Source organism: Solanum lycopersicum, chromosome 11 (genome assembly GCF_036512215.1).
Source record: "Solanum lycopersicum chromosome 11, SLM_r2.1".
NCBI classification, from domain to species: Eukaryota; Viridiplantae; Streptophyta; class Magnoliopsida; order Solanales; family Solanaceae; genus Solanum; species Solanum lycopersicum.
The window spans coordinates 26,578,667-26,650,755 of NC_090810.1; the positions used below are offsets into that span (position 1 = coordinate 26,578,667).

The following is a 72,089-nucleotide window of genomic DNA, read 5'->3' on the forward strand; positions in this document are numbered from 1 at the left end:
TTTAGTGTTTAATGTTTGGGTTTCCATATTTTAGACTCAGGTTTTTTTATGGTTTAGGCTTTAGGTTTAAGTTTAAGATTAGGGTAAGGGTGTAGGGTTTTTTTAGGCTTTATGGTTCAGGGTTTAGCAATTAAGATCTAAAGTTTTTGGTTTAGTATTTGATGTTTGGGTTTTGGTATTTTTGGCTTAGTGTTTTGGGTTTATGTTTAGGTTAGGGTTAGGATATGGGTTAGGGTTAGGGTATGGGTTAGGGTTAGGGTTAGGGATTAAGTTTTTTTTATAGGTTTTAGTGTTTGTGGATAAGGATTTGATATTTAAAATATATAGTTTAGTGTTTCATATTTGGCTTCTCGTATTTTTTAAGATTTAGGGTTTTTTATTAGGTTTTAGGTTTTATGGTTTGTGTTTTAGGATTTGAGGTTTAAAATATATGCTATACTATTTAATGTTTGACTTTTCTTATTTTTGACTTAATGTTTTTTTAGGGTTTAAGGTTTTAGGGTAGGGTTAAGATTAGGGTTAGGGTGTAGATTTTTTTAGGTTTTCTTGTTCAGGGTTTAGCATTTAATGTGAAAAATTTATGGTTTAGTATTTAATGTTTGGTTTTTTGTATTTTGTGCTTAGGGTTTTGGGCTTATGGTTTAGGGTTAGTGTTTAGGTTTTTTTTTATGTTTTTAGGGTTTGTGTCTTAGGATTTGAAATTTAAAATCAATGGTTTAGTATTTAATGTTTGGATTTTCGTATTTTTGACTTAGGGTTATTTTTTGGACTTAGGATTTAGGTTTTAGGGTTAAGGGTTAGGGTGTATGTTTTTTTTTTTAAATTGTATGGTTCTTTGTTTACCATTTTGAGGTTTAAAATATATAGTTCACTATTGAACGTTTGGGTTTTGGTATTTTGGGCTTAGGGTTTTGATATTATGGTTTAGGGTCAGGGTGTAGATATTTTTAGGTTTTATGGTTAAGGGTTTAGCATTTGAGGCTTAAAATCTATGGTTTAGTATTTACTGTTTTGGTTGTGGTATTTTGGGCTTTTTTTTTTTAGTTTAATTACCCTTGTATGGGTAGGGTTGAGCAACACCCCCAGGACTTAACATTTAATAAAATCAAAAATACAAGGAGGGAGGCAGAAACCTAACCTTCGTACCTATGATTGTTTGGAGTCAACTTTCCAAAAGGAAGTAGACTCATCCCCTTACAAAAAAGGTGATTCCAAAATACTAAGCACCTAGAAGAGAGAACTCCTCTCATACATAAAATCTAGGAAACATAAACAGGGTAGATTCTCCCTTGAAAATCACAAAAATAAACAAGCATGTCCTAACTATTAAAAAGAGCTATAATTTTGAATTATAGCTCAGTTTAAAAGATTAAAGAATGTTCAAGGAGGTTCTTTAATTTTCGTTGTCTTCTTGCGTCGAAAACTAGGCATTTCCAGTAGGTCTAACTGATAATATATTTTTGCTTCTTTCGGTATTTCTTGAGTTTTGTAGTATATTTGAGGACTAGTGAGATTGTAACTGTGTTTGGACAAGGCATCGACTACCCAATTTACTTCCTTGAAGATGTGGATACATTTGAATTCCTGTGTTAGGGAGATGAGTGCTTTAAATATGTCCATCTGTTAGCAAATGTTCCACTATGGTGTTAATTTTTGTAGAATCGAATTCACAGTTAACATAGAGTCCACTTCTAGAATGATCCTCTAGTATCCTAATTCAATTGCCCAAGACATTCCAAATATAGCTGCACCTATTTCTGCTTGAATTTTTTTGCCATTTCCAACGGGGGATGTGTAAGCCAATATTAACTTGCCTGCTTGATCTCTCAATATACCCCCTGCTACAATCCTGGTTGTGTTGTTTAAAGCACTTCCATCTGTGTTGATATTGATCTATTGGTCAGGTGGTTATGTCCATGTTATCATTTGTACCTTGATAACATGCTCACACCTTTCTGCTACCTAAATGATTCCATTCCATGTGAAACGCCAATAAATCTCAGGAAAAAGAGAGTTATTATGTTATAAGTGTCATTATATATTGCATACCTTACTCTTGTACCATTGGATGTTTTGACACATATTTACTAGCACATCTATTTCTCCATAGATTCTAATATATGAGAATAGGAGTGGCCTGTAAGATGAGTATGAGATTCATTTTTGTGTTTCATTGTCCACCACTGTAAGATTAATTGTTGTAGTGTACTGTGATTTATTTTAACACCAGCCATAGTCGCAAATCTTCTCCAGACTTCAGTTGCTAGTTCTCCATTGTTAAAAATGTGGATGATTGTGTCACTACTGCAACAAAAATAGTTAGTTGGTTTAATGCCAAAAGTAGTTATCTTTTCATTAGTAGGTAATTTGCCATTTAAAGATCTCATAGTAACAAGGAAGATTTGAAAGGTATGTGTTTATACCAAATGAAATAATTGAATTGAGATTTTGGCCTCTTGTCCCTGATTTCATTCCAAGCTGATGAACAACTAACTGGCCATTGGAGTTGAACTTCAAGTACACATGGTCTGGAAGTTGCTACTGAGGAATTGTTGTTGCTAGTATATGTCCAACTAACTTGGAGAAGCCTGTTGAATTAACATATGATAGTTCCATTGCCCATCCACCCAGAAATCTGCCACTTTTCAAATATCAAACCTATGACTGTTAGTATAAAATAGAGCAAGCTGGCCTTAACCTAACAGAGTTAAGCTTCCATTGAATGTGTTGCTCTATATTGTTTCTGTTATGTAACATATGTTTCCAGTTCAAGGATTCAACATAATCCCATTTTTTACAAATGGAATTGGATCTTTGAAAGTAATTGGCTTTTAGAATTCACTCAATAATGTTTGTTTAGTCATAAATATCCACCATCGTTTATATTGGAATGATAAACACACATCTTTAAATTTTCTCATTCTAACCCCTCCTTCATCAAAAGGGTAGCTTAAGTTCTTCCATGAAACCTAATGATATTTCTTTTTATGACTATTCCATCCCAGAAGAAATCTGTAATCAACAATTAAATCTGGTTAAGTACAGAGGAAGGAGGAGTAATTGTTGAGTGTAAGTTAATTGGGAGGTCTTGAAGGACATGATTAATAAAAACAACTCTTCCTACAAAGCTTAGTTGTTTTATTTGGCACCCTGGAATCTTGCAAATCACCTTATTAACAAGGTCAGAAAAATAAGAGATCCTATGTCTACCAACAAACAGAGGGCCATTAAGATAGGTAATAGGACCCCATTTTTGTTTGAAACTTGTGATCCTTTTAATTCTGTCCTTTGTACTGTTAAAGACATTCAAATGTACCAAGAAATGGATCTTATGACTATTGATCATCTGTCCAGATGTTTCCTCATAATCCTTGAGATTTTTCATGATGAGTTGAAGAGTTTTGGTTCTTCCTGAAGTTAACAGAATGTTATCATCTGCAAAGCTCAAGTGATTCACCTGAGGGCCTCTCACTTCCATGAAAAAACCATTATAATCTGGATTATTATGTAACTTATTTAAAGATCTTGAGAGCACCTCTGCACCAAAAATAAATAGTGCAGGTGAAATGGGGTCACCTTGTTTGAGGCCCCTAGTGGATTGGAAAAAACCAAATCTCCTTCTATTAATAATGATATAGTACCGGTTGTTAGCAATAACTCTCCACAATATGTCAATGAATATCTCATTAAAAGTCATCTTTCTTAAAACCAGACAAATATAGGCCCAAAATATTCTGCCAGAGACCTTTGCCATGTCAAGCTTTATAATTTCATTACTACCTATATTAGTCTTTTTCATCTGATGAATCATTTCCTGATCCAGGGTGATGTTTTCATATATAGTTTTACCCTTCACAAATCCAGACTGATTGAGAGATATCAAGTTAGGCAGAATAGGGCTTAATTGTGCTCAATAGTTTTGAGATGATTTTGCTGATGAAATTGATATGGATTTTAAGCCTGAACAATTTCATTTTGCTGGGGTTACTCACCTTGGGTAAAATTACAGTGCAAGAATGTGAAAATAAATTGAGAATCTCCCATCCACTTAAAAAAGCCTTAATCACTCCCATAAGATCCTGATTAATGATGTGACAAAATTTTGGAAAAAATTACCCATTCATTCCATTTGGCCCTGCTGCAGATATAGGGTTCATAGAGAAGGCCACTTCTTTTAATTCATCCATGGTAGGAGTGGAGATATAAGCCTGTCATTTTGTTCCTGATTTACCATTCTAGGGATGCAATCAAGATTCTCTTCATTGATAATTTTTTCCTCTCCTGTAAACATTTGCTGAAAGTATTCATAGGAAGCCTTACAAATGTTTTCCTCTCCCAACAACCATTCCCCATTTTCATGAATTTTGTGAATAAACAGTCTCCTCATTCTACATCTTATCAGAGAATGGAAGAATTTAGTGTTGGTATCAACCTCCATGAACCTTTGTTATTGTGATTTCTCTTTCATAATTGAGTCCTCCAATTTGAGATATCTGATATAGTTAGCATTAAGTTCATAGAGTGCCTCTCTGTTGATGTCACTATTGTTCTCTATCAGGTTTTATTCAACTTCCCCAACCTTTTATTCATATTCTCTAACCTTTAGGAAAATTTCACCATATTCTCTTACAAACTAGGAACTAAGAGTGTTAGATAGTCTTTTCTGCGTTTGGTGAAATATCCGCATTGCATTTACTTCAAATTCCCTCTCCCAGCAAGATTTCACAATCTCTAGGAACTGTGGGTTGTCTACCCAGCACTTAAGGAATATGAAGTACTTAGTGTGAACTTCCTCTTTGTTGACTATTTCCAATAACAAAGGACAATGATCAAAGCCAATAGAAGGTAAAAAAGTAATGGTGGTTTGGGGCATCAGGCCGAGCCAATTATCATTGATAAGGGCTTTGTCAAGTCTTTTCCATATTCTGTGGTTGATGCCTCTATTGTTGGAGCAAGTGTATTTTTGATCAATGAATCCAATATCCATCATCCCACAAGCTTCAATAATAGTTATGAAGTCCAAGCTCTTTCTAATGTTGTAAGGTATCCCCCCAAATTTTCCTTAGTAGTAGTTATTACATTGTAGTCCCCCACTGAAGACCGAGGCTTGTCCTCTCTCTCTTAGCCTACTGGAGCATTTTATCCCATAGAGGCCTTCTGAGGTGTTCTTTACATTTGGCATACACAAAGGTAATGGTGAATTGATTTTGTAACTCATTATGATTAAAGTCACAAGTAATTTGCTGATCCTCTTAATCCCAGACATTACAGTCAACATAAACATTCCAGAAAAGCCAAATTTTGCCATTACAAATGGTCAGATTGAATTATCCATGGCTAATTGTTTTTTGAAGTTCATCACATTAACATTGTCTGCAAAGGACTCCAGAATAGCAATAATGAATATATGATGCAATTTCTTGAGCATTTTAATTCTTTCCATAAGTCCCTGTGTGAGACAAACCTTGACTTTGAGTTACTTGTTGAAACTCCTCTACAAGGGCCTGATCATTTTGAGTACTGAAAGCTCTTATCAAAGATTCACTAGTCGCATGATCATCATCAAGGTCCTTAACAGACTGATTATCTCAGTCCAGTTCATCTTCTGAGTTTTGCACTTCATATTCATCAATAAGAGGTACACTATTGACTTGACAGTATCCTTGTTCTATATTCGGAGGGGCCAATAGAGGAGGTGTCAAATTTTTTGCTTGTAGTGAGGGGCTATTCTGTCTTTGCTGATTATCAACTATCAATGGTGTGTTACCTGTGTCCTCCCTCAGGTGTTGTTGCTTTTCTTGTTCACCATCCTGTTGCTTGTTTAACCTTCTCTTAGTTGCATCTCTTTTTTGCTTGCTTGGTTTGTTTTTTCTCTTGGGGTATTTTCTAATGTGCAGTTGGTTGCATTATTTTCCATTTCCTTATAAGTATTACCCTTTCTTTGTGCCTCACTGACTTCAGCTTCCTTGTATTGTTTACCCTTGTTTGCTACATTAATACCTGTAAGTTTTGTTTTTATCTGTTGTGCATTTTTTGGCATTTTATTTTTCCCATATTGTTGTTGTTTTTTTCTGCTAGACTGGGCTCTAAGGTCAAGGTTTTGGTCAGTATATTACCCCTCTTTCCCTCCATGAGGCAAGTTCCCCCATTTGGTCACCTCTTTCTGTAGATTAGTAGGTTTCTCCTGACATCCCCCATCCTTTACTCCTTCAGCCACACCAATCATAACCTCATTTAAATGCATTCTATTAGAGTTGGGTTTTACAGCTATGATACCTGAGTTGTTGTTCGTGTCATCTTTTTGTTGAGTCTTCCTTTGCTGATTTTGCCTTCTTCCTTGTTCCAACCTATATTGACTTTCTTGAGCTATGTTTTTCACCTGATTTGCTTCCTCCTCAGCAGTAGTAATTTATGTTTGTATAGTTAAATTATTAGATATGTTATTTTTATGATTATTACTCATGCCTGCCTATTAAACTTGCCCTTGCTGGTTTTCTTTTGCTGCGTGACTGGTATTTTCTGTAGGCCTCCAAACAATTTTTTGTCCCACCTCCTCTTTGTATTTTTTATTTTACTTTCTCTGAGTGTGTCATTTATCAACGATTTAGTGTTTAATGTTTGTGTTTTGGTATTTTGGGTTTGCGATTTAAGGTTTAGGGTAGGGTTAGGGTTAGGGTTAATGTTAGGGTTAGGGTTAGGGTTAGGTTGTTTTATAGTTTTTAGAGTTTGGGGTTAAGGATTTGAGTTGTAATATCTATGGTTTAGTGTTTAAGGTTAGGGTTTTTGTATTTTAGGCTTTGGGTTTGGGGTTTAGGTTTAAGGTTAAAGATTGGGTTAGGGTTAGGTTAGGGTTAGGGTTAGAAATATGGATAGGGATGGGTTAGGGTTTAGGAATTTTTAAGGTTTTTGATTTTGGGGTTTAAGATTTTTTGTTTAAAATCTATGGTTTAGTATTTAATTTTTGGGTTTTGTTATTTTGGGCTTGGGGTATAGGCTTAGGGTTAGGGTTTATTTTTTTTAGGTTTTAGGATTTGAGGTTTAAAATCTATGGTCTAGTGTTTAAAATCTGCGTTTTCATATTTTGGACTTAGAGTTTTTTTTTTGGACATAAGATTTAGGGTTTGAGGTTTAGGATTAGGGTTAGGGTTAGGATTAAGATTAGGGTGTTGGTATTTTATATGTTTTATTGTTCATCATTTAGCATTTAATGTTTAAAATCTATGGTTTTTTGTTTAATGTTTGGAATTTGGTATTTTGGGATTAGGTTTTAGCGTTAGGTTTGGGATAAGGTTAGGGTTCGGTTTTTGGGTTTAAGCATTTAGAATTTGAGGTTTAGTATCAATGGTTAACCATTTAATGTTTAGGTTTTTCATTTTGGTCTTGGGTTTAGGGTTTATGGTATGGGTAGGGTTAGGGTTAGATTAGAGTGATTGTTAGGGTTTAGGTTATCTTTTAGGTTCTAATGTTTTGAGCTATGGATTTGAGTTGCAATAACTAATAGGGTTAGGATTAACGACAGTGTTAGGGTTAGGGTTTATGTTAGGGATAAGCTAAGGGTTACGGTTTAGGGTTTTCTTTAGGTGTTAGGTTTTGGGGTTGTGGTTTAGGATATGAGGTGTAAAAAATCTATGATTTAGTGTTTATTGTTTGGGTTCTCGTATTTTGGGCTTAGGGTTTTTTCTTAGGTTTTATGGTTTGCATTTAACATTTGAGTTTTAAAATAAATGGTTTAATATTTAATGTTTGGTTTTGGTATTTTGGGCTTCTTTTTTTTATGACCAGACAGTGGTATTTTAGGCTTAGGGTTTAGGGTTTGGGTTAAGGTTAGGGTTAGGGTTAGGGTTTTGGGATTTTTTGAGATTTTTGGGTATATGGTTTAGTATTTGAGGTTTAATATCAACTGTTTAGTTTATTGTTTTGTATTTAGAATTTTGGGCTTGGAATTGGAATTTATGGTAGGGTTAGGGTTAGGATAAGGGTCAGGGTTAGGATTTAGGATATTTTTTAGGTTTTACGACTTTGTATTAGTGATTAGAGTTGTAATATCTACGGATTAGTGTTTAACGTTAAGTTTTCGGTATTTTGGCTTTGGGTTTAAGGTTAGTATTCGTGTTAGGGATAGGGTTAGAGTTAGGGCTTAGGTTATTTTTTGGGTTTTAGGTTTTGAGTTTAGTATTTTTGATTTACCTTAACCCCTACCCTATCCTTAACATGAACCCTAACCGTGACCCTATCCTTAATCCTAACCCTTAACCCTAAGCCAAACGATATTACAACTCAAATCTATAACCCCAAACATTAAAACCGAAAAAACAGCCTAAACCCTCACCATAATATTAAAACTAACTCAAATCCTACCATAAACCCTAAACCCCAAGCCCAAAATACAAAAACCCGACTTTAACCATTACACCATTGACATTAAACCTCAAATCACAATCCCAAAACCCTTATCCTATCCCTAAACGTTAAGCCAAAAATACCAAAACCTAAATATTAAATACTAAACCATAGATTTTAAACCTTAAATGTTAAATCATGAACCATACAACCTAAAGAAAACCTACACACTAACTCTAATCCTAACCATAACCCAGCCTTAATCCTAAACCTTAAACTCTAAATCACAAGTCCAAATTAAAACTCTTAGTCAAAAATACGAAAACACAAACATTAAACACTAGACAAAAGATTTTAAATCACAAATCCAAAGCCACAAACGTTAATACTAAAAAAAAAATCTAACCCTAACCCAAAGCCAAAGCCAAACCCTAACCCTTAACCCTTAACCCTTAACCCTAAACCCCAATCCAAATTACCAAAAGTAAAACATGAAATACTAAACCATTGATTTTAAACCAAAAATCCTAAACCCCAAAACAAAAAACCTAAAAAAACCCTAAACCCTAGCCCTTACACGAACCCTAACCTTAACCCAATCCTTGACCTCAACCCTAAAACTAAAGACCATAAAACAAAAACCTAAAATTTAACACTAAACCATGTATACTGCAACTCAAATCCTTAATTCCAAACGCTAAAACCTAAAAAACAACTGAAACCCTAACCCTAACACTAACATTACCTCAAAACCCAACCCTACCATAAAACCTAAACCCCAAGCCATACCAAAACCCAAACATTAAAAAGTTAACCATTGATATTAAGCCTCAAATCCTAAACCCTAAACCCAAAACCATAAGAAAACCCAAAACCCTAACCCTAACCCTAACCTTAACCGTAAACCTAACCCAAACCTTAACCCTAGCCCTAACCCTGAAACATAAACACAAAGCCCTAAGCCTAAAATATTAAATACAAACATTAAATACTAAACCATACATTTTAAATCTAAAATGCTAAACCTTGTACCATAATACCTAAAAAAATATACACTGTAACTCTTATTCTAACCCTAACCTAGGCCCTAATCTCTAAACCCTAAGTCCAAACTTAAAACCCTAAGTCCAGAATACGATACATAAGCATAAAACACTAAACCATAGATTTTATACCTCAAATTTTAAACCACATACCTTAAAACCTAAAAAAAGCATAAACCCTAACCCTAGCCCTAAACCATTTATCCGAAACCCCACACACAAAATACCATAACCCAAACATTAAGCACTAATCATAGATTTTAAACCCTACATTTTAAACCCAAATATCTAAAACCTAAAAAAAAATAAACCCTAACCCTAACCCTATCCCTAACCCTAAACCCTAACCCTACCATAAACCCTAAACCCCAAGAAAAAAATATAAAAACAAAAACATTAAACAATTGATATTACACCTCAAATCGTATACCCTAAACCCAGAAACCTAAAAAAACTCAAAAACCTAACCCTAACACTAAACACTAAGAAGAAAATACCAAAACCCGAATATTAAATACTAAACCATAAAATACTAAACCATAAATTTTAAACCTCAAATGTTAAATCATGAACCATAAAACCTAAAAAAAAACTACACCCTAACCGTAATCCTAACCCTAACCCAGACCCTAATCCTAAACCTTAAACCCTAAATCATAAGTCCAAATAAAACCTCTTAGTCCAAAATATAAGAACACAAACATTTAAAACTAGACAACATATTTTAAATCACAAATCGTAAGCCAGAAACCCTAAAACCTAAAAAAAACTAAACCCTAACCCTAACCCTAACCCTAACCCTAATCCTTAACCATTACTCTAAAACCCAAGCCCAAAATACATAAACTCAAACATGAAATACTAAACCATATATTTTTAACAAAAAATCCTAAACCCCAAAACAAAAAACCTTAAAAAAACCTAAACCCTAACCTTAATCCTATCCCTAACCCTAACCCTAACCCTAACCCTATCCTTAACCCTAACCTTAAACGCCCAAAATACCAAATCCTAACACAAATAAATAATCCATAGAAATTAAAACTCAAATCATTAATCCAAAAATCTATAAATTAAAAAACAACATAAACCCTAATCCTAACTGTAACATTATTCCTAACCCTAACCCTACCATATACCCTAAACCCAAGCCAAAATTATGAAAAACAAAAAATTTTATACTATACTATTGATATTAAACCTCCAATCCTTTTCTAAAAAAACCAACACTTTAAACCTAACCCTAACCCTAACCCTAACCTTAACCCATACTCTAACCCTAAACCATAAACCCAAAACCTTATGCCCAAAATACCACAACCCAAACATTAAATACTAAAACTTAGAATTTAAAACTCAAATGCTAAACCCAGAACCATAAAAAACCTAAAAAATTCTACACCCTAACACTTAACCTAAACCCTAAGCCCTAAGTCCAAAATACGAGAACCCAAATATGAAAGACTAAACCATAGATTTTAAATATAAAATCTATAGCCATAAAACCTAAAACCTATGAAAAACTTAAGCCCTAACCCTAACCCTAACCCTAACCTAAACCATAAATACTAAGCCAAAAGAACCAAAATACGAGCATTAAATACTAAACCATAAATTTTAAAAATTAAATGTTAAACCCTAAACCATAAAACCTAAAAAAACCTACACCCTAACCCTAATATTTACCCTAACCCTAAACCCTAAACCCTACAAAAATCCTATGTCCGAAATACAAAAACCCAAACATCAAACACTAAACCATACATTTTAAACCTCAAATCCTAAACCACAAACCCTAAAACCAAAAAAAAAACCCTAACCCTAACCCTTACCCTTACTTTAACCCTAACCCAATGCCAAACCCAAAAAAACCATTAACCCGAAACCCCTCGCCAAAAATAATAAATCCCAAAGAATAAACACTGTACAATAGATTTAAAGAAAAATCCTTAAGTAGAAAACCTAAAACCTAAAAAAATCTAAACCCTAAACCTAACCCCCAACCCTTACCCTAACCTTAAGCCTAACCCTAAACCATTAACCCTAAAACCCAAGCCCAAGATACCAAAAATCAAAACTCAAACATTTAATAATAAAGTATAAATTTTAAACCAAAAATCCTAAACCCTATAAGAACATAGAAAAATCCTAAGTCGTAGCCCTAACCCTATCCTTATTACGAACCCTAAACCTAACCCAATCTTTAACCTTAACCATAAACTCTAAACCCTAATACCAAAGCCCTAAATACCAAAAACCTAACATTAAAAACTAAACCATAGATATTACAACACAAATCCTTAACCCCAAACTATAAAACCTATAAAATAACCTAAACCCTAACCCTAACCGTAATATTACCCCTAACCCCGACCCTACCATAAACCCTAAACCCGAAGCCATAACAAACCCCAAACATTAAACACTAAATAATTGATATTAAGCCTTTAATCATAAAACCTAAATCTAAAACTTAAGAAAATCCAAAACCCTAACCCTAACCTTAACCCTTACCCTAACACAAACCTTAACCCTAGCCCTAACCCTAAACCATAACTCCAAAACCCTAAGACAAAAATATCAAAACCCAAACATTAAATACTAAATAATAGATTTTAAACTTCAAATGCAAAACCCATAACCATAAAACCAAAAAGAAACCTAGATCGTAACTCTTATCCTAACGCTAACCCTAAACCCTAATCACTAAACCTTTAGTCCGAACTAAAAACCCTAAGTCAAAAATAGGAAAACTCAAACATTAAACACCAAACCATAGATTTTCAAACTCAAATCCTAAACCACAAACCCTAAAACCTAAAAAAAATAAGCCCTAACCCTAACTCTTACCCTAACCCTAACCCTAATCTAACCCAAAACCATTAACCCCACACTCCATGTCCAAAATACAAACACCCTTAGATGAAACACTAAACCATAGATTTTATCCAAAAATTCTACACCCCAAAACCTAAAACCCATAAAAACCCAGAACTCTATAACTTAAAAAAAAACCTAAACCCTAACCCTAACCCTAGAATTAGTCCAAACCCTAACCTTACCATAAACCCTAAACCCTAAACCCCAAGCCCAAAGTACGAAAACAAAAACATAAAACACTATAATATTGATATTAAACCTCAAATCCTTTCCTAAAGAAACTAAAACCCAAACCCTAACCCTTACCCTAGACTTAACTGTAACTCTAACCCTTAACTATAACCTTTTGTCCAAAATAACACAACCCAAACATTAAATACTAAACCTTAGAATTTAAAACTCAAATTTTAAACCCAGAACAACAAAACCTAGAAAAGAAAACTACCTTAAACCTAAACCCTAAGTTCAAAAAACAACCCTAAGTCCAAAATACGAGAATCAAAATATGAAACACTATACCATAGATTTTAATAATCAAATTCTTAGCCATAAACCCTAAATCTCAAAAATAAGAAAATCCAAAACCCTAACCCTAACCCTAACACAAACCTTAACCCCAACCCTAATCCTAACCTTAACCCTAACTCTAACCCTAAAACCCCAAGCCTAAAATAAAAAAAACCAAACATTTTATACTAAATAATAGATTTTAAACCTCAAATGCTTAACCCTAAACCATAAAACCTAAAAGAAACCTACACCGTAACTCTTTTCCTAATGCTAACCCTAAACCATAATCCCTAAGCCATTAGTCCAAACTAAAAACCCTAAGTCCACAATATGAAAACCCAAAGATTAAACACTAAATAATAGATTTTGAACATTAAATCCTGAACCACAAACCTAAAACCTAGAAAAAATAATACCTAACCCTAACCCTAAACTCTAAGCCAAAAATACCAAAACCCAAACATTAAATACTAAACCATAAATTTTATACCCCAAATACTAAATCATGAACCACAAAACTTTAAAAAAAACTACACCCTATCCCTAATCCTAACCCATATCCTAATCTTAAACCTTAAACCCTAAACCCTAAGTCCAAATAAAAACTCTGAGTCAAAATACGAAAACACAGCCAATAAATACTAGACCATAGATTTTAAAGCTCAAATCCTAAACCACAAACACTAAAACCTTAAAAAAAAACTAAACCTTAACCCTAACCCAAACCCTAATCTAACCCTTATCCTAAACCATTAACCATTAACCCCAAGTACAAATACCAAAACCCAAATATTAAATCCTTAACTATAGATTTTCAACCAAAAATCTTAAATCTTAAAAAAATACCTAAAAAAAATCTTGACCCTAGCCCTAACACTATCCTAAACTTAACCAATCCTTTACCTTAACTGTAAACTTTAAACCGTAAACCCAAAACCCAAGCACTAAACATTAAACCATTGATACTATACCTCAAATCCTAAAACCTAAACACTGAAAACTAAAAAACCTTAAACCCAGAAAACCAGAAAACCCAAAACTCTAACCCTAACCCTAAACCCTAAGCCAAAAATACCAAAACCCAAACGTTAAATACTAAACCATAGATTTTAAACCCCAAATATTAAATCATGAAATACAAAACTTAAAAAAAAACTACACCCTATCCCTAATCCTTAACCCTAACCCATATCCTAATCCTAAATGTTAACCCCAAGCCCAAAATACCAAAACCCAAATATTAAATACTAAACTATAGATTTTCAACAAAAAAATCATAAACCTTAAAAAAATACAAAAAAAAAATCTTAACCCTAGCCCTAACACTATCCCTAAAGTTAACCAATCCTTAACCTCACCCGTAATCATAAAATCGTAAACCCAAAACCCAAACACTAAACATTAAACCATTGATATTATACCTCAAATCCTAAACCCTAAACACAGAAACCTAAAAAAACCTTAAACACAAGCACTAACCTAAAACCTAAGTCGAAAAATACTAAAACACCAACATTAAAAACTAAACCATATATTTTAAACCTCAAATGCTAAATCATGAACCATAAAACCTAAAAAAAGCCCTACACCCTAACCCTAATCCTACCCCTAACCTAGACCCTAATCCTAAACCATAAACCGTACACCCTAAGTGCAAATATAAACTCTAGGTCTGAAATATGAAACATAAATACTAAACCCCAAGCCCAAAATACAAAAAAACCAAACATTAAATACTAAACCATTGATTTTAAACAAAAAAAATACTATACCCTAAAACAAAAAACTTAAAAAAAAACCTAAACCCTAGCCCTAATCCTATCCCTAACACGAACCCGATCCATAACCATAACCCTAAACTCTAAACCATAAAACCAAATCAAATAATTCCAAAACCATATTATTATAACCCTAACCTTTACCTTAACCCTCACCTTAATTCTAACACAAACCTTAACACTTGACCTAACCCTAAATAATAAACCCCAAATCCTAAGCCCAAAATACCCAAACCCGATAATGCCTCATTTCCCCGAAATTTTCTCTCTCTAAATTTTCTCTCTTCCCAAACGCTCTCTCCAATGGATATTGTACAGTCACCTACGCGCGCCACCGCGCTGGCGCGTGCGCCGCCGATGGTAAGCCAAACGCCGCAAGACCAAAGCCACCTTGAGCGCCTTGACAAGGGAAATAAACCCCATATTAGCACGCTCCATGATCAACCTCATAACTCTTCGAAATCGCAGTGCAAAAATGCGATGAACACTACATAAAAAGAAGAGTTCGACAGAGAAATTGAAAATATTTTCCAAGGGTCTTCTGGGAGGAATCGAGATGTAAGGATTATGGCAATGAATACTCCACATCACGATCTACCATATGTCCATGAATCAGGCAATTCTACCTTCGGAATCAGCCGGAATCGAGAAGCTATTCTTGAAGAATCTGCAAGTGCGTCACTCGAGTTGCGAACTGAAATTCGATCATATTCAAGACAATTTCGTAAGTAATTGACCACTGGGGTATGTTTCCCTAGTGATGGCGCCCCTCTCACTGAAATTTTAGGTGGAATGGACGGCGGAATCCCTGGCGAGGAGAACTCCGGTGAAAATGGAAATTGAAACGTCGAAAAATTGGAACCTCATCAAATAACACTTGTTCTCAGGCTAAAGCCAGTCATCCTACAAACTATTCCGACTACCTAAAAGGAGGAACTAATGTCAACAACATTTCGACAACTTTCTCCAATTCGACGACCATAATTCTGAAAAAAAATCATGATAATAATGGAGGAATATCTGTTTCTGATCATAATGCTGAACATGGCACCATTCCATTGGTCCCTCAGTCAAACGGAACCACAATAATGGGGGAAGGAAGCAATCCTCAAGCGAAGGAAAACTTGAATGCAGAACAGGGCAATAACATGAACATGAAGGGGCTTTATACCAAAGTCTCATCGAATGATATACAAACTGCAAGTTTTTCCTTTGACATAGAAGGTAGCTCACAACAACTAACTCCTAACCTTGCTGCAGGTAATACAAAAGGTACAACAAGCAAAAATGACAATGGTGGGAAGCTGACAATGATCACCTAAAAAGCAAAAAATTCCAGGTTATAAAGTGAAGTGCAGATTGGGAAGAAGGGGCAAAACAAGGATGAAGGAGCCAAAAAGTCCACTAAACAAGTTCAAGGAATAAAAGGAAGGCAAACAAACAAAGCACAACTGGATTACCAAACAAAATTCCCCAAGATATCTTGTAACTACACAAGGTATGAACCTAACACTCAAATTGACAAAAATACTAAACATGGCAATAATGAAAGTCAGGTCAATGCTAGAAACAATCAACTGCATATTAAAAATTCTAGCAATAATTCTAATCTTGATAATGTCTCTGAGCCAGCTCCTTATAATGTGGTCCAAACATTTGCTGCATGATTAAGGTATAACCAAGCTAAGAATGAAATTCCTATAGTTTTGAATGAACCTGTTCACAACACTAGGCAAGGTTTCCCGGCTGTGCTTCTTGAGGAGGATATTTACTATGTAAAGTTGGATGAGGTGTGTAAGTACACTCTAGTGGGCAAATTTACTAATACAATGCCTAAAATGGAGTTAGTTAGGAAAACTTTCATTCTCCAAACTCAACTCACAGGGAGTGTGAAAATCACACATTTCAATGCTAGACATGTTTACATTTACTTGGATAATGAGTTCGATTACTAAACTGTTTGGACAAAGCTTAGGATGAACATTGAAGGTCAAATAATAAGAATATAGACATGGACTCATGATTTCACCCCTGAAGAGGAGACTCCTATTGTCCCAATTTGGGTGGATATCCCTAGTTTTCCATGGCATTGCTATAAGAAAGTGTTGTTAACAACCATTCTTAGTTCTATTGGGAAAATGTTATTCTTAGACTCATATTCCTCCCAAAGAACTAGGGGTTGTACTGTTAGAGTTAAAGTGCAGGTTGATCTCACTAAATCTAGACCTTCCTATGTGTGGCTGGTATTCAAAAATTCTGACCCAAATAAAGAAAGATGGTTGAAGCTTGAATATGAAGGCCTCCCAAACTACTGCTTGTTCTGCAAACATCAGGGACATATGGATAGTGAGTGCACAATTAACAGAAGGGATGAAGACACTAGGAAAAAGAAAGAGTGGGATTCTGAGAGGAAATCCAAGGAAGAACAGGAACAAGGAGACCATTTAAAGACTCAAGGACAAGACAAAAGTAACCTTGAACTTACAGCAAAAACACAGAATCAACAAAACAAGAATCAAAAGGAAATGATCAAACAAAATGATATAGACAGTCAATCAAGGAATCAGCAGGTAAGTCAACAAGAAAGAAGCACCACCCTCAATCTAAAGGAACAAAACCAGCAAGTGAATCTTCAAGATGAACAATAGCAGACACAAAAAAGGAGGCAACAAAAACATCAAGTTCAAACTAACTCCAAGGCTGTTTCGAGACCTGTCTCACCTTAAATGCAAAAAAAAGAAGAAGCAGCAACAAGCAAGAGCAAGCAACAACATGTATAACTAACATTCAGACTCAAAATACTTTTGCTAACCTTGAAATGCAGAAATAGCAAACTGAAAAAAGGAATGAAGAAGATCAAGGGAAACAAAGTGATACAATTGCTACTGACAGCACTTTTAAGAGTAAGAATAAGCCAAGTAAACCAAAAAGAGATGCTGCAAAAAGGAGTAAAAACAGACAATAAGAAAAGGATAGTGAATAGGAGCAGGATGGAAGGGAAGAATCTTGTATCAAATTTATCATGGTTGATGATAACCATGGATTAGATATTCTTCCCCTACAAGCTCAGTATATGACCCCTCCTACAACTGATCTCCTTGATTTCAGACAACAAAAGGGTAAACTTAATACTGTGCCTATTTTAGATGAATATGTTGTGGACAATTCAGAGGATGAAATGGATGGGGATAATCATTCCATAGAAGAGGTTGAGGAAGATGATAACACAAAGCCAATGTTTATCTTCAAGGGGTTTCCATCATGAAAAATTTCACTTCAAGAAGCAAGATGCATATACTGTCACTACAGGCAGACCCAACACTAGGCTTTTCTCCTCAAGATTGTCCCAATGATTAGTACAATGACATGGAATGTGAGAGAAATCAACACTTAAGGGGTGTTGGAGTGACTCAAAATGCTCAGGAAACTCAACCATTTATCTGTTATTGCCATTTAGGAATTTTTGTCAAATAGTGTTCATATTCAAAGCTTCAAAGTACAGCTAAGCATGGATAGTGCTATTAGCAATTGTAATGGTAAGATTTGGGTTTTCTGGAGTAGTGATATTAACTGTAATATTCTTGATGTAGATCAACAACAAATAACTTGCAACATGAAACACAATGAATTACCATATGAATTTTCTAATACATTTTTCTATGCTAAATGCAAAGACCATCTTAGAAGATCTCTGTAGGACACAATGGTACAACACTCTACCTTAAATAATAATCCTTGGTGTGTTGTTGGTGATTTCAACGTTATAACTTTTGTTGAATAAAAACTTGGAGGATTACCTTATAACATGAGAAAAAGTATTGAGTTTATTAATGTCATTGAAGCTTGTGGACTCTTGGACATAGATTTTAGTGGACAGTTCAAAAAGAGGGTATTAACCATAGAATCTGGAAGATACTCGATCGGGCGATGGTTAATGATTCTTGGTTGGAAATGATGCCTCAAACCACCATAACTCACTTGTCACCTACGGGATCGGATCACTACCCCTTCTTATGGAAATGTCTTCCTCAAGTACTAAACACATCAAATACTTCAGGTTCCTCAACTGTTGCGTAGACAACCCTCACTTCATGGAAACTGTCAAAACCTGTTGGGAAAAGGATGTGTAAGGTAATGTATGTGGGGATTTAACCAAAAAATGAAAAGATTGTCAAACACTCTTAGTCGTTGGTCAAAGAAGGAATTTGGTGATATTTTCTAAAATGTTAGGATGTATGAGGAACAATTGAACAAGGCTAAAGAAAACTACATCTCTAACCAAAGTGACTCAAATAGAAGTTTCCTCTATCAGATTAATGCCAAGTACATCAAGTTCCTCAAGTTGGACGACAATATTTTAAAACAAAAACATCAGCTTCAATGGTTTAAGGAGGGTGACACTAACTCTAAATACTTCCATTCTGTGATAAGGTAAAGAAGAAGGAAGTTATTTATTCATAAAGGTGTCAATGAAAATGGAGTCTGGGTACAAGGTGATGACAACATTGCTCAAGTAGCTTGTGAACATTTCAATGAAATTTTTAGTGGAGATGAAAAGCGTATAAATGAGCATACTTTGGAATGTATTCCAAGGATGATAATTCAACACAAAAATACACAGCTAACCAATATGCCAAGTATTGATGAACTTAAAGAGGTGGTCTTTTCTGTAATCCTAATTCGGCGGCTAGGCCATATGGCATGAATGGGTATTTCTATCAGAAGTGTTAGCACATCATCAAGAATGATCTAATGGTGGTTGTGCAAGCCTTCTTCAGTGGACAAATGATTCCCAAGTACTTCTCCCATTCTTGTATTGTGTTGCTCCTTAAAGTTAAAAATATAAACAAAATGACTGAGTTTAGGCCTATAAGTCTGAGCAACTTCACTAGCAAAATCATATATAAAGTAGTAAGTAACAGACTTAGTCCAATCCTCCATGCTCTAATATCTCCTAACCAATCCGGGTTTGTTTAGGGCAGAAGTATCTCAGAGAACATTATGCTTGCTCAGGAAATCATTCGTCACATCGAAAAACCCAATATTGGTAACAATGTCATCATTAAACTAGACATGGCTAAAACTTATGACAGTGTGTCATGGTCTTACATCTGTCTAGTTTTTAGGAAAATGGTATTGGATGAGGTGTTTATTGATATGCTGTCGAGAATCATGGCTAACAAATAGTACATAATCATAGTCAATGGTAAGACATATGGTTTTTTTCATTCCACTAGAGGCCTCAAGCAAGGTGACCCCCTTTCTCCAGCCCTATTTATTTTATGTGTGGAGGTGTTATCAAGATCTCTTAACATGCTTCATAATCATACGGATTACCATGGTTTTATCATGGAAATGAGGGGGCCACATGTTAACCATTTGTGCCTTGCTAATGATATCATTTTCTTCACCTCTGGGAGATGCAAAACATTGAAGATTCTTATGAATACCTTAAAAGAGTATGAGAATACTTCTGGACAACTCATCAACGGTGATAAAAGTCGCCGTATGCTACACTCTAATGCTTTCACTAGCACTAGAGATAGAATAAAGAGACTTACATGTTTTAACAAAAATAGGGTCCAATTACCTACCTAGGCTGCCGTTTATTTGTTGATAGGCCTAAGAATAATTATTTTTCTGACCTTGTTAGTAAAAGTTATTGGCGGGATTACAGGGTGGCAAACCAAATAACTTAGCTACGGGGGCAGGGCAATTCTTACAAAGCATGTGCTACAAGTTCTCCCTATCCATCTACTTTCTGTAGTAACTCCCCCAAAAACTATTCTTAAGCAAATCCAAATGTTTATGGCTGATTTTTTCTGGGGGTGGAATAGTGATAGGAAGAAATACCATTGGGCTTCTTGGAGGAACCTAAGCTTCCCTTATGATAAGGGAGGAGTAGGCATGAGGAACTTAAAAGATGTTTGCAAGGCATTCCAATTCAAACAATGGTGGATTTTCAGAACAAAGCAAACACTGTGGGGTGATTTCTTGAAGGCAAAATATTGCCAAAGGTCCAATCCAGTTAGCAAAAAAGGGGATACTAGGGATATATTAACTTGGAAAAACATGTTGATGAACAGGCCACAAGTTGAGCAACACAGCCAATGAAAGATGCAAGCTGGAAACTGCTCATTTGGGTGTGATAATTGGCTAGGCAGTGGACCATTAGCACACCTTACCTCAAGCAACAACAGACTCAATAATTCCAAAGTTGCAGATTTTTGGGAAGAAGGGGGATAGAGTTGGAGCAAAGTGTTGGGAGCAAGCACCAGCCAGTCAACTCTCCAGCATACTAGCTACATATATCTCCCCTCTCTAGCAGCTACCATATCATGCAGTGTGAAAACTCAACACCCATGGAAGATTCAGTTGTTCATCAACTTGGGAAGAGATTAGAGAAAAAAGGTCTAAGAATCACTTCAATTCTCTTCTATGGCATAAGAACATTCCATTTAAATCTTCCTTTTTCTATGGATTGCCCTTAGGGGTAAACTCCCTACTAATAATAAGCTTACTAATTTTGGCATTAAGCCATAAACTTGTGTTTGCTGTTTTGACAGGTCATGAATGGATTCCATAGAGCATATCTTTACCAAAGGAAAATTTGCAGCAGCAGTTTGGAGCAGTTTTGCTACTACTGCAGGCATGCTGCCAGACTGCTCCTCCCCGCAGGCACTGATCCAGCAATTGTGGGCTTCCAGGCCAAGAAATGCAGCACACAAGACACTACTACAAGCCACACCTATATTCATTTTTTGGAACCTTTGGAAGAAGAAATGTGCAGCAAAGTATGGAGAAAAAAAAAACCTCAGCCGAGACAAATATGCAACATACAAGGACAACTACAAGATGCTTAACACTGCCTTCCCTCAAGTTAATTGGCCAGCAAAATGGACATAATTACTCCAGATGAGTGAGAGGTGTGTGGCTGGTGGCATTTTGAGAGACAATCATGGCAGGATGGTGATGGCTTTCACTACACCAATAGGAGAAGGAACAAACAATATGGCTGGAACTGAGGCAGCCATCTTTGGATTAAGTTGGGCACTTGAACTTGGATATAGAAACATTATTTTGGAGCTTGATTCTCAAATAGTGGTGAATTGTATTTTAAAGAAGGCTACCCCTCAATAGAACATCATCACACAGCTGGGAAGGCTACAGAATCTCATCTCTCAAACTCAAAACATCAAATGCGTGCATGGTTTTAGAGAAGCCAATTGTGTGGCTGATGCTCTTTCCAAATTCAGCCACAAGACAACCATTCCTCAAATATACTTCAATAGCCAACAAATGACCAAGGAAGCAAAGTCATATTATCATCTTGATCTATTGCAAATGCCTAACTTCAGAAGGAAGAAGACCAAAAGGATTAAGGAACCTCGTTGAAGTTTTTATACCTTTTCAATATTGCTATAATTAAACTTATAGCTACTTTAAATAGGTTAGTTTAGTTATAGAATTTCTTGTAAAGGGAGACTCTGCCTAGTTTATGCTTCCAAGATGCTTTGTATTGAGAGGAGTCCTCTAATTAGGTACATAGTATTTTGATTTCATCTTTAATTGTAAGGGGAAGAGTTGACCTTCCTTTTGGAAAGTGGACTCCGCAGCATTTTAAGTCTGGAGGTTAGGTTTATGACCCCCTCCTTGTATTTTGTTTTTGTTATTAATGATAAGTCTTGGGGGTGTCGCTCAGCCCCTACCCCTCCAAGGGTTATTCAACAAAAAAAAATACCAAAACCCAAATATTAAATAGTAAACCATAGATTTTAAACCTCAAATGTTAATCCCTGAATCGTAAAACCTAAAAAAAAAAACTTTCCAGTAACTCTTATTTTAAAGCTAACCCTAAAACTTGAGTCTAAACTAAAAACCCTAAGTCCAAAATACGTTACCCAAACATCAAACACTAAACCATAGATTTTGTTCTTCTAATCCTAAACCACATACCCTAAAACCTAAAAAAACTCAAACCCTAACCCTAACCTTAACCCAAACCCTAACCCTATCCCTAAACCATTCCCAAAAAATCCCACGCCCAAAATACCATTACCCAAATATTAACCACTAAACCATATATTTTGGATCTAAATTTTTGAACGCCAAAACCTAAAACGTGAAAAAAAGCAAAAACCCTAACCCTAACCCTAAACCTATCCTTATCCCTACCCTAACCCTAAAGCCCAAAATACAAAAACACTAATCTATGGATATTACAACTCAAATTGTTAACCCAAAACAATAAAACCTAAAAAACAACCTAAACTCTAACCCTAACCCTAAAGCCCAAAATACAAAAACCCTAATATTAAACACTAATCTATGGATATTACAACTCAAATTGTTAACCCAAAACAATAAAACCTAAAAAACAACCTAAACTCTAACCCTAACCCTAAGCCTAACATTAATTCTTACTCTAACCCTACTATAATCCCTAAACCCAAGCCTAAAATACGAAAACAAAAACATTAAACACTAAATTATTGATATTAAACCTGAAATCCTAAACCCTAAACATAAAAACCTCAAAAACAGAAACCCTAACCATAACCCTATCGTTAACCCTAACTATAACCCTAAACCATAAACCTTAACCCTTAATCCTAAAATACCAGGCTGCAACATGTTATCAATTAAGTACACAACTTCGAATGCATTCATGTATTTAGAGAAGCAAATTGCCTAACGGATGCATTGTCAAAACATAGTCACAACATTGCCACTCCTCAGGTATATTTCATAGCCACAAATTATCGAAAGAAGCAAAGGCCTACTATCAGTTTGACTTTTTGGCGATGCCTAATTTTAGAAGAAGGAAGACAAAGAAAATTTTTGTGCCTCCAAGAGGTTGTATATCTTTAAACTTAGCTATAATTAAAATTATAGCTACTTTTAATAGGTTAATTTAGTTTATAGGCTTTTTTTTGTAAAGGGAGAGTCCCCCTACTTTATGCTTCCTAGATACTTTGTCTTGAGATGAGTCCTTTCCTTAACTACTTAGTATTTTGGTTTCATCTTTTGTGTAAGGTGAGGATTTGAATTCCTTTTCGGAAATTGACACTAAAAGTTAGAGGTTAGGTTTATGCCCCCCTCCTTGTATTTTGTTTTTGTTAATTATGATAAGGCCTGGGGGGGGGGGGGTTGCTCAACACCTACCCCTCCAAGGGTAATTCAACAAAAAAAAATCCCAAAATACCACAACCAAAACATTAAATACTAAACCATAGATTTAAAGCCTCAAATACTAAACCCTGAATCATAAAACCTAAGATAAAATCTCTATAACCCTACCCCATTAACTCAAAACCCTAAGCCCAAAATACCAAAACCCAATAATTAAGTACTAAATCATTGATTTTAAACCTCAAATGGTAAACCCAGAACCATAAAACCTAAAAAAAGCATACACCCTAACACTTAACCCTAAACCCTAAATCCTAAGTCCAAAAAATAACCCTAAGTCCAAAATACGAGAATCTAAACATTAAACACTAAACCATAGATTTTAAATTTCAAATCCCAACCCACAAACACTAAGAAAATAAAAATCCTAAACCCTAAACCTAACCCTACCCCAAAACAATAACCTTAAAACCCTAAGTCCAAAATATAAAAATCCAAACATTAAATACTAAACAATAAATTTTGAAACAGTAAATGCTAAACCCTGAACCATAAAACCTAAAAAGAACCTACACCCTAACACTAATATTTACCCTAATCTTAAACCCTAAACATTAAAAAAACCTAAGTACAAAATACAAAAACTCAAAAATTAAATAGTAAACCATAGATTCTAAACCTCAAATCCTAAATCACAAACCTTAAAACCTAACAAAATAAACCTTAAACCTAACTCTAGCCCTATACCTACACCTAAACCTAAACCATTAAATTGAAACCACATTATTAAAATACAAAAACAAAAATATTAAACATTAAACCATGGATACTAAACCGCAAATCCAAAACCCTAAACCTAGAAACCTAAAGAAAACACTAAACCATAACCCTAACCCCAACCCTAACCCTACCTTTTATTCTAACCTTAACCCTGAACCCTAAGTTGAAAATACCAAAACCAAAACATTAAATGCTAAAACATAGATTTTATACCTTAAATGCAAAATCATGAACCATAAAACCTAAAAAAAAACATCCTAACCCTAACCGAAACCCTAATCCTAAACCTTAAACCTAAGTCCAAATAAAAACTATAAGTCCAAAATATGAAAAACCAGACATTAAACACTAGACCATAGAGTTTAAACTTGAAATCGTAAACCACAATCACTAAAACCTAAAAAACCTAAACCCTAATCCTAAGCCTAACCCTAACCCTAAACCATCAACCCTAGACCCCAAGCCCAAAATACCAAAAACCAAACATTAAATACTAAATCATAGATTTTAAATAAAAATCCTAAACCCCAAAATGAATAACCTAAAAAAACCCTAAACCCTAGTCCTAACCGTATCTCTAACACAAACCCTAAACCTAACCCAATCTTAACTTTAACCCTAAAATCTAAACCCTAAACCTAACCCTAACTGTAACATTACCTTAACCCTAACCAAACCATAAACCCAAAACCCAAATATCAAAATACCAAAACCAAACATTTAACACTAAACCATTGATATTATTCCTCAAATCCAAAACCCAAAAACCAAAAACATAAAAAATTAAAAACCATAACCCTAACCCTAACCATAACGATAAACATAACCCTAAACCCAATGCTAACCTTAACCCTATCCTTAACCCCAAACCATAAACCCAAAATCCTAAGCCAATTTTTTTTTTAAAAAAAACATGAAATATTAAATCATAGATTTTAAACCTCAAATGCTAAACCTTGAACTATAAAACCTAAATAGATCTACACTGTAACTTTTATCGTAACCCTAACCCTAAACCCTAAGTCCAAACTGAAAACCCTATGTCCAAAATATGATACCCAAACATTCAACACTAAACCATAGATTTTAAACATCAAATACTAAACCACATAGCCTAAAACCTAAAAAAAAACTAAGACCTAACCCTAACCCTAAACTTAACCCAAACCCTAACCCTAAACCATTCACCTTAAATCCCACGCCCATAATACCATAACTGAAACATTAAGCACAAAACCATAGATTTTGAACAAAAAATTCAAAACCCAAAACCTAAAACCTAAATCCCAAAATACCAAAATCCTAAAATTAAACACTAATCCATAGATATTACAACTGATAAAGTTAACCCAAAACCCTAAAATCTAAAAAACAACCTAAACCCTAACTGTAATCCTAACCCTACCATAAACTCTAAACCCCAAGCCCAAAATACAAAAACTAAAATATTCAACACTAAACTATTGATATTAAACCTCATATCCTAAACACTATATCTAAAAACCTAAAAAATAAACCTTGCCCTAACCCTAAACCTAACTCTAACCATAAAAAATAAACTCAAAACCTTAAGCCCAAAATAACACAACCCAAACGTACTAAACCATAGATTTTAAGCATCAGATGTTAAACCAAGAACCATAAAACTTAATAAAAACCTACACCCTGACCCTTAACTCTAAACTCTAAACCCTAAGTCCAAAATACAAGTACCCAAATATGAAACACTAAACCATAGATTTTAAATATCAAATCCTTAGCCACAAATCCTAAAACCTATTTTCTTAAGCACTAATCCTAACCTAAACCATAAAACCAAAAGCCTAAGCCAAAAACACATCGCACCTCATTTTCCAAGATTTTTCTCTCTCTAGAAATTCTCTCTCTTCGCACGCGCTCTCTCTCTCAACGGCTGACTCACTTCACTCGCCCAGCGCCGCATCGGCGCGTGGGCCACCGGCAGCCGTCAAATGGCCACCGGACCAAACCCAGGAGGAGCGCTCTCACATAGGCTTCTCATCCCAACATAACACGCTCGATAATCAATCTCAGAATGCTTTGAAATTTCAGGTGGAAGATGCGATGGAACCTGTGATTTATGAAGAGGCATTCGCTGAAGAACACGAAAACATTTCCACAAGAAATTCTGGATGGAATCGAGTGGAATCGAGTAGGGAAGCGACTTCTAATCATTAGGATCTACTACCAGCTAAAAAATTACATCATTCCACCGTCCCAATCACTCAGAATCGTGAGGCGATTCCTGAAGAAGTCGCAACGAAATCGCCAGAATTGCTCCCTTTGATTCGAGCCACTTCCAGTCAAAATCGAGAGGTCGTGACCACTGGGGTTTGCTCCACTAACAAGGGCACACCTTTTGACCAAAGCTCGAAGCAAATGGATAGTCGAAACATCGACGACAATAATTCCAGCGAGGTTTCAACCTCAGTCGCCGAAAAAAATGGCAAGACACAAACAAAGAGGGTTCTCAGGCACAAGACATTCTTGTAACAACCTCCCCGCATCATATTGATAGAGGAATCAACAACAACAACAATCAATCGAGCACAGCTGAACACAAATCCAACAATAACCAAGAACAACAAGTCTGTGCAGGGGAAGGAACAAGTTGTAATCGTAGGGGAACACAAAGTGCCAATACAATGGTGTCACCAATAACTGAGGCAAAAACAAGGATCAACGAATCCAAACATCAACATGGGGAGGATTCGATTAATCACCAAGATAATAACATGAAGAACAACATCCCAACAAACTCACCAGACTCCACACATGGAGCTTCTAACTTTTCCATTGCTATGAGAAGTAATTCATCTCAGTTAACTCCTAATTTGAATGCAGGTAAATCAGCAACAATACATATCAAAGAGGTTAAAGAGAGACAGAATGCGGATGCAAAGGAGCAAGGACAGGAGCAAAGTGTTGGAAATTCTGATCACCCCAACAACCAGGAACAACAAATTGAGGAAGGCAGGAAAAAGAGTGAAGGAACCAAATTAAATCAGCATCAAAGGAACAATGGAAGGCAAACGGAACAAGAAAGACACAGTAACAAACCTGGAGGTAAACCTGGTAATCAATTCAACCAAACAAGTGAAGAATACCATAATAATTTTCCCAAAATTTCCAACAACTTTACAAGGTACGATCACAATCTTCATGTTAATAGAACTAATAAACAGGGTGAGATGATTATTCAGGCTAGTACTAGAGAGATTAGTGCCAATCAGCAGAATCAACAGCCTAATAGTAGCAACACAAAGGATCAAAACAATGAACCTGCTCCATACACAGTTGTCCAATCCTTTGCAGCTAGGCTGAGATACAATCAAGCCAAGGATGAAATTCCTATTTGCTTAAATGAACCTGTTCATACGACTAGGCATGGCCTTCCAGCTGTTTTGATAGATGAGAATGATTATTATGTTAAGTTGGCTGAGATTTGTAAGTTTACATTGGTGGGTAAGTTTACTAACACCATGCCTAGAATGGAACAAGTGAGGAAGAGCTTTATTTTACAAACTCAATTGATGGGGGGGTCAAGATCACTCATTTCAATTCTAGACATGTTTACATTGACTTGGATAATGAGTTAGATTACCAAACTGTGTGGACTAAACTGAAAATGACCATTGAGGGGCAGACTATGAGAATACAAGCTTGGACTCCGGATTTCACACCTGAAGAGGAAACACCTGTGGTACCTATTTGGGTGTCTATACCGGGGTTACCTTGGCATTGTTACAACAAGGTCTTTCTATCAACTATATTGGAGAGTATTGGGAAAGTACTCTTCTTGGACTCACCCACATCTCAAAGAAGAAGGGGTAGTACCATTAGAGTCAAAGTTCAAGTAGACCTCACTAAAGAAAGACCATCTCATGTGTGGTTGGGATTAAAAAACTCAAATCCTAACAAGGGAAGATGGTTAAAAGTGGAGTATGAAGGCATCCCTAGTTATCGTTTCTATTGTAGACATCAAGGACACAAAGATGAAGTTTGTACAATCAAAAGAAGAGATGAGGAAATACAACAAAGGAAAGAAATGAATGTTGGAAAAAACAGCAAAGAGAAAGGGAATGGAAAAAGTCAGGAACAAGAAAAAGATGCAAGAGAAGAGACAACAAAACCTCCCAATCAGCCAAATAAAAATCAGAAAGAAGGGAAGAAGAAAAGTGAGGAACAGAACCAATCAAAGGAACAAGGGACACACCTACAACACAAACAGGATACGCACAAACAAGAGGAGCAAGGCCATCAAGAGGAACACCAAGGAGAGCAGTGGCAAACACAGAAGAAAAGAAATCATAAGAATCAGGAATATGGCACCTCCAAATCTGTGTGGAGACCTGTTACAGCACCTCTGCAGCATACCAACAACAACCAACAACAAGAACAGAGCAGTACAGGTAATAATATAATTCCTACTCAAAATAATTTTTCATATCTTGAAATGCAGGAACAACAGGAGACACAACACACAGAACAGCAGGGATTTAGGGAGAAAGCAAATCAGGAAGATCACAACACATATGAACAAGGGATTGATCAACCTGTTGGCAATAAGCAAAACAATTTGCAGACACCAAATCTGCAGGCTGCTGAAGATAATAAATGCAAGGAACCAGGTATTGACTTATCTCTCCCAAACCCCAGAACCCCCAATGATTCTAATGCTACTGCTGGTCACACTGATGAAATTAATGGAGGTATGGATGGGGGGTGTAAGGAGAAAACCACTAACTTGCAGGATGGGGTTACCAAAGGGGGGATTTTGCCTCATGCTATGCATGAGGGGTTGGATTATGACCATAGGATTGACCATAGAGCCTCTAGAAGTGATGAAAATGACATGAAACAGCAGAATCAACAGTCAGAGCAGCATGATCAAAATACAGAAATCTGGAAGCAATCTGCCAAGGCAAAACAGGGGAAACAGCAACACAGAAAAAAGGAAGGTGATGAACAAGGGAAACATGGTGACACTAAGGATATTGGAAATACTCCAAAGAGCAAAAATAAGCCTAGTAAACAAAAGAGAGACAAAATAGGCAATAAGAAAAGGATAGTGAGCATGAGGAAGAAGGTAAAGAAGAATCTTGTAATAAATTTGTTATGGTTGATGATAATCAAGGTCTGGATATTCCTCCCTTACAAATCCAATACATGACTCCCCACAATCCAAACAAGGCTGAAAAGAAGCAACAAGAGAAAAAAGATCTTGACCATGTCTTGGATGATTATGCAGTAATTAACTCTGAGGATGAGACTGGAGGTGACAGTCAATCTTTTGAAGAGTATGAGGATAATGATGAGATCAGTGAGGCTCTTATTAGAGCCTTTAGTCCTTATAAAGATCACTCTCTAGAGGATGAGATAAAAACAAGTTACCACAACTCAGAGCCTCTCCCCAAGAAGCTTCCAACAAAACAGATTTCATTTCACTAAACAAGATGCCAACACTGTCACTGCAGGCAGACCTAACACCAGATTATTCTCTTCTAAATCATCTCAATGATTAGTACAATCATATGTAATGTGAGGGGTATCAACACCCAAGGTGTGCTGGAAAGACTCAAAATACTTAGGAAAATGCACCATCTATCCATCATTGCGATATTGGAACCTTTTTCAGATAGTATTAATATTCATAGTTTCAAAATGCAGCTAAACATGGATAATGCTACTAGTAATTGTAATAGTAAGATTTGGGTTTTTTGGAACAGTGATATTGACTGTAATATTCTTGATGAAGATGAACAGCAAATCACTTGTGACATGAAACACAATGAATTACAATATCAATTTACTAGTACATTTATCTATGCAAAATGCAAGGAATACCTAAGGAGACCTCTATGGGAGAAATTGCTACATCATGCTTCTAGAAACAACAATCCGTGGTGTTCTGTGGGGGACTACAATGTTATCTCGAATGTGGAGGAAAAACTAGGAGGACTGCCTTACAATATGAAGAAAAGTATAGACTTTATTGCAACTATTGAAGCCTGTGGTCTTATTGACATTGGTTTTAGTGGTCATAAGTATACTTGGACTAATAGAAGGGGTATTAATCAGAGAATTTGGAAGAGACTTGATAGAGCCTTGGTTAATGACTTATGGTTAGAAAAAATGCCTCAAACCACTATTACTCATTTATCATCTACAGGGTCGGATCATTGTCCTTTATTGCTAGAAATGGTTTCTAATGATTCTGATCACATCAAATATTTCAAATTCCTTAATTGTTGGATTGACAATCCCAACTTTATGCTCACTGTTAAGGAATGTTGGAATAGGCTTATGGAGGGTTATGCTATGTGGAAATTCCATCAGAAAATGAAAAGACTCTCAAATACCTAGTAACTGGTCTAGAAAGGACTTTGGGGATATATTCCAAAAGGTGAGGATGTATGAGGAACAAGTGCATGAAGCAGAAGAAAAATACATCCTAAACCAAACTGACTCAAATAGGAGTACTCTTCATGAACTTAATGCTCAGTATATCAAATTCCTCAAACTTGAAGATACCATTTTGAAACAGAAAACTCAACTCCAATGGTTCAAAGAGGGGGATACCAATTCCAAATACTTTCATTCCATCATAAGGGGAAGGAGGAGGAAACTTTTTATACACAAAATTGTTACTAATGAGGGGGATTGGATACAGGGTGAAAACAATATTGCTCAACAAGCTTGTGAACATTTCAACACCATCTTTACAGGAGAGAATAAATATATTGAAGAGCATCACCTGGAGTGCATCCCTAAAATGGTCAATCAGGAACAGAACACTCAGCTTACAGAGCTACCTAATATGGATGAACTTAAAAAGGTTGTTTTCTCTATGAATCCTAATTCTGCAGCTGGCCCAGATGGTATGAATGGGTATTTCTTTCAGAAGTGTTGGAACATCATCAAGAATGACTTGATAGAAGTACTACATGCCTTTTTTAGTGGTCAAATGATTCCGAAGTACTTCTCTCATTCTTGCATAGTTTTGCTCCCAAAAGTTAATAATCCAAACAAGCTTACGGAGTTTAGACCTATAAGTTTGAGTAACTTTACTAGTAAGATTATTTCTAAGCTAGTGAGTACCAGACTTAGTCCTATCCTTCCGTCTTTAATTTCCACTAACCAATCTGGTTTTGTGAAAGGAAGAAGTATTTCTGAAAACATCATGCTCGCCCAGGAAATCATTCACCATATCAGGAAGCCCAATATTGGAAGTAATGTGATTATTAAGCTAGATATGGCAAAAGCTTATGACAAAGTGTCTTCATCATATATTTGCTTGGTTCTGAGGAAAATGGGGTTTAATGATATGTTTATTGATATGTGTTGGAGAATTATGGCCAACAACTGGTATTCCATTATCATCAATGGGAAAAGATATGGTTTCTTTCAGTCTACTAGAGGTCTCAAGCAAGGTGATCCCCTTTCGCCGGCCCTATTTATTTTAGGTGCCGAAGTTTTATCGAAATCTCTCAATAGACTTCACAATCACTCGGATTATCAGGGTTTCATCATGGAGAAAAGAGGGCCTCAAGTGAATCACTTAAGTTTTGCAGATGACATTATTCTGTTTACTTTCGGAAGAAGTAAAACCTTGAAACTTCTTATGAACACTCTAAAGGTGTATGAAGAGACTTCCGGACAACTCATCAATGGGGATAAAAGTCATTTTATGCTACACCCTAATGCTTTCAATAGCACTAGGGATAGAATTAAAAAGTTGACTGGCTTTAAACAGAAACAAGGGCCTATCACATACCTTGGATGCCCTTTATTTGTTGGCAGGCCTAGGAATGTGAACTTTTCTGATCTTATTAACAAAGTTGTCTCTAGAATTACAGGTTGGCAAACGAAACAGCTTAGTTTTGGTGGAAGGGCTGTACTATCCAAACATGTTCTCCAAGCACTTCCTATACATCTTCTAAGTGCTGTAACCCCTCCAAATACTATAATCAAACAAATTCAAATGCTTATTGCGAATTTCTTCTGGGGATGGCAGAACAACAGCAAAAAGTATCACTGGTCCTCTTGGAAGAATCTAAGCTATCCGTATGAGGAAGGGGGAGTTGGGATGAGAAATTTGAATGATGTTTGTAAATCTTTCCAATTCAAACAATGGTGGACATTCCGAACAAAACAAACCTTATGGGGAGACTTCTTGAGAGCTAAATATTGCCAGAGATCTAATCCGGTAAGCAAAAAATGGGATACTGGACAATCCTTAACGTGGAAATACATGCTGGCTATTTGGCAACAAGTGGAGCAACACATTCAATGGCAACTTCAAGCCGGGAATTGTTCATTCTGGTGGGACAACTGGATGGGTACAGGGCCACTAGCACAACATACCTGCAGCAATATCAGACTTAACAACAGCAAGGTGGCAGACTTCTGGGAAAATGGTGTTTGGAACTACAGAAAATTGGTGGAGCAGGCCCCTGCAAGTCAGCTAGCCAGCATCATGGCCACAGCAATGCCTCAGCAACAACATCAACCAGACCAGCCTGTTTGGAGGCTCAATAGCCAAGGCATATTAAGCTGCCACTCTGCTTGGGAGGAAATCAGGAACAAAAAGCCTAAGAACAGCTTCTTTTCTCTTTTATGGCATAATTCCATTCCTTTTAAAACATTTTTTCTTTTATGGAGAATTTTAAAAGGAAAAATTCCTACTAATGAAAAATTAACTAACTTTGGCATTGAGCCATCACCATGTTATTGTTGTGTTGATAGAGCAGGGATGGATAGCACAAATCACACCTTCAACTCAAGAAATTTTGCAGGTAAAGTATGGACCTCTTTTGCTGCAGGTGCAGGGCTGCAGCAGGACCAACAGACGCTGCAAGCTAGGCTGAAACAGTGGTGGACAGCCAGATCATGCAATGCTGGCCATCAGCTGCTACTACAAGCTACCCCAATCTTCATATGTTGGAATTTATGGAAGAATAGATGCGCATGTAAATACGGAGGAAAAGCAACTAACATCAGTCGGGTTAAATATGCTGTCTACAAGGACAATTTCAAGATGATGAAAAATGCTTTTCCACACATCAAGTGGCCTGCTCACTGGACAGCCCTCATCCATACAAGTGAAAAATGCAAACATGATATCAAGGTGTGCGAGGTAGTATGGAATAGACCGCCGGAAGAATGGATCAAGATAAATACGGATGGAAGCGCTCTCACTACCCGGGGAAGATTGGAGCTGGGGGTATAATCAGAGACAATGAAGGCAAATTGATAATGGCTTTTGCAACATCCCTTGGTGAAGGCTCAAACAACAAAGCAGAAACAGAGGCTGCTCTATTTGGATTGGTTCGGGCATTAGAACTAGGCTACAGAAATATAATAATGGAGCTGGATTCTCAGTTGGTCATTCAATGGATATCAAGGAAATCAGTCCACCACTGGAGTGTTTCAAATCAAATGGAAAGGCTCCAATATCTTATCATGCAAACTCAGAATTTCAAGTGTCAACATATCTTCAGAGAAGCAAATTGGGTAGCAGATGCCCTATCCAAACACAGCCACCACACAACTGGCCCTCAACTATACTTCGACAGCAATCAACTACCTAAAGAAGCAAATGCATATTACCGGATGGACCTACTGAACATGCCAAGTTTTAGAAGAAAAAAAACAAAGAAGATTTTTGAACCTCCTTGATGTAGTTACCTTTTCAACTTAGCTATACTCAACTAGTATAGCTACTTTGAATAGGAAATAGATAGCTCTATAGACTTTCTTGTAAAGGGAGAGTCTCCCTAATTTATGTTTCCTAGATACTTTGTAATGAGAGGAGTCCTCTCCTTAGGCGCTTAGTATTTTGGTTTCATCTTTCATGTAAGGGGAGGGCTTGACTTTCACTAGGAAAGTCGAGTCCAAACCACCTAGGATTGGAGGTTAGGTTTATGTCCCCCTCCATGCATTTTGCTTTTTGTATTAATGATAAGGCCTGGGGGTGTCGCTCAGCCCCTACCCCTCCAAGGGTTATTCTACTTTTAAAAAAAAAGCCAAAAACACCAAAACCTAAACATTAAGTACTAAACCATAAATTTTAAACCTTCAATAAAACACCCCTAACCATAAGACCTAAAAAAAAGTACACTCGAACCCTAATCTTTACTCTAACTCTAAACCCTAATCTCTAAAAAAATCTTAAGTCCAAAATATAAAAACCCAAACATTAAACACTAAACCATATATTTTAGACCTCAAATCCTAAACCACAAACCCTGAAAGAAAATAAAAACTAAACCCTAACTTTAACCCTTATCTTTACCCTTAACCTAACCCAATGCCATTACACCAAAACCCATTCCTAAAATAAAAATACCCTAAGATTAAACAATAAACCATAGATTTTAACCAAAAATCCTAAAGACCATAATCTAAAACCTAAAAAAATCCTAAACCTTAACCCTTAACCCATTTATTAACATTAGCCCTAACCCTAACCCTATCCTTAATCCTAACCCTTAACCCTAAACCCTAAACTCTAGTCCCAAATTACCACACCAAGTAAAAAATGAATGAAAAACCCCAGAAAAATACTCTTTACTTTCCTTCGGCAAAAAAATCTAACGACTAGTTCCAAGCTGTTACACCTAGCGCGTGAGTCGTTGGAGGTCAGCCTCCGACCACCAGACTAGCTATATCTGGGGCGCTCTGCCCAGACGATCACACCCATACAGAACACGCCCCCTGAAACTGTCTCCAACTCTGTGAAATCGAGATTGAATGAACTGATAAATAGTGATCTTGTTCAGACGGAGGCATATGGGCAACAAGACACAAGCTCCTTGAAGCAAATCATGTTAAATTTGAAGGAACCAAGCACACAAGAGGAAACTAAAACTTACAAGCAACAATAAAATGAAAAACCCATTGGTTCCACCGTGCAAGCTAGGAGAAATCGAGCTGAAATTCTGTACAAATTACTGTTGGACAACAAATTGGTGTCGCAAACTATTTCCCAGATGTTTTGTGGGGACGCACATATTGGGTTTACTCGAATACAGATGAGATGCATCTTACAGAATTCTCAACTCACATAGATGTTCCAACAAATAGAAATGGAAACTCAGATCAGCTGAGAGCTGGAGGAATCATCTATTGCAACAGTGATGGTGTGTCGCAAGGTTAAAATGTTCTTCACACACCAGTTTCAGCTGAAATGGAGGACCAAATGTCAAGTTACGACATTTCGAACCACTGTAAATTGCAAATTTCCACTATTGCTGGCACAGGCGAAGAAAGAGCTAAGATAGGAAAGGATCATAATCCGACTAATGCCTCAGATTGTAATAAACTCCAGTTTCAACTCAATCAACAACGTGGTAAGCTTGAACATAATGGTAATGAGACACAAGATAAGTCGGCAACAGATTCCCATAATAAGACCAGATCCATCAGTCATCTAAGTTCACAGGCTAAAATTCAGTCCAAAGACAATGTTCAATCCCAATGTGCCAGTAAAGATGGAGAAACTCAGGAGGATTAGGTGATTGAAGTGGAAAGTGGGGCGCATTTTATGTTTAGTGTTAGACAAGCAGCAAAAGCAGAACTCAAAAATTCACAGCAACATCAGCAAGGGATTTGGCTAAGGATGCAGTTGAAAAGAGTGGCAGCATAGCACAAGGTAATTCTCCTAAACAAAATCTAAGCCTACAACGAGTAAAACTAATTTTGAGAAGGAACAAGAGTTTGGTAAAGAAAATGAACAACAGAATACATGGTCACTTCAGGGGACGGGAAGAGGGGAATGATCAGTACCACAAAAAGTTTCCTAAAATTTCAGGCAATTTTGATGGGAATGGTAAGGCGGGTAATCATCCCCTCGGGTATGGCAGCCCATGAAAATCAGAAAAACAAACAGGAGGTACATTTTTTACCCCCACCCTACATTGTGGTGCAAACATTAGAATCAAGATTGAGGAAAATGCAAGAAAAATAGGAAACCCCGATTACCTTTGTCCCTCCCATTAAGACCACTAAACAGGGACGTCCGACAGTAAATTTTTACATGAATGACTATGTGAATGTCTTGACCTATGACTGCAAATATATGCTGGTTGGAAAATTCACCTCTGTCATGCCCAAAATGGAACTTATCAGAAAATGTTTTATTTCACAAACTCAACTAAGTGTTGGCGTTAACATAGCACATTACAATCATTGACACGTGTTTATTGATCTCCATAATAAATTGGATTTTAATATGGTTTGGACAGAACACTGGATGAATATTGAGGGGAAGGATACGAGGCTCCAAAAATGGACTCTATTTTTCACACTAGAGGAAGAAACACCAATAGGGCTAGTCTGGGTATTACTTCCTGACCTGCCGTGGAATTGCTTCAAAAAACCTTTTCTTACCCCTTTACTAAAATATGTGGGTAAGATTTTGTACCTAGACACGACATCCTTAACCAGAACGAGAGTGGGCATGGGAAAATTTAAGATGGAAATAGACCTACTTGAAATTAGGGCAAAGGAGGTGTGGATTCAGTTAGACAACGAGGACAACACTATAGGCAGGTGGCAGCCTATTGAATTTGAATTCCTTCCATTCTACTGTACTTATTGCAAACATCAGGGACACAACCTTTAACATAGTGGAGTCAAAATGCGTGATGAGGGTCACAATAAGGAGCAACAAATAGTGAATGAACCAACGCCAAGAAATGAGGATGCCGGGAAACAGAAAACACAAAGGAGTAACCAAAGTACACTGGGAGTAACAAATGTAAAAAGTCAACATGACCAGCGAGAGAACTTTGTCCGCCAACATTCTAAACAACCACACCAGCAAAGAGATTATGAATGTCATGTGCAACATAGGAAAAACAACAAACAAAATGAGGGCAGTCAACTAAAGCAGGTGTGGAGATCTATTTCACCTTAAAGATGCAAAATTCACGACCAGAAATAGCAAGAGAAGCAGCAAACAGGTAATCGCAGGCCCTTACATAAAATTAAATTTACTAACCTTACAGTGTAGGAAGAAAAAAACCATGTCAAAACAGACACTAACAACATGGTAAAGGATCCAAAGCAAGCTATAGAAATGCAGGACAACATACAGAATAATCCATTCCAAAGGTAAAAATCCCCGTCAGGCATCATAGCTATAAAACCCTCTTCTCATAATATTGTTAGTGATATTGCTGATTGTGCTAAGGAAGTTGAAGGAGGGATGGATGGGGTTTGTCAGGAGAACGAATCTAACCTACAGGATGGGATTACCAGATTGGGATTTTGCCTCATGTGTTGCATGAGTTGTTAGAAGTGAACATAGATCAGACCATAGAAATCAAAGTAGGAAAACCAAGAAAGGAGACAATCAATAGAAGGTCCAACAACAGGGATAGAACATAAGCAATCAAAAAACTGATGGAAGGAAAAATAACAAAAATCAAGAAGGGGGGGGGGGGGACAGGAAACAATGAGCAACAAGGAAAAGACTCTAGTTAAGAACATGGATAATAATGGTAGTTCAAGTAAATAAATTGAGGCACAGAAAAATAGAAATAAACATAGTAAACCAAAAAGGGATGCAGCCAAAAGAAGATTGCAAATGCAGACAGATATGGCAGGGGAAAAGCAGCAACAACAAGAAGATGAACAACAAGGAGATGATGGGGATGGTACTCAATGTATCGGGGTTAATTTCCAGAAATTCCTAGATATAATTCCTGTTCAAATATAATATGTGGCCACAGCTTCAAGTGAACCACCTGATAAAGGGAGAAAAAAGAAGAACAATAAGGATCAACCAGTCCTGGATGAATATGACGTGCTGAACTCTGAGGATGAACTGGATTATGATAATCAATCAATACAAGATGAAAAGGAGGAAGAGGAGACGTGTGAGGACCTAATTAGAGCCTTTATCCCTCTGCAGGAACAGAGTATAGATAATGAAGTTCAAAAAGAAGCTACGAAACCGGGTTTATCTCCTAGAAGATTATCTATCAAAATTCCAAAGAAAGATCCACAGTTTGTCACTGCTAGCAGCCCATTACTAGCTTATCCACCTCAAGATCATCCAAATGATGAGTACAATTATATAGAATAAGAGGGGGATTAACACAGAGGGTTTGTTGGAAATACTTCATATGCTTCAAAAAAATCATAGTTTATCTCTTTTTGCCATCCTTGAACATTTTTTTAACAATGTGCAGGTTCATTATTTTAGAATACTGCTGCATATAGATAATTCGAAGGTCAATTGTAATGGTAAGATTTTGATTTTTCAGATAAGTGATGTTGACTGCAATATTCTTAATGAAGATGAGCACCAAATCACTTTTGAAATAAACACAATGCTTTATAAATCTTTTTTGTTATCTCTTTTATTTATGCGAAGTGCAAGGATCAACTGATAAGGCCCTTATGGAATAATATGCTGAACCAGGCTAATATTGAGGATAGACTGTGGTGCAGTGTGGGTGATTTCAATGTAATTTTTGACATAGATGAAAAGTAGGGGGTATTCCCTATAATATGAGAAAAAGTCTAGAGGTTAATACAGTGATTGAAGCATGTGGGCTTATGGACCTTGGTTTAAGTGGGAAAAAATTTACCTGGAATAATAAAAGGGGTATCAATCAGAGAATTTGGAAGATGCTGGACAGGGCAATGGTTAGACCAGTGGTTAGATAAGATGCCGCAAACCACTATTACTCATCTCCCGGTTATAGGATCTGATGATTGCCCTCTAATAATGGAAATCGTGCCTCAAGAAAATGAAGAAGTAAGATACTTAATGTTCATAAACAGTTGGGTGTACAATCTTGCTTTCATGGAGGTGGTAGAAACTTCCTGGAACAAACAGGTGGAGAGCAATAGTATGTGGGTTTTTCATAAAAAACTTAAGAGGTTTTCTAAAACTCTAAGTTGTTGTCCCAACAAGGAGTTTGATGATACATTAAAAATATAAAGAATTATGAGGAAAAGGTAAAAGCAGTTGAGGAAGAGTATATCTTGCATAATAGTGATTAGAACCGATCCAATCTTCATGAAATTAATGCTAAATACATAAATTCCTTAAATTGGAGGACAAGATCCTAAAGTAAAAATCAAATGCATTGGTCCAAAGAGGGTGATACGAACCAAATACTTTCATTCATTAATTAGGGGGAGAAGAATTATACTTTTTATACACCGAATTATGAATACAGAAGGAGATTGGATTCAAGGTGAGGATAGTATTTCCAAGATTGCCTGTGATCACTTTGAGGAAATATTCACTTGTAACAAGGAAATGATTAATGTAGATATATTAGATTTTATTCCAATAATTATCACTCATGATCAAAATGAAACACTCCTACTATGGAAGAGCTCAAAAGTGTTGGTTTTTCAATGATCCCAATTCGGCAGCAGGGACTTATGTATGAACGACTATTTCTTTCAAAAATGTTGGAGTATTAAAATGAGTGATCTTACGGGAGTAATTCAAGACTTCTTCAGTGGAAAAATGATACCAAAGTACTTCTTCCACTCGTGTATTGTCCTTCTTATTAAAGTGAGCAATCCAACAAAGTTAACGGAAATAAGGCCTATAAGTCTATGTAATTTTACAAGCAAAATAATCTCAAAGATAGTAAGTTCCAGGGTTAGTCCTAATCTCCCGAAACTAATATCTCCTAATCAGTCTAGCTTTGTGAAAGGCAGAAGTATTTCTGAAAATATTATGCTTGCGTAGGAAATTACCCATCAAATCAAGAAGCCTAATATTGGGAGCAATGTTGTTATCAAACTAGACTGGGCATCTCTTAGTTGCATCTCTTTTTTGCTTGCTTGGTTTGTTTTTTCTCTTGGGGTATTTTCTAATGTGCAGTTGGTTGCATTATTTTCCATTTCCTTATAAGTATTACCCTTTCTATGTGCCTCATTGACTTCAGCTTCCTTGTACTGTTTACCCTTGCTTGCTACATTAATACCTGTAAATTTTGTTTTTATCTGCTGTGCATTTTTTGGCATTTTATTTTTCCCATATTGTTGTTGTTTTTTTCTGCTAGACTGGGCTCTAAGGTCAAGGTTTTGGTCAGTATATTACCCCTCTTTCCCTCCATGAGGCAAGTTCCCCCATTTGGTCACCCCTTTCTGCAGATTAGTAGGTTTCTCCTGACATCCCCCATCCTTTACTCCTTCAGCTACACCAATCATAACCTCATTTAAATGCATTCTATTAGAGTTGGGTTTTACAGCTATGATACCTGAGTTGTTGTTCGTGTCATCTTTTTGTTGAGTCTTCCTTTGCTGATTTTGCCTTCTTCCTTGTTCCAACCTATATTGACTTTCTTGAGCTATGTTTTTCACCTGATTTGCTTCCTCCTCAGCAGTAGTAATTTATGTTTGTATAGTTAAATTATTAGATATGTTATTTTTATGATTATTACTCATGCCTGCCTATTAAACTTGCCCTTGCTGGTTTTCTTTTACTGCGTGACTGGTATTTTCTGTAGGCCTCCAAACAATTTTTTGTCCCACCTCCTCTTTGTATTTTTTATTTTACTTTCTCTGAGTGTGTCATTTATCAACGATTTAGTGTTTAATGTTTGTGTTTTGGTATTTTGGGTTTGCGATTTAAGGTTTAGGGTAGGGTTAGGGTTAGGGTTAATGTTAGGGTTAGGGTTAGGGTTTAGGTTGTTTTATAGTTTTTAGAGTTTGGGGTTAAGGATTTGAGTTGTAATATCTATGGTTTTGTGTTTAAGGTTAGGGTTTTTGTATTTTAGGCTTTGGGTTTGGGGTTTAGGTTTAAGGTTAAAGATTGGGTTAGGGTTAGGTTAGGGTTAGGGTTAGGGAAGGGATAGGGATAGGGTTAGGGTTTAGGAATTTTTAAGGTTTTTAGTTTTGGGGTTTAAGATTTTTTGTTTAAAATCTATGATTTAGTATTTAATTTTTGGGTTTTGTTATTTTGGACTTGGGGTATAGGCTTAGGGTTAGGGTTTATGTTTTTTTAGGTTTTAGAATTTGAGGTTTAAAATCTATGGTCTAGTGTTTAAAATCTGGGTTTTCATATTTTGGACTTAGAGTTTTTTTTTTGGACATAAGGTTTTGGGTTTGAGGTTTAGGATTAGGGTCAGGGTTAGGATTAAGATTAGGGTGTTGGTCTTTTATATGTTTTATTGTTCATCATTTAGCATTTAATGTTTAAAATCTATGGTTTTTTGTTTAATGTTTGGAATTTGGTATTTTGGGATTAGGTTTTAGCGTTAGGTTTGGGATAAGGTTAGGGGTCGGTTTTTGGGTTTAGCATTTAGAATTTGAGGTTTAGTATCAATGGTTAACCATTTAATGTTTAGGTTTTTTCATTTTAGTCTTGGGTTTAGGGTTTATTGTATGGGTAGGGTTAGGGTTAGTATTAGAGTGATTGTTAGGGTTTAGGTTATCTTTTAGGTTCTAATGTTTTGAGCTATGGATTTGAGTTGCAATATCTAATAGGGTTAGGATTAACGACAGTGTTAGGGTTAGGGTTTATGTTAGGGATAAGCTAAGGGTTAAGTTTTAGGGTTTTCTTTAGGTGTTAGGTTTTGGGTTGTGGTTTAGGATATGAGGTGTAAAAAATCTATGATTTAGTGTTTATTGTTTGGGTTCTTGTATTTTGGGCTTAGGTTTTATGGTTTGCGTTTAACATTTAAATTTTAAAATAAATGTTTTAATATTTAATGTATGGTTTTGGTATTTTGGGCTTCTTTTTTTTTATGACCAGACAGTGGTATTTTAGGCTTAGGGTTTAGGGTTTGGGTTAAGGTTAGGGTTAGGGTTAGGGTTTTGGGATTTTTTGAGGTTTTTGGGTATATGGTTTAGTATTTGAGGTTTAATATCAACGGTTTAGTTTATTGTTTTGTATTTAGAATTTTGGGCTTGGAATTGGAATTTATGGTAGGGTTAGGGTTAGGATAGGGGTCAGGGTTAGGATTTAGGATATTTTTTAGGTTTTACGACTTTGTATTAGTGATTAGAGTTGTAATATCTACGGATTAGTGTTCAATGTTAAGTTTTCGGTATTTTGGCTTTGGGTTTAAGGTTAGTATTCGTGTTAGGGATAGGGTTAGAGTTAGGGCTTAGGTTTTTTTGGGGGTTTTAGGTTTTGAGTTTAGTATTTTTGATTTACCTTAACCCCTACCCTATCCTTAACATGAACCCTAACCGTGACCCTATCCTTAATCCTAACCCTTAACCCTAAGCCAAACGATATTACAACTCAAATCTATAACCCCAAACATTAAAACCGAAAAAACAGCCTAAACCCTCACCATAATATTAAAACTATCTCAAATCCTACCATAAACCCTAAACCCCAGCCCAAAATACAAAAACCCGACTTTAACCATTAAACCATTGACATTAAACCTCAAATCAAAATCCCAAAACCCTTATCCTATCCCTAAACGTTAAGCCAAAAATACCAAAACCTAAATATTAAATACTAAACCATAGATTTTAAACCTCAAATGTTAAATCATGAACCATACAACCTAAAAAAAAACCTACACACTAACCCTAATCCTAACCATAACCCAGCCTTAATCCTAAACCTTAAACTCTAAATCACAAGTCCAAATTAAAACTCTTAGTCAAAAATACGAAAACACAAACATTAAACACTAGACAAAAGATTTTAAATCACAAATCCAAAGCCACAAACGTTAATACTAAAAAAAAAATCTAACCCTAACCCTTAACCCTTAACCCTAAACCCCAATCCAAATTACCAAAAGTAAAACATGAAATACTAAACCATTGATTTTAAACCAAAAATCCTAAACCCCAAAACGAAAAACCTAAAAAAACCCTAAACCCTAGCCCTAACACGAACCCTAACCTTAACCCAATCCTTGACCTCAACCCTAAAACTAAAGACCATAAAACAAAAACCTAAAATTTAACACTAAACCATGTATACTGCAACTCAAATCCTTAATTCCAAACGCTAAAACCTAAAAAACAACTGAAACCCTAACCCTAACACTAACATTACCCCAAAACCCAACCCTACCATAAAACCTAAACCCTAAGCCATACCAAAACCCAAACATTAAAAAGTTAACCATTCTTAAGACTGAAATCCTAAACCCTAAACCCAAAACCTTAACAAAACCCAAAACCCTAACCCTAACCCTAACCTTAACCGTAAACCTAACCTAAACCTTAACCCTAGCCCTAACCTTGAAACATAAACACAAAGCCCTAAGCCTAAAATATTAAATACAAACATTAAATACTAAACCATACATTTTAAATCTAAAATGCTAAACCCTATACCATAATGCCTAAAAAAATATACACTCTAACTCTTATTCTAACCCTAACCTAGGCCCTAATCTCTAAACCCTAAGTCCAAACTTAAAACCCTAAGTCCAGAATACGATACCTAAGCATAAAACACTAAACCATAGATTTTATACCTCAAATTTTAAACCACATACCTTAAAACCTAAAAAAGCATAAACCCTAACCCTAGCCCTAAACCATTTACCCGAAACCCCATACACAAAATACCATAACCCAAACATTAAGCACTAATCATAGATTTTAAACCCTACATTTTAAACCCAAATATCTAAAACCTAAAAAAAATAAACCCTAACCCTAACCCTATCCCTAACCCTAAACCCTAACCCTACCATAAACCCTAAACCCCAAGCAAAAAATATAAAAACAAAAACATTAAACAATTGATATTACACCTCAAATCGTACACCCTAAACCCAGAAACCTAAAAAACTCAAAAACCTAACCCTAACACTAAACACTAAGAAGAAAATACCAAAACCCGAATATTAAATACTAAACCATAAATTTTAAACCTCAAATGTTAAATCATGAACCATAAAACCTAAAAAAAACTACACCCTAACCGTAATCCTAACCCTAACCCAGACCCTAATCCTAAACCTTAAACCCTAAATCATAAGTCCAAATAAAACCTCTTAGTCCAAAATATGAGAACACAAACATTTAAAACTAGACCACATATTTTAAATCACAAATCGTAAGCCAGAAACCCTAAAACCTAAAAAAAACTAAACCCTAACCCTAACCCTAACCCTAATCCTTAACCATTACTCTAAAACCCAAGCCCAAAATACACAAACTCAAACATGAAATACTAAACCATATATTTTTAACAAAAATCCTAAACCCCAAGACAAAAAACCTTAAAAAAACATAAACCCTAACCTTAATCCTATCCCTAACCCTAACCCTAACCCTAACCCTAACCCTATCCTTAACCCTAACCTTAAACCTAAAGCCCAAAACACCAAATCCTAACACAAATAAATAATCCATAGAAATTAAAACTCAAATCGTTAATCCAAAAATCTATAAATTAAAAAACAACATAAACCCTAATCCTAACTGTAACATTATTCCTAACCCTAACCCTACCATATACCCTAAACCCAAGCCAAAATTATGAAAACCAAAAAATTTTATACTATACTATTGATATTAAACCTCCAATCCTTTTCTAAAAAAACAACCACTTTAAACCTAACCCTAACCCTAACCCTAACCTTAACCCATACTCTAACCCTAAACCATAAACCCAAAACCTTATGCCCAAAATACCACAACCCAAACATTAAATACTAAAACTTAGAATTTAAAACTCAAATGCTAAACCCAGAACCATAAAACCTAAAAAATCCTACACCCTAACACTTAACATAAACCCTAAGCCCTAAGTCCAAAATACGAGAACCCAAATATGAAAGACTAAACCATAGATTTTAAATATAAAATCCATAGCCATAAACCCTAAAACCTATGAGAAACTTAATCCCTAACCCTAACCCTAACCCTAACCCTAACCCTAACCTAAACCATAAATACTAAGCCAAAAGAACCAAAATACGAGCATTAAATACTAAATCATAAATTTTAAAAATTAAATGTTAAACCCTAAACCATAAAACCTAAAAAAACCTACACCCTAACCCTAATATTTACCCTAACCCTAAACCCTAAACCCTACAAAAATCCTATGTCCGAAATACAAAAACCCAAACATCAAACACTAAACCGTGCATTTTAAACCTCAAATCCTAAACCACAAACCCTAAAACCAAAAAAAAACCCTAACCCTAACCCTTACCCTTACTTTAACCCTAACCCAATGCCAAACCCAAAAAAACCATTAACCCGAAACCCCTTGCCAAAAATAATAAATCCCAAAGAATAAACACTATACAATAGATTTAAAGAAAAAATCCTTAACTAGAAAACCTAAAACCTAAAAAAATCTAAACCCTAAACCTAACCCCAAACCCTTACCCTAACCCTAACCCTAACCCTAACCCTAAACCATTAACCCTAAAACCCAAGCCCAAGATACCAAAAATCAAAACTCAAACATTAAATAATAAAGTATAAATTTTAAACCAAAAATCCTAAACCCTATAAGAACATAGAAAAATCCTAAGTCGTAGCCCTAACCCTATCCTTATTACGAACCCTAAACCTAACCCAATCTTCAACCTTAACCATAACCTCTAAACCCTAATACCAAAGCCCTAAATACCAAAAACCTAACATTAAAAACTAAACCATAGATATTACTACTCAAATCCTTAACCCCAAACTATAAAACCTATAAAACAACCTAAACCCTAACCCTAACCGTAATAGTACCCCTAACCCCGACCCTACCATAAACCCTAAACCCGAAGCCATAACAAACCCCAAACATTAAACACTAAACAATTGATATTAAGCCTTTAATCATAAAACCTAAATCTAAAACTTAAGAAAATCCAAAACCCTAACCCTAACCTTAACCCTTACCCTAACACAAACCTTAACCCTAGCCCTAACCCTAAACCATAACTCCAAAACCCTAAGACAAAAATATCAAAACCCAAACATTAAATACTAAATAATAGATTTTAAACTTCAAATGCAAAACCCATAACCATAAAACCAAAAAGAAACCTAGATCGTAACTCTTATCCTAACGCTAACCCTAAACCCTGATCACTAAACCTTTAGTCCGAACTAAAACCCCTAAGTCAAAAATAGGAAAACTCAAACATTAAACACCAAACCATGGATTTTCAAACTCAAATCCTAAACCACAAACCCTAAAACCTAAAAAAAATAAGCCCTAACCCTAACTCTTACCCTAACCCTAACCCTAAATCTAACCCAAAACCATTAACCCGACACTCCATGTCCAAAATACAAACACCCTTAGATGAAACACTAAACCATAGATTTTATCCAAAAATTCTACACCCCAAAACCTAAAACCCATAAAAACCCAGAACACTATAACTTAAAAAAAACCTAAACCCTAATCCTAACCCTAGAATTAGTCCAAACCCTAACCTTACCATAAACCCTAAAACCTAAACCCCAAGCCCAAAGTACGAAAACAAAAACATAAAACACTATAATATTGATATTAAACCTCAAATCCTTTCCTAAAGAAACTAAAACCCAAACCCTAACCCTTACCCTAGCCTTAACTCTAACTCTAACCCTTAACTATAACCTTTTGTCCAAAATAACACAACCCAAACATTAAATACTAAACCTTAGAATTTAAAACTCAAATTTTAAACCCAGAACCACAAAACCTAGAAAAAGAAAACTACCTTAAACCTAAACCCTAAGTTCAAAAAACAACCCTAAGTCCAAAATACGAGAATCAAAATATGAAACACTATACCGTAGATTTTAATAATCAAATTCTTAGCCAGAAACCCTAAATCTCAAAAATAAGAAAATCCAAAACCCTAACCTCTAACCCTAACACAAACCTTAACCCCAACCCTAATCCTAACCTTAACCCTAACTCTAACCCTAAACCATAACCCTAAAACCCCAAGCCTAAAATAAAAAAAACCAAAACATTTTATACTAAATAATAGATTTTAAACCTCAAATGCTTTAACCCTAAACCATAAAACCTAAAAGAAACCTACACCGTAACTCTTTTCCTAATGCTAACCCTAAACCATAATCCCTAAGCCATTAGTCCAAACTAAAAACCCTAAGTCCACAATATGAAAACCCAAAGATTAAACACTAAATAATAGATTTTGAACATTAAATCCTGAACCACAAACCTAAAACCTAGAAAAAATAATACCTAACCCTAACTCTTAACCTAACCCTAACCCTAACCCAAAACCATTAACCCGAAACCCCATGCCCAATATACAAAAAACCCATAGATTAAACACTAAGCCATAGATTTAAACATAAAATCCCAAACCTCAAAACCTAAAACCTAAAGAAACTCTAAACCTTAACCCTTACCCCATCCTTAACATAAACCCTATCCCTAACCCTATCTTTAATTCTAACCCTAAACCCTTAAACCCAAAATACCAAAACCCTTAAATAAATCAATAAACCATCAATATTACAACTCAAATACACAACTTCAAACATTAAAAACTAAAAAATGACGTAAACCCTAACCCAAACATTAACCCTAACCCTAACCCTACCATAAACCCTAAACCCCAAGCCCAAAATACCAAAAACCAAACAGTAAACATTAAACCATTGTTATTAAACCTCAAATCATAAACCTTAAGCCCAGAAACCCACAAAACCCTAAACACAGAAACCCAAAACCCTAACCCTAACCCTAAACTCTAAGCCAAAAATACCAAAACCCAAACATTAAATACTAAACCATAGATTTTATACCCCAAATACTAAATCATGAACCACAAAACTTAAAAAAAACTACACCCTATCCCTAATCCTAACCCATATCCTAATCCTAAACCTTAAACCCTAAACCCTAAGTCCAAATAAAAACTCTGAGTCAAATACGAAAACACAGCCAATAAATACTAGACAGTAGATTTTAAAGCTCAAATCCTAAACCACAAACACTAAAACCTTAAAAAAAACTAAACCTTAACCCTAACCCAAACCCTAATCTAACCCTTATCCTAAACCATTAACCATTAACCCCAAGCCCAAATACCAAAACCCAAATATTAAATCCTTAACTATAGATTTTCAACCAAAAATCTTAAATCTTAAAAAAATACCTAAAAAAAAATCTTGACCCTACCCTAACACTATCCTAAACTTAACCAATCCTTTACCTTAACCGTAAACTTTAAACCGTAAACCCAAAACCCAAGCACTAAACATTAAACCATTGATATTATACCCCAAATCCTAAAACCTAAACACTGAAAACTAAAAAACCTTAAACCCAGAAAACCAAAAAACCCAAAACTCTAACCCTAACCCTAAACCCTAAGCCAAAAATACCAAAACCCAAATGTTAAATACTAAACCATAGATTTTAAACCCCAAATATTAAATCATGAAATACAAAACTTAAAAAAAAAACTACACCCTATCCCTAATCCTAACCCTAGCCCATATCCTAATCCTAAAGGTTAACCCCAAGCCCAAAATACCAAAACCCAAATATTAAATACTAAACTATAGATTTTCAACAAAAAATCATAAACCTTAAAAAAATACCAAAAAAAATCTTAACCCTAGCCCTAACACTATCCCTAAAGTTAACCAATCCTTAACCTCACCCGTAATCATAAAACCGTAAACCCAAAACCCAAACACTAAACATTAAACCATTGATATTATACCTCAAATCCTAAACCCTAAACACAGAAACCTAAAAAACCTTAAACACAAGCACTAACCCTAAAACCTAAGTCGAAAAATACCAAAACACCAACATTAAAAACTAAACCATATATTTTAAACCTCAAATGCTAAATCATGAACCATAAAACCTAAAAAAAGCCCTACACCCTAACCCTAATCCTACCACTAACCTAGACCCTAATCCTAAACCATAAACCGTACACCCTAAGTGCAAATATAAACTCTAGGTCTGAAATATGAAAACATAAATACTAAACACTAGACCATAGATATTAAAACATAAATCCTAAAACACAAACTCTAAAACCTAAGAAAACCTAAACCCTAACCCTAAACCATACCCTAACCTTAACACTAACCCTAACCCTACACCATTAACCCTAAACCCCAAGCCCAAAATACAAAAAAACCAAACATTAAATACTAAACCATTGATTTTAAACAAAAAATACTATACCCTAAAACAAAAAACTTAAAAAAAACCTAAACCCTAGCCCTAATCCTATCCCTAACACGAACCCGATCCATAACCATAACCCTAAACTCTAAACCATAAAACCAAAGCAAAAAATTCCAAAACCATATTATTATAACCCTAACCTTTACCTTAACCCTCACCTTAATTCTAACACAAACCTTAACACTAGACCAAACCCTAAATAATAAACCCCAAATCCTAAGCCCAAAATACCCAAACCCGATAATGCCTCATTTCCCCGAAATTTTCTCTCTCTAAATTTTCTCTCTTCCCAAACGCTCTCTCCAATGGATATTGTACAGTCACCTACGCGCGCGCCACCGCGCAGGCGCGTGCGCCGCCGATGGTAAGCCAAACTCCTCAAGACCAAAGCAACCTTGAGCGCCTTGACAAGGGAAATAAACCCCATATTAGCACGCTCCATGATCAACCTCATAACTCTACGAAATTGCAGTGCAAAGATGCGATGAACACTACACAGAAAGAAGAGTTCGACAGAGAAATTGAAAATATTTTCCAAGGGTCTTCTGGGAGGAATCGAGATGTAAGGATTATGGCAATGAATACTCCACATCACGATCTACCATATATCCATGAATCAGGCAATTCTACTTTCGGAATCAGCCGGAATCGAGAAGCTATTCTTGAAGAATCTGCGAGTGCGTCACTCGAGTTGCGAACTGAAATTCGATCATCTTCAAGACAATTTCGTAAGTAATTGACCACTGGGGTATGTTTCCCTAGTGATGGCGCCCCTCTCACTGAAATTTTAGGTGGAATGGACGGCGGAATCGCCGGCGAGGAGAACTCCGGTGAAAATGGAAATTGAAACGTCGAAAAAATGGAACCTCATCAAATAACACTTGTTCTCAGGCTAAAGCCAGTCATCCTACAAACTATTCCAACTACCTAAAAGGAGGAAGTAATGTCAACAACATTTCGACAACTTTCTCCAATTCGACGACCAGAATTCTGAAAAAAAATCATGATAATAATGGAGGAATATCTGTTTCTGATCATAATGCTGAACATGGCACCATTCCATTGGTCCCTCAGTCAAACGAAACCACAATAATGGGGGAAGGAAGCAATCCTCAAGCGAAGGAAAACTTGAATGCAGAACATGGCAATAACACGAACATGAAGGGGCTTTATGCCAAAGTCTCATCGAATGATATACAAACTGCAAGTTTTTCCTTTGACATAGAAGGTAGCTCAAAACAACTAACTCCTAACCTTGCTGCAGGTAATACAAAAGGTACAACAAGCAAAAATGACAATGGTGGGAAGCTGACAATGATCACCTAAAAAGCAAAAATTCCAGGTTATAAAGTGAAGTGCAGATTGGGAAGAAGGGGCAAAACAAGGATGAAGGAGCCAAAAAGTCCACTAAACAAGTTCAAGGAATAAAAGGAAGGCAATCAAACAAAGCACACCTGGATTACCAAACAAAATTCCCCAAGATATCTTGTAACTACACAAGGTATGAACCTAACACTCAAATTGACAAAAATACTAAGCATGGCAATAATGAAAGTCAGGTCAATGCTAGAAACAATCAACTGCATATTAAAAATTCTAGCAATAATTCTAATCTTGATAATGTCTCTGAGCCAGCTCCTTATAATGTGGTCCAAACATTTGCTGCATGATTAAGGTATAACCAGGCTAAGAATGAAATTCCTATAGTTTTGAATGAACCTGTTCACAACACTAGGCAAGGTTTCTCGGCTGTGCTTCTTGAGGAGGATGATTACTATGTAAAGCTGGATGAGTTGTGTAAGTACACTCTAGTGGGCAAATTTACTAATACAATGCCTAAAATGGAGTTAGTTAGGAAAAATTTCATTCTCCAAACTCAACTCACAGGGAGTGTGAAAATCACACATTTCAATGCTAGACATGTTTACATTGACTTGGATAATGAGTTCGATTACTAAACTGTTTGGACAAAGCTTAGGATGAACATTGAAGGTCAAGTAATAAGAATATAGACATGGACTCATGATTTCACCCCTGAAGAGGAGACTCCTATTGTCCCAATTTGGGTGGATATCCCTAGTTTTCCATGGCATTGCTATAACAAAGTGTTGTTAACAACCATTCTTAGTTCTATTGGGAAAATGTTATTCTTAGACTCATATTCCTCCCAAAGAACTAGGGGTTGTACTGTTAGAGTTAAAGTGCAGGTTGATCTCACTAAATCTAGACCTTCCTATGTGTGGCTGGTATTCAAAAATTCTAACCCAAATAAAGAAAGATGGTTGAAGCTTGAATATGAAGGCCTCCCAAACTACTGCTTGTTCTGCAAACATCAGGGACATATGGATAGTGAGTGCACAATTAACAGAAGGGATGAAGACACTAGGAAAAAGAAAGAGTGGGATTCTGAGAGGAAATCCAAGGAAGAACGGGAACAAGGAGACCATTTAAAGACTCAAGGACAAGACAAAAGTAACCTTGAACTTACAGCAAAAACACAGAATCAACAAAACAAGAATCAAAGGAAATGATCAAACAAAATGATATAGACAGTCAATCAAGGAATCAGCAGGTAAGTCAACAAGAAAGAAGCACCACCCTCAATCAAAGTAACTCCAAGGCTGTTTCGAGACCTGTCTCACCTTAAATGCAAAAAAAAAAAAGAAGCAGCAACAAGCAAGAGCAAGCAACAACATGTATAACTAACATTCAGACTCAAAATACTTTTGCTAACCTTGAAATGCAGGAACAACAGGAGGATACTCAAACAGGAAAAGGAAACTCCAGCCAGGCAGCAGAGGAAGCAGACCAATAAAAAATGAGAATGTTAAGGGCATAACTGCAAGGAACAATCGCAGCAATCACAACTTACAAAACCAACAACCTACTCCAACCAACAAATACAAGACCCCAGATATTGACTCAATGATCCCAAACCGCAGAACCCCCAATATTATTAATATTGCTGCTGGTTTTTCTGAAGAAGTTTCTGGAGGTATGGATGGGGGGTGCCAGGAGATAGCCTCTAACTTGCGGGATGAAGCTACCAAAGCGGGGAAATTGCCTCATGTTATGCATGAGGGGTTGGAATCTGACCTTACTACAGACCATAGAGGCTCTAATAATGCTGAAAACAGACTGCAACAAGGGAAACAATAACAACTTCAACAACAGGTACAAAATAGAGACAACAACAAACAAACTGCCAAGGAAAATAATGAGAAATAGCAAACTGAAAAAAGGAATGAAGAAGATCAAGGGAAACAAAGTGATACAATTGCTACTGACAGCACTTTTAAGAGTAAGAATAAGCCAAGTAAACCAAAAAGAGATGCTGCAAAAAGGAGTAAAAACAGACAATAAGAAAAGGATAGTGAATAGGAGCAGGATAGAAGGGAAGAATCTTGTATCAAATTTATCATGGTTGATGATAACCATGGATTAGATATTCTTCCTCTACAAGCTCAGTATATGACCCCTCCTACAACTGATCTCCTTGATTTCAGACAACAAAAGGGTAAACTTAATACTGTGCCTATTTTAGATGAATATGTTGTGGACAATTCAGAGGATGAAATGGATGGGGATAATCATTCCATAGAAGAGGTTGAGGAAGATGATAAGACTAGTGAGTCCGTCATTAGGGCCTTTAGTCCACATAATGATCAGACCTTGGAGGAAGAAATCCAAGAGGTAATACAAAGCCAATGTTTATCTTCAAGGGGTTTTATCATGAAAAATTTCACTTCAAGAAGCAAGATGCATGTACTGTCACTACAGGCAGACCCAACACTAGGCTTTTCTCCTCAAGATCGTCCCAATGATTAGTACAATGACATGGAATGTGAGAGAAATCAACACTTAAGGGGTGTTGGAGTGACTCAAAATGCTCAGGAAACTCAACCATTTATCTGTTATTGCCATTTAGGTACTTTTGTCAAATAGTGTTCATATTCAAAGCTTCAAAGTACAGCTAAGCATGGATAATGCTATTAGCAATTGTAATGGTAAGATTTGGGTTTTCTGGAGTAGTGATATTAACTGTAATATTCTTGATGTAGATCAACAACAAATAACTTGCAACATGAAACACAATGAATTACCATATGAATTTTCTAATACCTTTTTCTATACTGAATGCAAAGACCATCTTAGAAGATCTCTGTGGGACACAATGATACAGCACTCTACCTTAAATAAAAATCCTTGGTGTGTTGTTGGTGATTTCAACGTTATAACTTTTGTTGAATAAAAACTGGGAGGATTACCTTATAACATGAGAAAAAGTATTGAGTTTATTAATGTCATTGAAGCTTGTGGACTCTTGGACATAGGTTTTAGTGGACAGTTCAAAAAGAGGGTATTAACCATAGAATCTGGAAGAGACTCGAAGGGCGATGGTTAATGATTCTTTGTTGGAAATGATGCCTCAAACCACCATAACTCACTCGTCACCTACGGGATCGGATCACTACCCCTTCTTATGGAAATGACTTCCTCAAGTACTAAACACATCAAATACTTCAAGTTCCTCAACTGTTGCGTAGACAACCCTCACTTCATGGAAACTGTCAAAACCTGTTGGGAAAAGGATGTGTAAGGTAATGTATGTGGGGATTTCACCAAAAAATGAAAAGATTGTCAAACACTCTTAGTCAATGGTCAAAGAAGGAATTTGGTGATATTTTCTAAAATGTTAGGATGTATGAGGAACAATTGAACAAGGCTAAAGAAAACTACATCTCTAACCAAAGTGACTCAAATAGAAGTTTCCTCTATCAGATTAATGCCAAGTACATCAAGTTCCTCAAGTTGGACAACAATATTTTAAAACAAAAACATCAGCTTCAATGGTTTAAGGAGGGTGACACTAACTCTAAATACTTCCATTCTGTGATAAGGTAAAGAAGAAGGAAGTTATTTATTCATAAAGGTGTCAATGAAAATGGAGTCTGGGTACAAGGTGATGACAACATTGCTCAAGTAGCTTGTGAACATTTCAATGAAATTTTTAGTGGAGAAGAAAAGCGTATAAATGAGCCACAGTATGTATTCCAAGGATGATAATTCAACACAAAAATACACAGGTAACCAATATGCCAAGTATTGATGAACTTAAAGAGGTGGTCTTTTCTGTAATCCTAATTCGGTGGCTAGGCCATATGGCATGAATGGGTATTTCTATCAGATGTGTTAGCACATATTCAAGAATTATCTAATGGTGGTTGTGCAAGCCTTCTTCAGTGGACAAATAATTCCCAAGTACTTCTCCCATTCTTGTATTGTGTTGCTCCTTAAAGTCAAAAATATAAACAAAATGACTGAGTTTAGGCCTATAAGTCTGAGCAACTTCACTAGCAAAATCATATATAAAGTAGTAAGTAACAGACTTAGTCCAATCCTCCATGCTCTAATATCTCCTAACCAATCCGGGTTTGTTTAGGGCAGAAGTATCTCAGAGAACATTATGCTTGCTCAGGAAATCATTCGTCACATCGAAAAACCCAATATTGGTAACAGTGTCATCATTAAACTAGACATGGCTAAAACTTATGACAGCGTGTCATGGTCTTACATCTGTCTAGTTTTTAGGAAAATGGTATTGGATGAGGTGTTTATTGATATGTTGTCGAGAATCATGGCTAACAACTAGTACATAATCATAGTCAATGGTAAGAGATATGGTTTTTTTCATTCCACTAGAGGCCTCAAGCAAGGTGACCCCCTTTCTCCAGCCCTATTTATTTTATGTGTGAAGGTGTTATCAAGATCTCTTAACATGCTTCATAATCATACGGATTACCATGGTTTTATCATGGAAATGAGGGGGCCACATGTTAACGATTTGAGCCTTGCTAATGATATCATTTTCTTCACCTCTAGGAGATGCAAAACATTGAAGATTCTTATGAATACCTTAAAAGAGTATGAGAATACTTCTGGACAACTCATCAACGGTGATAAAAGTCGCCGTATGCTACACTCTAATGCTTTCACTAGAACTAGAGATAGAACAAAGAGACTTACATGTTTTAACAAAAATAGGGTCCAATTACCTACCTAGGCTGCCGTTTATTTGTTGATAGGCCTAAGAATAATTATTTTTCTGGCCTTGTTAGTAAAAGTTATTGGCAGGATTACAGTGTGGCAAACCAAATAACTTAGCTACGGGGGCAGGGCAATTCTTACAAAGCATGTGCTACAAGTTCTCCCTATCCATCTACTTTCTGCAGTAACTCCCCCAAAAACTATTCTTAAGCAAATCCAAATGCTTATGGCTGATTTTTTCTGGGGGTGGAATAGTGATAGGAAGAAATACCATTGGGCTTCTTGGAGGAACCTAAGCTTCCCTTATGATAAGGGAGGAGTAAGCATGAGGAACTTAAAAGATGTTTGCAAGGCATTCCAATTCAAACAATGGTGGATTTTCAAAACAAAGCAAACACTGTGGGGTGATTTCTTGAAGGCAAAATATTGCCAAAGGTCCAATCCAGTCAACAAAAAAGGGGATACTAGGGATATATTAACTTGGAAAAACATGTTGATGAACAGGCCACAAGTTGAGCAACACATCCAATGGAAGATACAAGCTGGAAACTGCTCATTTGGGTGGGATAATTGGCTAGGCAGTGGACCATTAGCACACCTTACCTCAAGCAACAACAGACTCAATAATTCCAAAGTTGCAGATTTTTGGGAAGAAGGGGGATAGAGTTGGAGCAAACTGTTGGAGCAAGCACCAGCCAGTCAACTCTCCAGCATACTAGCAACATATATCTCCCCTCTCTAGCAGCTACCATATCATGCAGTGTGAAAACTCAACACCCATGGAAGCTTCAGTTGTTCATCAACTTGGGAAGAGATTAGAGAAAAAAGGTCTAAGAATCACTTCAATTCTCTTCTATGGCATAAGAACATTCCATTTAAATCTTCCTTTTTCTATGGATTGCCCTTAGGGGTAGAACTCCCTACTAATAATAAGCTTACTAATTTTGGCATTAAGCCATAAACTTGTGTTTGCTGTTTTGACAGGTCATGAATGGATTCCATATAGCATATCTTTACAAAAGGAAAATTTGCAGCAGCAGTTTGGAGCAGTTTTGCTGCTACTGCAGGCATGCTGCCAGACTGCTCCTCCCTGCAGGCATTGATCCAGCAATGGTGGGCTTCCAGGCCAAGAAATGCAGCACACAAGACACTACTACAAGCCACACCTATATTCATTTTTTGGAACCTTTGGAAGAAGAAATGTGCAGCAAAGTATGGAGGAAAAAAAACAAACCTCAGCCGAGACAAATATGCAACATACAAGGACAACTACAAGATGCTTAACACTGCCTTCCCTCAAGTTAATTGGCCAGCAAAATGGACATAATTACTCCAGATGAGTGAGAGGTGTGTGGCTGGTGGCATTTTGAGAGACAATCATGGCAGGATGGTGATGGCTTTCACTACACCAATAGGAGTAGGAACAAACAATATGGCTGAAACTGAGGCAGCCATCTTTCGATTAAGTTGGGCACTTGAACTTGGATATAGAAACATTATTTTGGATCTTGATTCTCAAATAGTGGTGAATTGTTTTTTAAAGAAGGCTACCCCTCAATGGAACATCATCACACAGCTGGGAAGGCTACAGAATCTCATCTCTCAAACTCAAAACATCAAATGCGTGCATGTTTTTAGAGAAACAAATTGTGTGGCTGATGCTCTTTCCAAATTCAGCCACAAGACAACCACTCCTCAAATATACTTCAATAGCCAACAAATGACCAAGGAAGCAAAGTCATATTATCATCTTTATCTATTGCAAATGCCTAACTTCAGAAGGAAGAAGACCAAAAGGATTAAGGAACCTCGTTGAAGTTTGTATACCTTTTCAACTTTGCTATAATTAAAATTATAGCTACTTTAAATAGGTTAGTTTAGTTATAGAATTTCTTGTAAAGGGAGACTCTGCCTAGTTTATGCTTCCAAGATGCTTTGTATTGAGAGGAGTCCTCTAATTAGGTACATAGTATTTTGATTTCATCTTTAATTGTAAGGGGAAGAGTTGACATTCCTTTTGGAAAGTGGACTCCGAACCATTTTAAGTCTGGAGGTTAGGTTTATGACCCCCTCCTTGTATTTTGTTTTTGTTATTAATGATAAGTCTTGGGGGTGTCGCTCAGCCCCTACCCATCCAAGGGTTATTCAACAAAAAAAAATACCAAAACCCAAATATTAAATAGTAAACCATAGATTTTAATCCTCAAATGTTAATCCCTGAATCGTAAAACCTAAAAAAAAAACTTTCCAGTAACTCTTATTTTAAAGCTAACCCTAAAACTTGAGTCTAAACTAAAAACCCTAAGTCCAAAATACGATACCCAAACATCAAACACTAAACCATAGATTTTGTTCTTCAATTCCTAAACCACATACCCTAAAACCTAAAAAAACTCAAACCCTAACCCTAACCTTAACCCAAACCCTAACCCTATCCCTAAACCATTCCCAAAAAATCCCACGCCCAAAATACCATTACCCAAATATTAACCACTAAACCATATATTTTGGATCTAAATTTTTGAACGCCAAAACCTAAAACGTGAAAAAAACGAAAACCATAACCCTAACCCTAAACCTATCCTTATCCCTACCCTAACCCTAAAGCCCAAAATACAAAAACCCTAATATATAACACTAATCTATGGATATTACAACTCAAATTGTTAACCCAAAACAATAAAACCTAAAAAACAACCTAAACTCTAACCCTAACCCTAAGCCTAACATTAGTTCTTACTTTAACCCTACTGTAAACCCTAAACCCAAGCCTAAAATACGAAAACAAAAACATTAAACACCAAACTATTGATATTAAATCTGAAATCCTAAACCCTAAACATAAAAACCTAAAAAACAGAAACCCTAACCATAACCCTATCCTTAACCCTAACTATAACCCTAAACCATAAACCTTAACCCTTAATCCTAAAATTCCAGGCTGCAACATGTTATCAATCAAGTACACAACTTCAAATGCATTCATGTATTCAGAGAAGCAAATTGCCTAACGGATGCATTGTCAAAACATAGTCACAACATTGCCACTCCTCAGGTATATTTCACAGCCACAAATTATCGAAAGAAGCAAAGGCCTACAATCAGTTTGACTTTTTGGAGATGCCTAATTTTAGAAGAAGGAAGACAAAGAAAATTTTTGTGCCTCCTAGAGGTTGTATATCTTTAAACTTAGCTATAATTAAAATTATAGCTACTTTTAATAGGTTAGTTTAGTTTATAGGCTTTTTTTTGTAAAGGGAGAGTCCCCCTAGTTTATGCTTCCTAGATACTTTGTCTTGAGATGAGTCCTTTCCTTAACTGCTTAGTATTTTGGTTTCATCTTTTGTGTAAAGTGAGGATTTGAATTCCTTTTCGGAAGTTGACACTAAAAGTTAGAGGTTAGGTTTATGCCCCCTCCTTGTATTTTGTTTTTGTTAATTATGATAAGGCCTGGGTGGGGGGGGGGGGTTGCTCAACACCTACCCCTCCAAGGGTAATTCAACAAAAAAAAAATCCCAAAATACCACAACCAAAACATTAAATACTAAACCATAGATTTAAAGCCTCAAATACTAAACCCTGAATCATAAAACCTAAGATAAAATCTCTATAACCTACCCCATTAACTCAAAACCCTAAGCCCAAAATACCAAAACCCAATAATTAAGTACTAAATCATTGATTTTAAACCTCAAATGGTAAACCCAGAACCATAAAACCTAAAAAAAGCATACACCCTAACACTTAACCCTAAACCCTAAATCCTAGGTCCAAAAAATAACCCTAAGACCAAGATACGAGAATCTAAACATTAAACACTAAACCATAGATTTTAAATTTCAAATCCCAACCCACAAACACTAAGACAATAAAAATCCTAAACCCTAAACCTAACCCTACCCCAAAACAATAAATTTTGAAACAGTAAATGCTAAACCCTGAACCATAAAACCTAAAAAGAACCTACACCCTAACACTAATATTTACCCTAATCGTAAACCCTAAACATTAAAAAAACCTAAGTACAAAATACAAAAACTCAAAAATTAAATAGTAAACCATAGATTCTAAACCTCAAATCCTAAACCACAAACCTTAAAACCTAACAAAATAAACCTTAAACCTAACTCTAGCCCTATACCTAAACCTAAACCTAAACCATTAAATTGAAACCACATTATTAAAATACAAAAACAAAAATATTAAACATTAAACCATGGATACTAAACCGCAAATCCTAAACCCTAAACCTAGAAACCTAAAGAAAACACTAAACCATAACCCTAACCCCAACCCTTACCCTACCTTTTATTCTAACCTTAACCCTGAACCCTAAGTTGAAAGTACCAAAACCAAAACTTTAAATGCTAAAACGTAGATTTTATACCTTAAATGCAAAATCATGAACCATAAAACCTAAAAAAACACCCTAACCCTAACCGAAACCCTAATCCTAAACCTTAAACCCTAAGTCCAAATAAAAACTATAAGTACAAAATACAAAAACCCAGACATTAAACACTAGACCATAGAGTTTAAACATGAAATCGTAAACCACAATCACTAAAACCTAAAAAAACCTAAACCCTAATCCTAAGCCTAACCCTAACCCTAAACCATCAACCCTAGACCCCAAGCCCAAAATACCAAAAACCAAACATTAAATACTAAATCATAGATTTTAAATAAAAATCCTAAACCCCAAAATGAATAACCTAAAAAAACCCTAAACCCTAGTCCTAATCGTATCTCTAACACAAACCCTAAACCTAACCCAATCTTAAATTTAACCCTAAAATCTAAACCCTAAACCTAACCCTAACAGTAACATTACCTTAACCCTAACCAAACCATAAACCCAAAACCCAAATATCAAAATACCAAAACCAAACATTTAACACTAAACCATTGATATTATGCCTCAAATCCAAAACCCAAAAACCAAAAACATAAAAAATTAAAAACCATAACCCTAACCCTAACCATAACGATAAACATAACCCTAAACCCAATGCTAACCTTAACCCTAGCCTTAACCCCAAACCATAAACCCAAAATCCTAAGCCAAATTTTTTTTTAAAAAAAAACATGAAATATTAAATCATAGATTTTCAACCTCAAATGCTAAACCTTGAACTATAAAACCTAAATAGATCTACACTGTAACTTTTATCGTAACCCTAACCCTAAACCCTAAGTCCAAACTGAAAACCCTATGTCCAAAATATGATACCCAAACATTCAACACTAAACCATAGATTTTAAACATCAAATACTAAACCACATAGCCTAAAACCTAAAAAAAACTAAGACCTAACCTTAACCCTAAACTTAATCCTAACCCTAACCCTAAACCATTCACCTTAAATCCCATGCCCATAATACCATAACTGAAACATTAAGCACAAAACCATAGATTTTGAACAAAAAATTCAAAACCCAAAACCTAAAACCTAAATCCCAAAATACCAAAATCCTAAAATTAAACACTAATCCATAGATATTACAACTGATAAAGTTAACCCAAAACCCTAAAATCTAAAAAACAACCTAAACCCTAACTGTAATCCTAACCCTACCATAAACTCTAAACCCCAAGCCCAAAATACAAAAACTAAAATATTCAACACTGAACTATTGATATTAAACCTCATATCCTAAACACTATATCTAAAAACCTAAAAAATAAACCTTGCCCTAACCCTAAACCTAACTCTAACCATAAAAAATAAACTCAAAACCTTAAGCCCAAAATAACACAACCCAAACGTTAAATACTAAACCATAGATTTTAAGCATCAGATGTTAAACCAAGAACCATAAAACTTAATAAAAACCTACACCCTGACCCTTAACTCTAAACTCTAAACCCTAAGTCCAAAATACAAGTACCCAAATATGAAACACTAAACCATAGATTTTAAATATCAAATCCTTAGCCACAAATCCTAAAACCTATTTTCTTAAGCACTAATCCTAACCTAAACCATAAAACCAAAAGCCTAAGCCAAAAACACCAAAACCCAAACATTAAATACTAAACCATAAATTTTAAACCTTCAATAATACACCCCTAACCATAAGACCTAAAAAAAAGTACACTCGAACCCTAATCTTTACTCTAACTCTAAACCCTAATCTCTAAAAAAATCTTAAGTCCAAAATATAAAAACCCAAACATTAAACACTAAACCATATATTTTAGACCTCAAATCCTAAACCACAAACACTGAAAGAAAATAAAAACTAAACCCTAACTTTAACCTTTATCTTTACCCTTAACCTAACCCAATACCATTACACCAAAACCCATTCCTAAAATAAAAATACCCTAAGATTAAACAATAAACCATAGATTTTAACCAAAAATCCTAAAGACCATAATCTAAAACCTAAAAAAATCCTAAACCTTAACCCTTAACCCATTTATTAACATTATCCCTAACCCTAACCCTCTCCTTAATCCTAACCCTTAACCCTAAACCCTAAACTCTAGTCCCAAATTACCACACCAAGTAAAAAATGAATGAAAAACCCCAGAAAAATCCTCTTTACTTTCCTTCGGCAAAAAAATCTAACGACTAGTTCCAAGCTGTTACACCTAGCGCATGAGTCGTTGGAGGTCAGCCTCCGACCACCAGACTAGCCATATCTGGGGCGCTCTGCCCAGATGATCACACCCATACAGAACACGCCCCCTGAAACTGTCTCCAACTCTGTGAAATCGAGATTGAATGAACTGATAAATAGTGATCTTCTTCAGATGGAGGCATATGGGCAACAAGACACAAGCTCCTTGAAGCAAATCATGTTAAATTTGAAGGAACCAAGCACACAAGAGGAAACTAAAACTTACAAGAAACAATATAATGAAAAACCCATTGATTCCACCGTGCAAGCTAGGAGAAATCGAGCTGAAATTCTGTACAAATTACTGTTGGACAACAAATTGGTGTCGCAAACTATTTCCCAGATGTTTTGTGGGGACGCACATACTGGGGTTTACTCGAATACAGATGAGATGCATCTTACAGAATTCTCAACTCACATCGATGTTCCAACAAATAGAAATGGAAACTCAGATCAGCTGAGAGCGGGAGGAATCGTCTATTGCAACAGTGATGGTGTGTCGCAAGGTTAAAATGTTCTTTACACACCAGTTTCAGCTTAAATGGAGGACCAAATGTCAAGTTACGACATTTCGAACCACTGTAAAATGCAAATTTCCACTATTGCTGGCACAGGCGAAGAAAGAGCTAAGATAGAAAAGGATCATAATCCGACTAATGCCTCTGATTGTAATAAACTCCAGTTTCAACTCAATCAACAACGTGGTAAGCTTGAACATAATGGTAATGAGACACAAGATAAGTCGGCAACAGATTCCCATAATAAGACCAGATCCATCAGTCATCTAAGTTCACAGGCTAAAATTCAGTCCAAAGACAATGTTCAATCCCAATGTGCCAGTAAAGATGGAGGAACTCAGGAGGATTAGGTGATTGAAGTTGAAAGTGGGGCGCATTTTATGTTTGGTGTTAGACAAGCAGCAAAAGCAGAACTCGAAAATTCACAGCAACATCAGCAAGGGATTTGGCTAAGGATGCAGTTGAAAAGAGTGGCAGCATAGCACAAGGTAATTCTCCTAAACAAAATCTAAGCCTACAACGAGTAAAACTAATTTTGAGAAGGAACAAGAGTTTGGTAAAGAAAATGAACAACATATACATGGTCACTTCAGGGGACGGGAAGAGGGGAATGATCAGTACCACAAAAAGTTTCCTAAAATTTCAGGCAATTTTGATGGGAATGGTAAGGGGGGTAATCATCCCCTCAGGTATGGCAGCCCATGAAAATCAGAAAAACAAACAGGAGGTACATTTTTTACCCCCACCCTACATTGTGGTGCAAACATTAGAATCAAGATTGAGGAAAATGCAAGAAAAATAGGAAACCCCGATCACCTTTGTCCCTCCCATTAAGACCACTAAACAGGGACGTCCGACAGTAAATTTTTACATGAATGACTATGTGAATGTCTTGACCTATGACTGCAAATATATGCTGGTTGGAAAATTCACCTCTGTCATGCCCAAAATGGAACTTATCAGAAAATGTTTTATTTCACAAACTCAACTAAGTGTTGGCGTTAACATAGCACATTACAATCATTGACACGTGTTTATTGATCTCCATAATAAATTGGATTTTAATATGGTTTGGACACAACACAGGATGACTATTGAGGAGAAGGATATGAGGCTCCAAAAATGGACTCTATTTTTCACACTGGAGGAAGAAACACCAATAGGGCTAGTCTGGGTATTACTTCTTGACCTGCCGTGGAATTGCTTCAAAAAGCCTTTTCTTACCCCTTTACTAAAATATGTGGGTAAGATTTTGTACCTAGACACGACATCCTTAACCAGAACGAGAGTGGGCATGGGAAAATTTAAGATGGAAATAGACCTACTTGAAATTAGGGCAAAGGAGGTGTGGATTCAGTTGGAGAATGAGGACAACACTATAGGCAGGTGGCAGCCTATTGAATTTGAATTCCTTCCATTCTACTGTACTTATTGCAAACATCAGGGACACAACCTTTAACATAGTGGAGTCAAAATGTGTGATGAGGGTCACAATAAGAAGCAACAAATAGTGAATGAACCAACGCCAAGAAATGAGGATGCCGGGAAACAGAAAACACAAAGGAGTAACCAAAGTACACTGGGAGTAACAAATGTAAAAAGTCAACATGACCAGAGAGAGAACTTTGTCCGCCAACATTCTAAACAACCACACCAGCAAAGAGATTATGAATGTCATGTGCAACATAGGAAAAACAACAAACAAAATGAGGGCAGGCAACTAAAGCAGGTGTGGAGATCTATTTCACCTTAAAGATGCAAAATTCACGACCAGAAATAGCAAGAGAAGCAGCAAACAGGTAATCGCAGGCCCTTACATAAAATTAAATTTACTAACCTTACAGTGTAGGAAGAAAAAAACCATGTCAAAACAGACACTAACAACATGGTAAAGGATCCAAAGCAAGCTATAGAAATGCAGGACATACAGAATAATCCATTCCAAAGGGAAAAATCCCCGTCAGGCATCATAGCTATAAAACCCTCTTCTCATAATATTGTTAGTGATATTGCTGATTGTGCTAAGGAAGTTGAAGGAGGGATGGATGGGGTTTGTCAGGAGAACGAATCTAACCTATAGGATGGGATTACCAGATTGGGATTTTGCCTCATGCGTTGCATGAGTTGTTGGAAGTGAACCTAGATCGGACCATAGAAATCAAAGTAGGAAAACCAAGAAAGGAGACAATCAATAGAAGGTCCAACAACAGGGAAAGAACATAAGCAATCAAAAAACTGATGGAAGGAAAAATAACAAAAATCAAGAAGGGGGGACATGAAACAATGAGCAACAAGGAAAAGACTCTAGTTAAGAACATGGATAATGATGGTAGTTCAAGTAAATAAATTGAGGCACAGAAAAATAGAAATAAACATAGTAAACTAAAAAGGGATGCAGCCAAAAGAAGATTGCAAATGCAGACAGATATGGCAGGGGAAAAGCAGCAACAACAAGAAGATGAACAACAAGGAGATGATGGGGATGGTACTCAATGTATCGGGGTTAATTTCCAGCAATTCCTAGATATAATTCGTGTTCAAATATAATATGTGGCCACAGCTTCAAGTGAACCACCTGATAAAGGGAGAAAAAAAGAAGAACAATAAGGATCAACCAGTCTTGGATGAATATGACGTGCTGAACTCTAAGGATGAACTGGATTATGATAATCAATCAATACAAGATGAAAAGGAGGAAGAGGAGACGTGTGAGGACCTAATTAGAGCCTTTATCCCTCTGCAGGAACAGAGTATAGATAATGAAGTTCAAAAAGAAACTACGAAACCGAGTTTATCTCCTAGAAGATTATCTATCAAAATTCCAAAGAAAGATCCACCGTTTGTCACTGCTAGCAGCCCATTACTAGCTTATCCACCTCAAGATCATCCAAATGATGAGTACAATTATATAGAATAAGAGGGGGATTAACACAGAGGGTTTGTTGGAAATACTTCATATGCTTCAAAACAATCATAGTTTATCTCTTTTTGCCATCCTTGAACATTTTTTTAACAATGTGCAGGTTCATTATTTTAGAATACTGCTGCATATAGATGATTCGAAGGCCAATTGTAATGGTAAGATTTGGATTTTTCGGATAAGTGATGTTGACTGCAATATTCTTGATGAAGATGAGCACCAAATCACTTTTGAAATAAACACAATGCTTTATAAATCTTTTTTGTTATCTCTTTTATTTATGCGAAGTGCAAGGATCAACTGATAAGGCCCTTATGGAATAATATGCTGAACCAGGCTAATATTGAGGATAGATCGTGGTGCACTGTGGGTGATTTCAATGTAATTTTTGACATAGATGAAAAGTAGGGGGGTATTCCCTATAATATGAGAAAAAGTCTAGAGGTTAATACAGTGATTGAAGAATGTGGGCTTATGGACCTTGGTTTAAATGGGAAAAAATTTAACTAGAATAATAAAAGGGGTATCAATCAGAGAATTTGGAAGATGCTGGACAGGGCAATGGTTAATGACCAGTAGTTAGATAAGATGCCGCAAACCACTATTACTCATCTCCCGGTTACAGGATCTGATGATTGCCCTCTAATAATGGAAATCGTGCCTCAAGAAAATGAAGCAGTAAGATACTTAATGTTCATAAATAGTTGGGTGTACAATCTTGCTTTCATGGAGGTGGTAGAAACTTCCTGGAACAAACAGGTGGAGAGCAATAGTATGTGGGTTTTTCATAAAAAACATAAGAGGTTTTCTAAAACTCTAAGTTGTTGTCCCAACAAGGAGTTTGATGATATATTAAAAATATCAAGAATTATGAGGAAAAGGTAAAAGCAGTTGAGGAAGAGTATATCTTGCATAATAGTGATTAGAACCGATCCAATCTTCATGAAATTAATGCTAATTACATAAATTCCTTAAATTGGAGGACAAGATCCTAAAGTAAAAAAATCGAATGCATTGGTCCAAAGAGGGTGATACGAACCAAATACTTTCATTCATTAATTAGGGGGAGAAGAATTATACTTTTTATACACCGAATTATGAATACAGAAGGAGATTGGATTCAAGGTGAGGATAGTATTTCCAAGATTGCCTGTGATCACTTTGAGGAAATATTCACTTGTAACAAGGAAATGATTAATGTAGATATATTAGATTTTATTCCAATAATTATCACTCATGATCAAAATGAAACACTCCTACTATGGAAGAACTCAAAAGTGTTGGTTTTTCAATGATCCCAATTCGGCAGCAGGGACTTATGTATGAACGACTATTTCTTTCAAAAATGTTGGAGTATTAAAAAGAGTGATCTTACGGGAGTAATTCATGACTTCTTCAGTGGAAAAATGATACCAAAGTACTTCTTACACTCGTGTATTGTCCTTCTTACTAAAGTGAGCAATCCAACAAAGTTAACGGAAATAAGGCCTATAAGTCTATGTAATTTTACAAGCAAAATAATCTCAAAGATAGTAAGTTCCAAGGTTAGTCCTAATCTCCCGAAACTAATATCTCCTAATCAGTCTAGCTTTGTGAAGGGCAGAAGTATTTCTGAAAATATTATGCTTGCGCAGGAAATTACCCATCAAATCAAGAAGCCTAATATTGGGAGCAATGTTGTTATCAAACTAGACATGGCAAAAGTGTATGATAGAGTGTCCTGGTCCTATACTTTCCTAGTGTTGAGGAAAATAGGTTTCAATAAGATTTTTATTGATATGGTATGGAGGATTATGGATAACAACTGGTAATCTATTATTGTGAATTTTAAAAGACACAGTTTCATTAAATCCATTAGAGGTCTAAATAAGGGCGATCCATTATCTCTGACCCTATATATTTTAGGTGCGGAGGTATTGTCAAGATCATTAACTAGACTTCACAATTATCAGGATTTTCATGGTGTTTACATGGAAAAGAGGGCCCCAAAGCGAATCATCTCAGTTTCGCTGACGATGTCATTCTCTTCACATTAGGGAGGGCAATAACATTGAACACCTTGAAGGTCTATCAGGATTCATCGGGGCAACTTACATATGGTGACAAGATTCACTTCATGTTGCATCCGAATTCCTTTACAAGAACAAAGGAGAGAGTCAAGCAACTTACCGGTTTTAAGACAAAACAAAGTCCGTTGACTTACCTAGGATGCCCTATTTACAGTGGCAGTCCTAGATATCTATTACTCTGATTAATTCATAAGTTTTTATGCAGGATCACAGGGTTGTAGACTAAGCTTCTAAGCTACGGAGGCAAGGCGTGGTTGGCAAAGCATGTTCTCCAATCCATGCGCATCCATCTCCAATCGTCTGTGACTCCAACATTCACCATCCTTAAGCAGCTTCAACAACTGATGGCTGACTTTTTCTAGAACTAGAAAGATAGGAGGAAACAATACCATTGGTCATCATGGAGAAATCTCAAATTTCCACATAAGGAAAGAGGCATAGGGGTACGAAAAAATATGGAAGTCAGCAAGTCATTCCATCATAAGCAACGGTGGATCTTCAGAGCAAAAAATACTATACGGGGTGAATTTCAAAGAGCAAAATACTGCAAAAGAGCCAACACAGTTCCTATTAAAGAGGACACGAGAGTATCACTGGCTTGGAAAACAATTTTAAGGAATAGAGGCTAAGTCGATAAACACATTTAATGGAAGATCAACTCCGGCAACTGTTCTTTTTGGTGGGATAATTGGTTAGGGGTGGGACCCCTAGCTCATTATTCTAATAACTCCAACAGGTTTAATAACACTGCGGCGGAAGAATTATGGGATGAGGGCCAATGGAACTAGAACAAGCTTATTTAGCAAGCTCCAATAGAACAAATGGCACCCATCCTAGACACTGAGATTCCTGTGCAAAAACAGCTTGCAGACCAAGCAATTTGGACCCTCAATACTGATGGAAATTTCACATGTGCTTCAGCCTGGAATGAGATTTGGGAAAAGAGGAACAAAAATCAATTTCAATAACTGATTTTGAAAAAGTGCATCCCCTTTGAAATTTCCTTTTTGTTATGGAGAACTTTAAAGATTAAAGTCCCTACTAATGATACAATGTTTACTTTTGGAATAGAACCAGTTAATTGTTTTTGTTGCTGGAACAGGAAAGGGGAAGATAGCATCGATCACATATTCAACATTGGATAGTTTGGTAGGCATGTGTGGAGGATCTTTACCGGACCAGCTGGAATTACATGCAACCATCAGTCATTGCCGCAGCTGATAAAAACTGGTGGAGCAGAAAGTCCAACAACGAGGCTCATAAATTGATTTTACAAGCTACTCAAATACTAACTTGTTGGAATCTATGGATGAAAAGATGCATACACAAATATAGAGGAAAGCCATCCAACATGAGCAGGGTAAAGTATATGATATACAAATGCTAACTAACGCATACCCATATCACATGGCCGACTAAATGGATGGACTTGATTTAGAAAGCAGAAAGATGCATCCATGAAACCAAAGTTAAAATAGTTTCGTGGAACAGGCCTCTGGTTCAGTGGGTGAAGATCAATTCGGATGGAAGTGCACTTAGTAATCCAAAAAGAACTGGGGCTGGTTGAATAATAAGATATGTGTATGGACGAACAGTATTAGCTTATGTTGTACCACTTGGACTGGGAAAAAACAACCAGGCTGAGTTGGAGGCTGCTCATTTTGGTTTAAAATGGGCAGTACAACTGGGATACAATAACATTGCATTGGACATAAATTCTCAGCTGGCAGTCAACTTGATTATGAACAAAACCAAAGAACAATGGGGAATAAGCAACGTGGTGGAGAAAACACACATCGTCATCAACAAAATTCACAACTTTTAGGTGCAAGCACATTTATAGAGAATCGAACACTGTCGCAGAAGCACTAGAAAAGACATAGTCATCAACACACAACTCCTCAAATATATATTGAATGTCAAGATTTGCCTAAGAAAGCAAAATCATACTACTGCATGGACAGGTAAGATATACCGAATTTCAGACGGAGAAAAATAAGGAGAATTAAAGAGCCTCCTTAATTTGGTAAACCTTGTTAACCATATACATTAAATGTTTAGCTACTTTAAATAGGTTAAGATAGTTTTTGTATTGTAAGGGGAGAGTCTCACTCTTTTATGCTTTCTAGTACTAAGATTCATGTCCTATTTAAAGCTTAGTTCTAGACCACATTTGTAAGAAAATGAAATGCCTTCATATATGAGGTTAATTCGAACTGATCATAGAATGGAGGTCAGGCACCACGTCCCCCTCAAGTATATATTTTGGGATTTTTAATGTCATATCCTAGGGGTGTTGCTTAGCCCCTCACCCGTATGCCGGGTGTTTTTTTATAAAAAAAAAGAAGCAGAAAATACCAAAACCCTTAAATTAAACAATAAACCATAGATATTACAACTCAAGTCCGTAAACCCAAATATTAAAATCTAAAAAACAACCTAAACCCTAACCCTAAAATTAAACCTAACCCAAACACTACCATACACCCTAAACCCAAAGCCCAAAATACAAAAACCCAAATATTAAAAGTAAACTATTGATATTAAACCTCAAATCATAAACCCTAAACCCAAAAACCTAAAAAACACCAAACCCTAACCCTAAATGTAGTTCAACCCTAAACGTTTAGCCGCACATACAAAAGCTCAAGCATTAAATGCTAAACCATAAATTTTAAACCTCAAATGTGAAATCATGAACCATAAAACCAAAAAAAAAAATCTACACCCTAACCCTAATCCTAACCCTAAACTAGACCCTAATCCTAAGCCTTAAACATAGAAAAATAAGTCCAAATAAAAACTATTAATCCAAAATATGAAAACACAAATAATACACACTAGACCATATATTTTAAACCACAAACCCTGAAACCTACAAAGAACCTAAAACCTAACACTAACACAAACCCTAACCTAACCTTCACCATTAACCCTAAACCGTAAGCCCAAAATACAAATACCCAAACATTAAATACTAAACCATGGATTTTAAACCAAATATTCTAAACCCCAAAATAAAAAACAAAAAAAACTCTAAGCCTTAGCCCTAAACATATCCCTTACACGAACCCTAACCCTAACCCAATCCTTAACCTTAGACCTAAACTCTAAACTATAAAACCAAGCCCAAAAAACAAAAAACACTAACATTAAACAATAAACAAAAGATATTACAACTCAAATCCTTAACCCAAAACTAAAAAACCTAAAAAACAACCTAATCCCTAACCCTAGCATTACTCCAACCCCTACTCTACCATAAACACCTATACCCAAAGGCATACAAAAACCCAAACATTAAACGCTAAACCATCGATATTAGCCTCAAATCCTATACCCTAAACCCAAAAACATAAGAACACCCTAAACCTGAACCCTAACCCTACCCCTAACCTTAACCCTACACCTAACTCAGAACTTAACTGTCACGACCCAAATCCGGGCCGCGACTGGCACCCACACTTACCCTCTTATGTGAGCGAACCAACCAATCTAAACCTTAACATTTCAATATAATATCAACAGAAAGTAATGCGGAAGACTTAAACTCATTAATAAAATCAATAATTATTATTATCCCCAAAATCTGGAAGTCATCATCACAAGAACATCTACGATCAAATGACTAAACTAAGAGTATTCTAAAAGTTAAAAATACGTAAGAAGCTAGTCCATGCCAGAAGTTCAAGGCATCAAGACTTGAAGAAGAAGACCCAGTCCAAGCTAGAAGCATTAGCTCACCCTGAATATCCGGTATGACGAAGACTGGCTAGAATCATTGCTGAGTTGAAGATGACGGAACGTTTGCTGCACTCCACAAATAACCAGAAGAAAACATAAAAGTAGGGGTCAGTACAAACCACGGGTACTGAGTAGATATCATCGGTCAACTCAAATAGAGAACAGTATATATCAAGTAATATCATAAATCAACTATAAAACTCAACATGTAGCAACAACAGGTACAATAATCATCAATAAGTACCATCAAGTTCATCCATGAGGGCTCAAGCCTCAATACCATACTCATTTGGGAATTAAGTTCATTAGATTGAATATATTATCATCTTTCAAGGTTCATTATCTTTCTTCCTCTTGTGTCGGTACGTGACACTCCGATCCCCTACTACTATGTGTCGGTACGTGACACTCCGATCCCCTAATTCTACGTGTCGGTTCGTGACACCCGATCCCCTATATGTGTCGGTACGTGACACTCTGATCCCCTATATGTGTCGGTACGTGACACTCTGATCCCCTAATTCTACGTGTCGGTTCGTGACACCCGTCCCACTAATACTATGTGTCGGAACGT

At 36.1% G+C, this 72,089-nt stretch overlaps 1 protein-coding gene across 1 annotated transcript; it reads left to right on the forward strand.

The window, feature by feature from the left end:
• The first annotated feature begins 20,359 nt into the window (after positions 1-20,359).
• On the forward strand, positions 20,360-29,932 carry LOC138339332 (uncharacterized). Its single transcript, XM_069290923.1, has 8 exons — positions 20,360-20,578; positions 21,118-21,345; positions 21,467-21,655; positions 26,534-26,623; positions 26,711-26,812; positions 26,896-27,928; positions 28,081-29,511; positions 29,619-29,932. Exons 1-8 carry the CDS (start codon positions 20,360-20,362, stop codon positions 29,930-29,932), a joined length of 3,606 nt encoding a protein of 1,201 aa, XP_069147024.1.
• Positions 29,933-72,089: the final 42,157 nt, after the last annotated feature.

What these genes read in the sequence shown, in the direction of transcription:
- LOC138339332 (XM_069290923.1), top strand. Translation starts at nt 20,360, where the DNA reads ATGGCTGATTTTTTCTGGGGGTGGAATAGTGATAGGAAGAAATACCAT. An exon ending in AAGAAGAAATGTGCAGCAAA is followed by an intron (nt 21,346 to 21,466) that starts GTATGGAGAAAA and finishes TAATTACTCCAG; the next exon opens with ATGAGTGAGAGGTGTGTGGC. An exon ending in GAGAGGTCGTGACCACTGGG is followed by an intron (nt 26,813 to 26,895) that starts GTTTGCTCCACT and finishes CAATAATTCCAG; the next exon opens with CGAGGTTTCAACCTCAGTCG.